We start from the raw sequence: 72,089 nt of genomic DNA on the forward strand, positions 1-72,089 counted from the left end.
CCTCCGCCCTATGTGGGAGCCACATATGCCTCCATGTATCTCTGCCAACAGCTCCAGTCCTTCCTCCCAGGGGATGCACTTCAATTTCACACCGTTCGGTCTTTTTCTGTACAGGACGTCATCGACGAACTGGCATGAGGCAGACCGTCGGGCCACCTTTTTTGCTTCTTCCTGCTCTTCAGGAAGTTCCCCTGTCTAGAGGAAATGGACGGTATGCTGTGCCCATGCCGGAGCCTGGGGCTCGACGGCAAGGACCAAAGGCATTTCCTCTACCATGGTGGCAGCTGTCTCTACGGCCAGGGCTTGGCGCCTTGTCGGAGCCAGCTGCCCCTTGGTAGGCTCGAAATCCATGACAACACTCTCGCGAGAGGCCCCTGGGGACTCGACGAGAAAGTACTTGCCGGGGCCCTATTTCCTCCGCTTGTTCCGTTCCGTTGATGGTTCGATGGATGGTTGAATTAGTCGAAGCAAAAAGGCACCTTGTTCCACGGGTAGCTTGAATGTAGTGTGCTTTGATAGGTAGTCAGCGATGTCGTTCTCCGCTCGCGGAACGTGCTCCACTTGAATACTGATGAAGCGCTCCTCCAGCTTCCTCACCTGATCAACGTCGGCCTCCATCAACTGGCTCTGGTAATCTTTGTTGACTTGTCTGACGACAAGCTGCGAATCACCCCTGACGATGAGCTTCTTCACCCCGAGGTCTGCCGCGATCCTAAGACCGGCAAGCAGCCCCTCGTACTCAGCAGTGTTGTTTGTGGTCATCTCCCTAGGAAAGTGCATCTGGATCACATACTTGAGTTGCTCTCCGGTGGGTGCGTCAAGCAGCACACCGGCACTGGCGCCTTGCAGCGAGAAAGCCCCATCAAAGTACATGATCCAGTCGTGACTTGCCTCCCTACCGGGGAGAGCGATCTCCTGGATTTCATCGTCGGGCGTTGAGGTCCATTCTGCAATGAACTCCGCCAAGACTCTGCTCTGGATTGTCGAAGTACTTTCAAACTTCAACCCAAAGCTTGACAACTCCAAGGCCCACTCCACAATCCTTCCGGTTGCATCTGGGTTGTGCAATATCTGTTGCAACGGGAGGCGGGTAACAACAGTGATCTTGTGGGCTCGGAAGTAATGACGCAGCTTCCTCGAGGCCATAAGGAGGCCGAAGAGCAATTTCTGCACGCCGGAGTACCTTGACCTGGCCCCCTGCAAGAGGGAGCTGACAAAGTAAACCGGGTGCTGCATCATCTTCTTCTTCTGCACCACTTCACTTGGCTGCGCGGGCCCTGCCCCGATGGCGTAGGACTCTGCCGAGGGCCTTGCCTTGCCGGCACCAGGCCCTGCCGAGGGAATATCTGACTTGCCATCTGCCGGTCCTGCCGTGGCCACTGCCTCTTCATCGACCTTCCTCTGTGCCACTAGTGCGGCGCTGACCACTTGATTCATTGCCGCCAGATACAACGGCAACGACTCTTGTGGTTTAGGCGCAACCAGTATTGGCATAGAGGAAAGGTATTTCTTCAGATCCTGCAACGCTGCCTCGGCCTCTGGGGTCCACTCCATTGGGCCTGCCTTCTTCAAGATTTTGAAAAAGGGAAGAGCATGTTCAGCGGACTTGGAGATGAACCTGCTCATGGCGGCAACGCAACCAGTGAGCCGGCGCACATCCTTGATCCGCTTGGGTGCCTCAATCTGCTCAATAGCCTTGATCTTGTCTGGGTTTGCCTCGATCCCACGTTGCGACACAAAGAACCCGAGAAGTTTTCCTAACGAGACGCCAAAGACACACTTCTCAGGGTTCAGCTTGAGGTTGATCTTGCGTAGGTTGGCAAACGTCTCTCCTAGGTCTTGTACAAGGGTTGCCTTGTCCTTGGTTTTGACCACTATGTCATCCATATATGCTTCCATATTTCTATGTAGCTGGGGCTCAAAACCAATCTGGACTGCCCGGCGAATGTCGAGCCAGCACTCTTCAACCCGAAAGGCATCCGTAAAAAGCAATACGTACCACATGGGGTGATAAAGGTTGTCTTCTCTTCATCTTCTCTTGCCATGAAGATATGGTTGTAGCCCGAGTAGGCGTCGAGGAATGACAACAGATCACATCCGCCTGTGGAGTCAACAATCTGGTCGATGCACAGCAACGGGAAGGGGTCCTTAGGACAAGCCTTATTGACATCCGTGTAGTCTATACACAGCCTCCACTTCCCATTTGCCTTGTGCACCACCACTGGATTGGCCAACCACGTCGGATGGAGCACTCCTCTCACCAAACCTGCGGCTTCCAATTTCCTGATCTCCTTCGTGATGAACTCCTGTCGTCCCAAAGCTTGCTTCCTGACCTTCTGCCTGATGGGTCGCGCATGGGGACAGGCAGCAAGGTGGTGCTCAATCAGTTCCCTGGGAACGTCGGGGATGTCGGATGCTTGCCACGCAAACACATCGACATTCGCCCATAGGAAAGCGATGAGCGCGCCTTCCTATTTGCCTTCGAGGGTGGAGCTTATGGTGAAAGCCCCTCCCGTGCCATCCTCCTTGACAGACACCCTCTTGGTCTCTGGTGGTGCAGCTCTAGATTTCTTGCTCTTGCCGGTAGAGCTCCTAGGCACGTCCTCGATGGTAGCACAACACTCCGAAGAGGTGCGCTTGCCGGAGTGGGTGCGACAGGTCTTGCCGATCTTCTTCTTCCCTCCCGGGGCCTCAACGGCAGGAGCAAGTGCCTTGGCGGTAGCAGCTGCAACTGCTTCTCGATAGAGTTGGTCAGCGTAGATCAGCGCATCCTTATTGTCGGAGGGGACGGTGATGATGGTCATCGGCCCATGCATCTTCAGCGTATTGTAGGCGTAGTGCAATGCCGCCATGAACTTGGCTAGTGCCGGGCGGCCGAGGATCCCGTTGTAGGGCAGGGGATCTCGGCCACATCGAAGACGATCCTCTCCGTCCAATAGTTCAACTCACCTCCAAATGTCACGGGCAATGTGACCTTCCCCTTCGGCTGGCTCCTTCCCGGACTGGCCCCTTGAAACATCCCCGTTTCCTCAAGGTCTCCATCAGGAATTTGCAGCCTTTTGATTACGACGGGCGAGATCAAGTTCAGGCCAGCCCCGCTGTCAACCAACATCTTATTTACCTTGAGGTTGCGTATCGTTGGTGAGACCGACAAAGGAAAACACCCGACCACACTCGAGCGGTCAGGGTGGTCCTCGGCGTCAAAGATGAGGGGCGTGCTGGACCACTTCAGTGGCTTCTGAGCGTCGAACGATGGCTCTGCTGCTGTAATCTCACGCGCCCACTGCTTGAGTTGGTGGTGAGAAGTGGCAGCGAGGTTCCACCATCTATGCACATGGCCTCCGTAGCCTTCTGGAACTCATTCTCACCGGATTCGTCATCCTCGTCACGATCATCGTCTTCCTACTTCTTGTCGCGGCCCCGAGCGGGCCTCTCTTGCTGGTTATCCTTGCCGCGGCGACCCCCTTGGCCGCCATGCTTCTTGTCGGATCCTTCGGCACCATCCCGACCCTTCTCCTTGTCCCAGCTCTCATATTTGGCTTTTTGCTTTTCAGCAAGCAGCTCAACTTATCGGCAGTTCTGGAGGTCGTGGCCCTTGGTGCGGTGGCTCTTGCAGTACTGCTTGTCGGAGCCCCCTGGCTTGTCGGCAGCCGCCAAGGCCCGGCAAGCGGTGCACCCGGCAATCTCCTTGCCAGGGTCGTCTGCCTTGGCCTTCTTGGCGGCGCTGGTGTCTCCGGATTCCTCGACGGCAAGCACGGTCTTGTCCTTGTGTTTCCTGTTGCGACGCCATCCCTTCTTTGTCGGGGCGGCGGTGTCTTCGTCGGTAGAGTCGGTTTCCGCACCGGCGTCTTCACCGGGGTACTTCCTTCCCTCTTCAGCCCGGGCGCATCTATCGGCCAGAACGTAAAGTTCGGCCACGTCCTTGACCTTGTTCATTGCCAGCTCTTCACGCATCTTGCGGTTACGCACATTCTGATGGAATGCGCTGATCACAGCGGCTGGATGAACATCTGGGATGTTGTATTGCACTCGGCTGAACCTCTGTATGTACTTACGCAGGTTTTCGCCTTCCTTCTGGGGAATGATATGCAAATCACTCGCCTGCCCGTGAGCTTGGTGGCCTCCAGTGAAGGCACCAACGAACTCATACCACAGATCTGACCAAGAAGAAATGGAATCCGCCTTTAAGTGCATCAACCAAGACATGACATTGGGTTTCAGGGCCAACAGGAAGTAATTGGCAAGCACCTTGTCATCACGAGCTCCAGCGGCCTGCATCGCGATGGTGTGGATGCTGAGGGACTCTGACGGGTGGGTCTTGCCATCGTACTTCTCACCGACGTTGGGCTTGAATGTGCGGTAGGACGGCCACTGGAACTGCCGCAGCTCACGGGTAAAAGCTGGGCAACCCACCTCGTAAGGCAGGCCGCCGGAGCCTCCCAGTGCCGGGTGGTCCATAGCAGGCCCCGCCCGCCTGTCTGACTGGTGGCGCGTATCGCGCCGACGCTCGATGGTGGTTCGAGCGTCTTCATGGGCTCGTTCCTGAAGAACCTGGCGCTGGTCAAGGCGGGTCCGTGGGTCGGACAAAGCTATGGAAATGTCATCACAAGCGTCATCACGACGGACCGACATACGTAGTGGTTGGCGTGGAGGAGGAGAGTGCACCGTGGCCGCGGCGCCTCCGGCCCCTCCACCGCCGGCATGCAATGGCTCGATGGAGCGCCGGCCTGAGGGCCCCGCCGGCCGTGGCTCATCTTTGTTGGCGATGCCGACGAGGCTCCGGATAGTGGCTCTCCACTCGTCGAGCTTCTCCGCGGCGGGAGGGAAGTCGAGGAGTAGCTGCGTGCGCACCAAGGCTTCTGCTGGCGTGGGCGGCGGCGAAAGCTGCGTGGACCGCGGCGCGCTTCAACATCTCACCACGTTAGAAGGAGCTCTGTCACGGCCCAGCGGCTGTGCACCGTCCTCACCAGCACTTCGGCGGGCATGCTGGCCTCCTGCGTCCCACGGATGACGCACATGACTCTTCCCACGACGGCGTCGAGGGTCACCAGTGTGGTGATGCTGCTCGTCGCGCACAACTTTGGAAGAGTGTGATGTGGGCGTCGGACTAGGCGTCTTGGACGTCGCCGCGCCACCCGCGGGTGGTACGGCGATGCCCCTGGAGGGTCCCGCGCCGTCTGCGGGGGGGGGGGGGGGGGGGGCAGCTCCGTCTCTGGATTTTGCGGCGGGTGGCCCGTCGCCTTGCGCACGAACGACGCCGCTCGCCAGGCTCTGACTACCAGATAGATGTTGGTGCTCGCGGGTCGCGCCTCGGGTTCTGTCCGCGACCGACCCGCTGCTCACCCGCACCGGTATGGGCCGCCCGGCCCCCGATGAACCGACCGACGTGGCCGCCTTTTTCTTGGGAGCCATGGCGATGAAGAACCGCTAGGCTAACTGCTAGACTAGATTCTCACAACTGCGAGCCCCCTACCTGGTGCGCCAAAGATGTCGGCGAGAACGACACCTATGGGATCACTGGGATCCCTTCTAAGGTCGGCGGGCGTGGGGTCGTGAGAAGAGCAGGATTAGGAGCAAGCACACGGATCATTTACCCAGGTTCGGGCCGCGAGGACGCGTAAAACTCTAGTCCTGCTTTGCTGGATGTATTAAGTGTTCTTGAGCTTTCTGAACTAGCTACGGTGGCTGTCCCGTTCCAAAAAGTCGAATCCCTCTCCTGGTCACCTCGAGCCTCCTTTTGTAGGAAAAAGGGGATGCCACAGTGAAAAAGGGGCTACCACAGTGGCACACAGGAGGTGGAAAGGCCTACAGTGTGCGAGCTTATCGCACGACATTACGAGACAAGGTGCATTAAATGCACCAAGTAGGAGTCCATTAGCTTTATCGGGGACAGGAACAAGGCCTATCCCATCCATCGCTGCTTCACCTCGCTTCGACACGCGCCCAGGCTGGCGATGCATACAGCGCCACGTAGGCAGGCAGGCAGCTGAGGTGGCGCGGTGGTAGGGCCCTAATAAAGATCTGCATGCCGCCACGCAGGTGTTTGCTGATTTGGCCTGGAAGCTGCATGATGCCACGCAGGTGCCTGCCCAGCTGGTTGGGCTGGCAGCTGCGTGCGAACGGTAGCGGAGTCTTGGATGGTGCGGGCCTGGCAGTGGCCCTGCTGACGCCCTCGGCAAGGGTCTTGCCGTGGCGTTGCTATCATCCCCGGCAAGGGTCTTGCTGATACGTCTCCGCCGTATCTACTTTTCCAAACACTTTTGCCCTTGTTTTGTACTCTAACTTGCTTGATTTGAATGGAACTAGCCAGGACTGACGCTGTTTTCAGCAGAATTGCCATGGTGTTATTTATGCGTAGAAGCAAAAGTTCTCGGAATGACCTGAAACTCCACGGAGCGTATTTTTGGAAATAATAAAAAATATTGGCAAAAGATCAAGACCAGGGGCCAAAACCCTAGCCACGAGGGTGGGGGCACGCCCCCTACCTCGTGGGCCCCCTGGAGCTCCTCCGGCCTCAACTCCAACTCTATATATTCGTGTTCTGAGAGAAAAAATAAAGGAGAAGGATTCATCACGTTTTACGATACGGAGCCGCCGCCAAGCCCTAAACTCTCTCGGGAGGGTGATCTGGAGTCCGTTCGGGGCTCCGGAGAGGGCAATCCGTCGCCGTCGTCATCATCAACCATCCTCCATCACCAATTTCATGATGCTCACCGCCGTGCGGGAGTAATTACATTGTAGGCTTGCTGGACGGTGAAGGGTTGGATGAGATTTATCATGTAATCGAGTTAGTTTTGTTAGGGTTTGATCCCTAGTATCCACTATGTTCTCTGATTGATGTTGCTACGACTTTGCTATGCTTAATGCTTGTCACTAGGGCCCGAGTGCCATGATTTCAGATATGAACCTATTATGTTTTCATCAATATATGAGAGTTATTGATCCTATCTTACAAGTCTATAGTCACCTACTATGTGTTATGATCTGGCAACCCCGAAGTGACAATAATCGGGACCACTTCCGGTGATGACCGTAGTTTGAGGAGTTCATGTATTCACTATGTGTTAATGCTTTGGTCCAGTACTCTATTAAAAGGAGGCCTTAATATCCCTTAGTTTCCGCTAGGACCCCGCAGCCATGGGAGGGTAGGAGAAAACATGTCATGCAAGTTCTTTTCCATAAACACGTATGACTATATTCGAAATACATGCCTACATTACATTGATGAATTGGAGCTAGTTCTGTGTCACCCTAGGTTATGACTGTTACATGATGAACCACATCCGGCATAATTCTCTATCACCGATCCATTGCCTACGAGCTTTCCATATATTGTTCTTCGCTTATTTACTTTTCCCTTGCTATTGCTATCATCACTACAAAACACCAAAAATATTACTTTTGCTATTGTTACCTTTTGCTAACGTTACCACTACTATTGTATTACTTTGCTACTAAACACTTTGCTGCAGATATTAAGTTTCCAGGTGTGGTTGAATTGACAACTCAGCTGCTAATACTTGAGAAAATTCTTTGGCTCCCCTTGTGTCGAATCAATAAATTTTTGTTGAATACTCTACCCTCGAAAACTGTTGCGATCCCCTATACTTGTGGGTTATCAATACTATTTTCTGGCGCCGTTGCCGGGGAGCATAGCTCTATTCTTTGAGTCACTTGGGATTTATATCTGCTTATCATTATGAAGAACTTGAGAGATCCAAAAACCAAGATTTATTCCTCAACTACGAGGGGAGGTAAGGAACTGCCATCTAGCTCTGCACTTGATTCACCTTCTGTTTTGAGTAAGCTTGCAACACCTAAACCTGCTTCTGCTATTGATTCTGATTTGTCACATGTTATTGATTATGCCACTTCTGCTATGCATGATACTTATGATGAAACTACTTCTATGCATGATACTACTGTGCCACTCGGTGAATTTCTTGATGAACAACTTGCTAGGGCTAGAGAGAATGAAATTATTGAAACTGATAATACTGATGAAAGTGATTATGAAGGCTCTCCTAATAAATATGAATTACCTGTTGTGCCTGAGGGCTATGTTATGGATGAAGAAACTAAAAGAGACTTTCTTGCTTGCAATGATAGAAGTGCTCTTAAGAAATTATTAGCTAAGCTTAAGCAAAAAACTCTGAATGCTAGAATGAAATATGATCCTGCTTATGCTACTTCACATATCTTTGTTACTGATAAGGATTATGAATTCTCTATTGATCCTGATATAATTACTTTGGTTGAATCTGATCCTTTTTATGGCTATGAATCTGAAACTGTTGTGGCACATCTTACTAAATTAAATGATATAGCCACCCTGTTCACTAATGATGAGAGAACTCGCTACTTTTATATCCTTCAAATATTCCCGTTCTCATTAAAGGGTGATGCTAAGATATGGTTTAATTCTCTTGATCCTGGTTGTGTGCGTAGTCCCCAGGATATGATTTATTACTTCTCTACTAAATATTTCCCTGCTCATAAGAAACAAGCTGCCTTAAGGTATATATATATAATTTTGTGCAAATTGAAGAAGAGAGTCTCCCACAAGCTTGGGGGAGGCTTCTCCAATTACTTAATGCTTTGCCTGATCATCCTCTTAAGAAAAATGAAATACTTGGTATCTTTTATAATGGACTCACCGATGCTTCCAGAGATTACCTGGATAGTTGTGCTGGTTCTGTTTTTAAGGAAAGAACACCGGATGAAGCTGAAATTCTATTAAATAATATGTTGACAAATGAAAATAATTGGACACTTCCTGAGCCAACTCCTGAGCCTATTCCTAAACCAACTCCGAAGAAAAGGGTGTTCTATTTGCCAGTCCTGAAGATATGCAAGAGGCAAAGAAATCCATGAAAGAAAAGGGTATTAAAGCTAAAGATGTTAAGAATCTACCTCCTATTGAAGAAATACATGGTCTTAATTTACCGCCTATTGAAGAAATATATGGTTTTAATCCATCACCTATTGAAGGAACACATGGTCTTGATAACCCGACACAGGTAGTAAAGGTAAATTCTCTCTATAGATATGATAAAGCCGAAATCCCATTTACTAAGTTTGCTAGGCCATGCTTAGATGAGTTTGATAAATTTATGGTTAAGCAAGAAGATTTCAATGCTTATTTTGGTAGGGAATTAAAACGCAGTGCTGATATGCTTGAACACTTGGGTGATTATATGGCTAATGTCAAAGGTGAACTTAAACTTATTAGTAAACATGCTTCTATGGTTACCACTCGAGTAGAACAAGTACTTAAAGTTCAAAATGATTTGATCAATGAATTGAATAGTAAGAATAAGGACTATGCTATTAGAGTGGCTACTAGAACTGGTAAAATGACTCAGGAACCTTTTTATCCTGAGGGCCAACCTAAGAGAATTGAGCAAGATTCTCAGAGAAATAATATAGATGCACCTAGTCCTTCTAAAAGGAAGAAAAAGAAAAATGATAGGACTTTGCATGCTTCTAGTGAACCTATTGCTGAAACACCTGAGAATCCAAATGATGTTTCTATTTCTGATACTGAAACACAATCTGGTAATGATCCTGAAACTAGTGATAATGTTAATGATAATGTTCATGTTGATGCTCAGTCTAGCAATGATAATGATATTGAAATTGAACCTGCTGTTGATCTTGATAACCCACAATCAAAGAATCAACGTTATGATAAGAAAGACTTTGTTGCTAGGAAACACGGTAAAGAAAGAGAACCATGGGTTCAAAAACCCATGCCTTTTCCTCCCAAACCATCCAAGAAAAAGGATGATGGGGATTTTGAGCGCTTTGCTTAAATGATTAGACCTATCTTTTGTGTATGCGATTAAATGATATGCTCAAAATGAATCCTCATGCTAAGTATATGAAAGAAATTGTTACTAATAAACGAAAGATACCAGAAGCTGAAATTTCCACCATGCTTGCTAATTATACTTTTAATGGTGGAATACCAAAGAAACTTGGAGATCCAGGAGTACCCACTATACCATGCTCCATTAAAAGAAATTATGTTAAAACTACTTTATGTTATCTTGGAGCCGATGTTAGTGTTATGCCTCTCTCTTTATATCATAGACTTGATTTGGATAAGTTGACACCTACTGAAATATCTTTGCAAATGGCTAATAAATCAACTGCTATACCTGTCGGTATTTGTGAGGATGTGCCTGTTGTGATTGCAAACATTACTATTTTAACGGACTTTGTTATACTTGATATTACCGAGGACGATAGTACGTCTATTATTCTTGGAAGACCCTTTTTGAATACTGCAGGGGCTGTTATTTATTGCAACAAGGGCAATGTCACTTTTCATGTTAATGGTAATGAGCATATGGTACACTTTCCGAGGAAAACAACCTCAGGTTTATAGTATAAATTCTATTGGAAAAATTCCATCGATTATTTTTGGAGGTTTTGAATTTCCTCTTCCTACTGTCAAGAAGAAATATGATATTCTTATTGTTGGGGATGTGCATATTCCCGTTGAGGTAACATAGTGTTATTCGAAAATTCGCCGGTTTCATGTTACTCGAAATGAGTTTGTTAACAAGACTTGATCAAACTTGTTAGTGGATTACTTTTGATGAGCATGAGATGGATGAAGTTAGAAAAGACAACTCCTTGTACCCTCTTTTTACTTTCTGTTATTTATATTAAATAAAATAAAAATAGTATTTTCTGTCTGTTTCTGAATTATCCGTGCAATATAAAAATACCCCGAAAATAAAGTTCTCCAAATGCCCTGAAATTTAAATATGATTTTTTTCTGGAATATTTGAGAATATTTGGTATTGAGAACACAACAGGGGGCATCCACCTGGCCACGAGGGTGGAGGGCACGCCTTAACCCCCTTGGGCGCGCCCCCTGCCTCGTGGGCCCACGGTGGCCCTCCTCCACTTATTCCTGCACCACACACTCCTTCTTCCTCCCACAAACACCATTATCCAGCTCAAGCACGAGTTCTAGCTCATTTTGCTGCGATTTTCGATCTCCTTGCTCAAAGCACCTCTCACAAAACTGCTTTGGGGGATTGTTCCTTGGTATGTGACTCCTCCATTGGTCCAATTAGTTTTTGTTCTAGTGCTTTATTCATTGCAAATTTGTGCTGCCTAGGTGACCATGTTCTTGAGCTTGCATGTCAAATTTATGTGGTTCCAAGTAGTTTTGATGCATGATATAGGCTCTAGGAACTTGTAGGAGTAGTTGCTATCAATTTTGTTGAGTTTGGTTCACTTCTATTTGAAGTTCCAAAAAATTTCAGAATTTTTCCAAAGGAAGAAATATGTTTAGGAAAATGTACCAAGGTGTTTCTTCAAGGAAACAAGGACCCAGGCTTGCAATGCGTGATGCTGATGATGAACCACCAAGGGACGCCCCAGTGCGGCCTTGTGAATGGCCTTCAGAGGACTTCATGGATCGAGCAGGAATTAAGGAAGAATTTAACGCATATTTGCGTAACGCTGATCTTGTGAGCTCCGAGGAAGAAAAATGCCGTCAGTATCACTATCTCACTAGTTCCTTTGTGAGGAGGTTTGAATTTTCATCTTCATGCAATTGTCAGACTGTCCTGTTTGATCTCTATGAAAATTCTTATACTATGGACTTAGAGGATTTTACCACTGCTTGCAAACTTCCACAATGGGGTAGTGCTAGTGAACCTCGCAAATATGAATTTAGAGATTTTCTTGCTAATATAACTGGGGGGGGAATCTAGAGATATAGCACAAGCTACCATAGGGAGAATTCACTTTCCTGCTATACATTATTTTGCTCTCTTCATAGGTAGATGCATTAACGGTAAAGATGAAGCATGTCACATGTGTGTCCCTGACCTCAGTATTCTTAGGAGTGCTGTGTTAGGAGATAAATCTTATAATTTGGGAGCCATTGTTGCACGTAGGTTGCATCTTAATAGATTTAATGGAGATTTCTTTGGTGGAATTTATGCAACCCGCATAGCTAATTTTCTTGGTATAACCATACGTGAGGATGATATTGAGTTGCCTCCTGCTTATTTGGATTATGAGGCTATGGTTCGTCATAAGTTTGTTGAGAGGAACGATCAGTTCCTCCAGTACCAACTAATCTTTGATAGACGATGCACCTATCACGTCGCTCTCCCTGCTTCTACCTTCTTTGACTTTCAGGCAAAAGGGAGATATTTTATAACCAGAGAGGAGGCGGGAGACTATAAGAGCAGAGTTGAGATAGCTCGCCTCCAAGCTGCAGCCCACGATGCAATGACTGCTGCATCTCAATACGCCCCAACTACAACTTTGGATATCCGCCAGGCCATCCATGGCATTATACCAACTTAGGCCAAAAGCCTAAGCTTGGGGGAGTACGTATTTCCCACCGATGTTACATTCATGTTCACACACTCATTGCTAGACGTCGGTGCTCATACTTTTTCATTGTAATATGCATGCTAGTTTATTTTCTCTTTTTATGCTTTCTTCTTGTGTGTTTAATAAACATTAAGAAAAACAAAAAAAATAGTTGTAGCTTTTAGCTAGTTTACTTTCCATTCTTGTAGTAGTAATTAAAAAGAAAACCCAAAAAGATTTCATGTTCTTCTTTTTGCTTGTTGGGAGCTTTCCTATGTAAATAGTTCTATTTCTTTTCTTTTCTTTGGGGGTCGATTGGAGAAGACCATAATTAAATTGTTGAAGTGGCTCTTATATGCATTATTGTTGATCTGATAAAAGAGCCCATATTGCCTTGTCTTCTCCTGTTTATTGAATGCTTGCAGATTGCAGCTTAGTCCAATGCACGTGCACTATTATTATTATCCACATCGTTCGGTCATGCAAGTGAAAAGCAATTATGACGATATATGATGAACTGATTGAGATGGGAGAAGCTGGTATGAACTCGACCTCCCTTGTTTTTGTAAATATGATTAGTTCATCGTTCCTGATTCAGCCTATTATGAATAAACATGTTTGCGATGACAATTAGAGATCATAGTTTATTATGCCATGCTTAATTAGCTAGCGGCTTATAATGGTTTACCTTATGTGCCAACATGCTATTAAAATGGTTGTGATGTGGTATGATAGGGTGGTATCCTCTTTTGAACGATTCGAGTGGCTTGACTTGGCACATGTTCACACATGTAGTTGAAACAAAATCAACATAGCCTCTACGATATTTATGTTCATGGTGCATTATATCCTACTCATGTTTGCATTCGGTGTTGATTAATTTTAATGCATGTTCATGACTGTTGTCGCTCTCTAGCTGGTCGCTTCCCAGTCTTTTTCTAGCCTTCACCTGTACTAGGCGGGAATACTGCTTGTGCATCCAATCCCATAAACCCCAAAGTTGTTCCATATGAGTCCACCATACCTACCTATATACGGTATCTACCTGCCGTTCCAAGTAAGTTTGTATGTGCCAAACTCTAAAGCTTCAAATAAACATTATGTTTTGTATGCTCGAATAGCTCATGTATCAACTAGGGCTGTCCATATCTTCCATGTTGGGCGGGTTATTCTCAAGAGTGGACTCCGCTCCTCACTCACGATAAAGTGGCTGGTCACCGGGATGCCCAATCCCATGCTTTATGCAAATCAAATCAAAATAATTGCAAACAAAACTCCCCCTGGGACTCTTATTAGTTGGAGGCACTCATTGTTTCGAGCAAGCCATGGATTGATGCTTGCTGTTGGAGGGGGAGTATAAACTTGACCATTCTTTTTGGGAACTACCTATAATGTGTGTAGCATGGAAGATATCGCCATCTCTTGGTTGTTATGTTGACAATGAAAGTATACCGCTCAAAATATTATTCATCTCTATTTCAAAACCGAGCTCTGACACCTCTACAAATCCCTGCTTCCCTCTGCGAAGGGCCTATCTATTTACTTTTATGTTGAGTCATCATCCTCTTATTAAAAAGCACCAGTTGGAGAGCACCGCTGTCATTTTCATTCATTACTGTTAGTTTACATTGAGTATGACTTGACTGGATCTCTTTTACCATGAATTGCAATATCTAGTCAGTCCTTGATCTTTAAAGGTGCTCTGCATTTATGTTTTGCAGTCTCAGAAAGGGCTAGCGAGATACCATCTTGTTATATCATATTATGATTGTTTTGAGAAAGTGTTGTCATCCGAGATTTATTATTATTGCTCGCTAGTTGATTATGCTATTGATATGAGTAAACATGAGAGCTAAGAGTTATTGTGAATATGGTTAGTTCATAATCTTTGCTGAAAACTTGAATGCTGGCTTTACATATTTACAACAATAAGAGCAAACAGAGTTTGTAAAAGTTTTTCTTTATCACTTTCAGTTTGTCAACTGAATTGATTGAGGACAAGCAAATGTTTAAGCTTGCGGGAGTTGATACGTCTCCGTCGTATCTACTTTTCCAAACACTTTTTCCCTTGTTTTGGACTCTGACTTGCATGATTTGAATGGAACTAACCTGGACTAACGCTGTTTTCAGCAGAATTGCCATGGTGTTATTTTTGTGCAGAAATAAAAGTTCTCAGAATGACCTGAAAATCAATGGAGATTATTTTTGGAAATAATAAAAAATACTGGAAAAAGATCAAGACCAGGGGCCCACACCCTAGCCACGAGGGTGGGGGCGCGCCTACCCCCCTGGGCGCGCCCCTACCTCATGGGCCCCCTGGAGCTCCTCCAACCTCAACTCCAACTCTATATATTCGTGTTCTGAGAGAAAAAAATAAAGGAGAAGGATTCATCGCGTTTTACGATATGGAGACGCCGCCAAGCCCTAAACTCTCCCGGGAGGGATGATCTGGAGTCCGTTTGGGGCTCCGGAGAGGGGACTCCATCGCCGTCGTCATCATCAACCATCCTCCATCTCCAATTTCATGATGCTCACTGCCGTGTGTGAGTAATTACATCGTAGGCTTGCTGGACGGTGATGGGTTGGATGAGATTTATCATGTAATCGAGTTAGTTTTGTTAGGGTTTGATCCCTAGTATCCACTATGTTATGAGATTGATGTTGCTACGACTTTGCTATGCTTAATGCTTGTCACTAGGGCCCGAGTTCCATGATTTCAGATCTGAACCTATTATGTTTTCATCAATATATGAGAGTTCTTGATCCTATCTTGCAAGTCTATAGTCACCTACTATGTGTTATGATCCGGCAACCCCGAAGTGACAATAATCGGGACCACTTCCGGTGATGACTGTAGTTTGAGGAGTTCATGTATTCACTATGTGTTAATGCTTTGGTCCGGTACTCTATTAAAAGGAGGCCTTAATATCCCTTAGTTTCCGCTAGGACCCCGCTGCCACGGGAGGGTAGGACAAAAGATGGCATGCAAGTTATTTTCCATAAGCACGTATGACTATATTCGGAATACATGCCTACATTACATTGATGAATTGGAGCTAGTTCTGTGTCACCCTAGGTTATGACTGTTACATGATGAACCACATCCGGCATAATTCTCTATCACCGATCCATTGCGTATGAGCTTTCCATATATTGTTCTTCACTTATTTACTTTTCCGTTGCTATTGCTATCATCACTACAAAACACCAAAAATATTACTTTTGCTATCATTACCTTTTGCTACCGTTACCACTACTATCATATTACTTTGCTACTAAACACTTTGCTGCAGATATTAAGTTTCCGGGTGTGGTTGAATTGACAACTCAGCTGCTAATACTTGAGAAAATTCTTTGGCTCCCCTTGTGTTGAATCAATAAATTTGGGTTGAATACTCTACCCTTGAAAACTATTGCGATCCCCGATACTTGTGGGTTATCACTTGCCGGGGGTCTTGTGGATTTCCTCGGCTAGGATCCTGCTGAGGGTCGCCGTCTTCTAGTCCTCATCTGAACTCATATATTTACGAGCTTGACGAAGATTTGCATGCCACCATAGAGGCGCCTCCCGAGGCTTGGTTCCAATGCAGTTGGTTAGGTTGGAGACGGTGGGCTCAAGGGTGGTTCACTCCGCTGGCATCGGGCAAGTTGCCCCGGCAAGGCTCTTGTCGGGGCTGGGGGGGCGCCTCGGCAAGGATCTTGCCGAGGGAGTCCACCTCGCCCTCTTGCCCTCCTGCGCTTCCGGTCTTGGCGTCGCCTTGGTCGTCTTGTGCTTTGGATTCTCTTCGGCTTCCCTCCTCTGCCCTGCTAAGTGTGGCTGCAGCGCGTGACTCTGACTGCCCGTGCACAAGTAAAGGGGTCAAAAGGAGAGCCCCTATTTTTGTACACCGACACGTATCAATCCTCCAGTGTGATGCTCTTCTCAGAGCCACTCTGAACTGACATATTGAGGTGCTTCATCATAGCAATCTGATGACGCCTGGCATGCTTCTCATTGACATGGGCCTCATACATCTTCTTCTGAATGTCAGTCTGGAGGTAGAGAGTCTTCTTCACTTTAGAAGTGAGCTTGGTCACCCAAGAGGGCTTGGCCCCGGGATCCGGCTCAAAATCCTCTTCATCTGAAGTAGCATGGACATCCTCGGGATCATTGGCGGGAAAGCGAGGCTCGGTGTGCTTCTTCTTCTTGAGCTGCTTGACCTCATGCACGGTGAGGTTATCTGGAGAAGTGAGAAGCTCTCCAGGACGGCAAACAGCCCAAACTGAGTTCAGAAAGCACATGACAAATGGAGCATAAATAGGGACCTTTCTGTAGATAACCATGTTGTACATCTCGTGCCACATCCAGTTGGACACATCAAACGTTGCACTAGAGCCCACCTTGGTATTCATAGCAACCATCAAGTTAACAAGGTAGCCATGGACTTCATCTTGATTTCCCACCTTGGGCAAAAGCACATTGTGAAACACTCGATGCATGATGTCATAGACCTTCTCAAGATCCTTGGATTCTCCAATAATACCATGGCCCCGAATGTACAGAGGGGCGAGCTTCTCCTTTGGCATGGAATCAGGATGGTCGTGAGGACGAATGCCACCATTCCCTTCAAGGTCGGTATCGTCATACCCAATAGCATTGAAGAAAGCCCTCCAGGGTCCTTGGAAGAGCTCATCATGGCACATGAACGTGAGTGTGCGAGCGTCATCTTCTCAAAAATGAACAGTGGCATAAAACTGATGGATAAGCTGAACATCAAAGTCACAGTTTACTGACATGAGCTTGACCAGATCAAACTCCTCATAGAGAGACAAAGCCTCACCAAAATACTCCAAGTTACTCCTCCAATGGTCAAGATCAATGGTCCACTGCTTGGCGTACCTATTCTTGTTGTGCTCATAGAGTTCATGAACAATCCACACTTGCATCTCGTTCCGGAACTGAACGGTGGTCCAACGAGGCGCAATGGGAACCTCGTATGGATTTTTTGAACAGAAGGCTTCCCAATCCTTGGCTTTCCACCGGTGCAAGGGCATAACCACATGTTGCTTGGAAGCGGCAGACTTCTCACGGCGAGTGGGCTTGGTGGGAATCACAACCTCTTCTTCTTCATTAGACTCAATCGGGGCTTGCATCTCCTAGCCCTCTTCTTGGTCTTGCGAGGAGCAGAGCGAGAACCAGAGCCACCTGCACACACACAAACACACACACACACACACACACATGAGAAGAACACAAGAAACCCAGCAAAGATGAGAGGATTGCACACACGAGCAGAGGAATAGATAGATTGCAAAACAGAGAAGATAGAACAGTGTTACGTGGTTCATACACCGCGGTTGTACCGATTCTACCACCGGTAGTACTGCTCCAGCGGTTGTACCGCCACTTGAGGCGGTAGAACCGCTGGGAGAGCAGCACTACCAGATGGAGAAGGACCAGCCATGAGATTTGAATCATACTAACAATGTTCTAACTTCTAAGAAATGCAAACTAAGCAGGAGGCATATAAAGATCTCTTCCACCCAATAGTTTGAACAATAAACGCGGAATGTCAAGTAATGCCCTAGAAGAAGGAAAGGAAACCCTAGAACAAAGAACGAAGGAAACGGGGCATTACGGGCATCCATGGGAAGAGATCGTTAAGGAGGGGGCCTCCATGGAGCGGATCCACAGAGAGCCCACGGAGTCAGAGCACGACGAGCACCCCGGGGCAAGGGCAATGGTGATTGGCGGCTAGGGAAGGAAATAGAGGAGGGAATGGGAGGGGGAAAAGATAACCCCTTCGGCCCCGACCATATATATAAGCCCGCAGACACGAAGCGTTTGTACCGCATCAAGGGGCGGTTGTACCGCTTCCTGGTACTTGCTAGTGGTTGCAGGCAGTACTTTCGTTGCCTGGAAGGCAGCGGTAGTACCGCCTGGAACCAACCGGTAGTACCGGCCAGAAGCACAACCTGGGGTCAAGTGGTGGAACCGCTTACACCCCTGGGAGTCCTCCTGGGACGGTACAAACCGAGAGCACCAGCGGTTGAACCGCTCCTGTCACCGGTTGTACCATCCAGTCAGTATTACCAACACCAAGAACAATATGTGTGCAATTGGATTGGATGGTTCAGGAGATGGAGAAAGGCTTGGGATGGAGCACGACACTGGAATATGGTGTGATGATCTCCAAGAGAACAAAATGCAACCAATGAGAGAAACCACAACTTGGAGACCACAACACCTAGGGCCTAACACAAGACTAATGCAAAAACAACAAGGACCCAACAAAACCAACGCCAACTCCCTTCAAATGGGAGGGCGGTGGCCGAGGCCACCTATTTTTGAGTGTAAAGGTATGGCACCGCGAAGATTTTAACCATGGGCCCATGAACAAAACTCATCTTTGAAGCACCAGTACCATCAAAAATGGCTAATTTGAAAGACTTGATCAATTTATGCATAATGGGGGGAGGAAGAGTTCATTAAGAGAACAATACTACCCCTATGTCCATGCCTACACCTAGAACAAGACATCATGATGAGTATGGTGGGGTGTGCAAAGATTCACACCACATAGCTCGAATCAATGATATTTAGCTCATGCCTTTACTCGCGAAATCTTGCTTCAATGGCTTCATGAAGATATCCGTGAGGTTATCATGAGTGTTGACATAGTTGAGCTCGATCTCCCCTCGCCTAATATGATCCCGTATGAAATGATACCGAATCTCAATATGCTTCATCTTGAAGTGTTGCACCGGGTTGAGAGAAATCTTGATGGCACTTTCATTGTCACACCAAAGAGGCACTTTGTCACAAGTGACACCGTAATCCTTTAAAGTTTGCCTCATCCATAGAAGTTGTGCACAACAACTACCGGCGGACACATACTCCGCTTCAGTGGACGAGAGAGACACACAACTTTGCTTCTTAGATGACAAACTCATCAAAGAGCAACCAAGGAATTGGCACCCTCCGGAAGTTGACTTACTATCCACTTTGTCTCCCGCACAATCAGAGTCCGAATAGCCTACAAGGTTGAAGTTTGCTCCTCTTGGGTACCATAAGCCAAAGTTTGGGGTATGAGCCAAATATCCAAAGATTCGCTTGATGCCACATAGTGGCTTTCCTTAGGTGCGGCTTGAAACCGTGCACAAATTCCCACACTCAACATGATATCCAGTCTAGATGCACAAAAGTAAAGCAAGGAGCCAATCATGGAGTGATATACCTTTTGATTCACAGCTTTACCATTGGGATCTATGTCAAGTTGGCATTTGACGGGCATTGGAGTGGAAGTCGGCTTGACATCACTTAGCTTGATTCTCTTGAGCATGTCTTGAGTGTATTTGGCTTGCTTGATGAAGGTTCCTTCTTTTCTTTGCTCGATTTCGAACCTGTCGGGGATATACCCCGTGGTATGACCTAGCCGGACTTGGTGACTCACTAGTAACCCGCCCTAACTTGGCAACTCACGAAGTGACCCGCCCGGATCTCTCCACTCACTGATGACCCGGCTGGGCCTGGTGACTCATTGGTAACTCGACAGGCGGGTCAGAGGAGCGACAAGACCCGGTGGCCCAATGGGCGGTTCATGGACAGTCGGCTCGTATTATGGTGGGCCGACTTAAGAAAAAAGGCATAAGGAATATTCCCTTACAAAGGAAGCAAGACTAGGACTCCACTTGTAATAGAGTAATCCTAATCCTACTAGGACTAGTCATGTAACCCACCCCTTCTACTTATATAAGGAGGGGCAGGGCACCCCAAGAGGGACAAGTTCCACAAGTTTGATAAGTTAGGGTTAGACAAACAAGTCTATAGCTCTCGAGTTAGAGCACCCGTGTAATCGTGATCATCATCATCAATATCAATGAAGCAGGATGTAGGCTTTTACCTCCACCGTGAGGGGCCGAACCTGGGTAAAACCTTGCGTCTCTCGATTCCGACCAACCCCATTCAAGCTACCACATAGATGTGTTGGCCTCACGACTAAGTTCTCACACTAGGACATCTATCGTGACAATTCCACGATAGAACCTGTCGGGGATATACCCCGTGGCGTAAACCGGCTGGAAGTATAACCCGGTCGGACTGGATGACTCACTGGTAACCCGCCCGGAGCTTGGCGGTTCACGGGCTACCCGCCCGGTCTTGGCGGTTCATTAGTAACCCGGCGGGCGGATCAGATGGATGACGAGGCCCATGGCCCAGAAGGCCGGTTCACGTTTAATGGTGGGTCGGTTTATGAGGAAAGCACAAGGAATATTCCCTTACAAAGGAAGCAAGACTAGGACTCCACTTGTAATAAAGTAATCCTAATCCAACTAGGACTAGTCATGTAAACCGCCCCTTCAACATATATAAGGAGGGGCAGGGCTCCCCAAAGAGGGAGAGACTACAACCAAGAAACAATCTCTAGGGCTAGACACAAAGAGCCGGTTTACGGTGTCTCCCTCGTGATGATAATGAGACCTAGCCACAAACAGCATGTAGGGCTATTCCGGATGATGTTTCCCAGGGCCCGAAGCTGTCTAAATCCTTGTCTTGTGTGTTGATCCGCCCCGCGTCTCTCGTCCCACTCAACCCCTCTCAAGCTACCACATAGATGTGTTTGCCTCGTGACTAAGTCCTGACACTAAGGACATCTGCCGTGACAAATCCACGACAGTTGGCGCCCACCGTGGGGCCCGCGCATGGTGGTGTTGAGTTCTTGGAGGGATCTCTCAAGGGATTCAGAAGTTTGCAAGTTTCTGGATGAAGAGAAGCCCAGTTCAAAAGAATCTACATGCTCTTTAAAGTTCATCGGACGAGATAAAAAAGGGCTATGCCTTCTGTGAGGTGTTTACGAGTGGGGGTGGAGGATTCATCGATTGTAACTTCTGGAAAAGGAAAAAAGGGTGATTTGACTAGTTGAGGGCTAAAGGCAGGATAGATCGGATCAGTCTTCGGTTTTGAAAAAATATATTACAGTCACATGTGGCGTTTCTAGTGGTCCAAGACAAAAAGAAAGGAAGGAAGAAAAAGGATGTACACGGCCTGGAATCGGAAACAGGATTGATTCGGGAGTCAACAAACCGGAGATTTGGGAACGGCCCTCGTTTCGCTTAGTTTCCAACTACAAACCGATTGTGCTAGAGAAAAATAGCAAAGGTGCCCCGCCACCGTTCTGCTACTTGCGAGCTACAGGTTAAACCGGCCCAATCGCTTCTGCTGGTGCGTGATTGAGCTGGCCGCACTTCCGAGCCGCCACCCACGGCCTTGTTTCCGTTTCAACTCACCGCCGTCTTGCCCATGCTATGAGCAGCTACAGTTGCCATGATTACCGCTACCTGACCGAGCCTAGCCGAGTCGCCCAATGTTGCGGGCCGGATTTCCTCCACTACCACCTACGGTCTGCCGCCGGGCTCTGTTCCCCGTGTGCTGGCTCACCACTGCTGTTGACTGCTGCTTTCCACGCGCGCCGGTTTACCTCAGCCTCCGCCTCCACGACTGCCACGTCTCCGGCTGCGCGGCGGGTCACCTCCATCAAATTTAACGAGTCACCGCCGGATCAAGCTGCGCCCGCGCCCACGTCCGAGCTACTACGCCGAGTGCCGCAGTTTCAAGCCGCTCGCCGGTTTAGCCTCTGCCAGGTCCTCAAGTCGCCTATCCCGTGTTGAACTGGCCATGGTCGCGCGCCGTTCCGCCCGGCGCCCTTCTGCTTCGAGCCGCTTCCTGCGCTGACCTCTGGTATTGCCACACCGTAAACCGTTCGTCTTTACCGCTGACCCGCCCCCGCGGAGTCCGCCTCGTCAAGCCACCGCTGATACGGCCTCGAGCTGTTACCTCCGCAGCTTTAACCTCCGTTGACTTCTGTTGCTTGGTTGAGCCGGCCCTGCAGCCTGATTTCAAATCGACCTCACGACTTCATTCGCGTCTGCACCTTCGCTCTTGTGCCATTGAACCAAGCCATTGCGTCTGCTGCCATGGCCTGCCTGCGCCCTCACCCCTTGGCCTGTTTCTGTCAAGAGCCGCTGGCTCGAGAGTTTGCTTTTGCAGGAGTAACAAATATGAGATACAGGAAGGAAGTAGTAAATGAGCTTTACAGCAGTTTGGATCTTCGGTAAGTTGAATGTCAAGGGCTTCAGAGATGGTTATATCTATGATGGACTGCCGTCGTCTCAAATCTACTGGCAGAAGCAAGGAAAACTCAATTACAATGGCAGTAAAACTCAGAGGCTGGGCACAAGTCACCGGACCAAGCGCAGAGCCACGTACACAGTGCATATTCCGATGCTGAGTTATCCACGGAACTAAAATGTGCTTATCCAGTAGAAGCACCTCAGATATAAAAATACCAGGTGATATTCGTCCGGTTTATTTTAGCGCATATTAATTTGTTTGAAAATAGTTACTCTGTCTTTCAATATATTTTATGCAGGACAAAGTCCACTACAAAAGTGGCGTCGTACCATGGACAGGAGGCTCGCACCGGTTTAAATGTCGTGGCGAATTCTCGCACCTGCACCGACTGCCGCTGCCGCGCCCGAATTGTCGGTCCCCACTGATTTACAAATGCTGCGGCCGACTCTCCCGTCCGCGCCGGCTTACAGCACCGCAGGCGACTCATCTGTTTATGCCGCCTTTGAAGTCGCGGCCGTCTTTCGTCGTCCGTCTATCGCGACCTGGTCTACATCAACTAGCCGGGACTGCGCCTGCGATTGACTCACTCGTCCGCACCGGTTTACGCCGCCGTGGCCGACTCGGTCGTGATTAATTTCAGCTTCACCATGGTGATCATCAACTCCATGGTGGATAACCCCTGGCATGATATATCAGGTGAAATCCATCCAATATATTTTATATTACATATTGCCTTCTTTAAAAGAGCAATTACTCCGGTTTGCAAAGTTGTTTAATGCAGGACCCTAAACCGCCATATTGGTGCAAATTTAAAGGCCGTCAGAAAATTTCCGGCTTAGAAAGTATATAACAGTTACAACATCCGGGCTTAATGAAGAAGTTTCGGGTCATCAGAAAGGATTCCGGTTTAAAATCCTGTTCAAGGGAAGTCAGTCTAACTGAAGCTCTCAACTATCCGGATTATAGTCCGGTTCAAGGGAAATTTGTCTCCCACAAAGCTCTAAAGCTCTCAAACCGGTTTAAGAATTTCCGGTTTAGAAAGGAATTAACCTTCTCACAAGTTCGAGTTGAAAGGCCGTCAGAAAATTTCCGGCTGAAAGTGAAGATTCCGGTTTGCAATCCGGTTTAAGGGAAATTTGTTCTCCCACATAGCTTTGAAGCTCTCAATATCCGGTTCAAAATCCCGGTTCAAGAAGGATTTATCTCTTGCAAAAAGTTAAAAGGTGCCAAAGAGGACCTGCTGCCATGATGCGCGGTTCAAACATGGGTATCATGCCTTATTGGCTTATCATATTATTGATCACTTGGGGGCTTGGTCATGTCTGAACCATAGTCACACCTCTTGATCGGCTCAATGCCACAACATCACTTGGGGGATTTGGTCGTGTCCGAACCATAGCAACACCTTTTGATAGGTGCAAAGCCATAGCATCACTTGGGGACTTGGTCAAGTCTGAACCATAGTCACGCCTCTTGATCGGCCCTGTGCCACAGCATCACTTGGGGGCTTTGGTTGAACCCGAACCATCGCTACACCTCTTGATCGGCGTAATGCCAATGCATCATTTGGGGACTTGGTCAAATTTGAACCATAGTCACGCCTCTTGATCGGCCTAGTGCCGCAGCATCACTTGGGGGCTTTGGTCGAACCCGAACCATCGCTACACCTCTTGATCGGCGTAATGCCAATGCATCATTTGGGGACCTGGCTGACTCGAACCATAGCTACGCCTTTTGGGGGCTTGGTCGTGTCCGACCATGGTAATGCCTCTTGATCGGCTCAAAGCCTCATTTGCAAATGTTTTATCTTTGCCTTTGCTTAAATTCTGTTCTTTTTGCTAAAGACCTTTTTCTTTTGTTGCGTTTTAAACCGACATTGTTAATCCGGTTCGACGGTCAATTACAAATTGACGAAACACGGTCAAATCTTAATCCGGTGACTATCTGCCCGGTTTGATTTTCTGTTACCATCTTATTATAAAGTAAACCGGCGTTCATTAACCCGGCTTGGCTTTCAACTACAAGTTGTCAGTACACGACCAAGTTATAATCCGGAGACTGTCAGCTCGGTCTGGTTTGACTACGAGTCGCCAATATTATATATGGATAATCCGGTGTCTATCACAACCCGGTACGGTTTTATCATAAACCGGCACAATATGGAAGGAGTTATCAGTACTCAAGATTGGGATTATCACCCTTACTACAAAAAGTTGGTAAACCAACGATGTAATTCAATGTCACAGGTATGATATCTTTCATATTTGATTGTTCTTAAGTGCAGCCTTGGTTATAAACCCGGGTTATATGTTGGGCATTATGACCCGTCCGACGGTAAACCGCCAGGACACTTTAAACTTGTTGTATGCAGAAACAGGTTGAATAAAGCATGATTATAAATCACCGGCGTTTATTAAACCGGCCTGGCTTTCGGCTATATGTCGCCAGTATGATGATAAATTATCCGGTGTTTATTAAACCGGCCTGGCTTTAAGACGATAAGTCGCCAGTATATATTTGGATTGCGCCATTGGAATCACGCGCTTATAAATTATTGGGTTATATTATTTAAATAGCCAAACTTGGCTGAATTTTCATTATGATATTGAATGAATAAGGTTTTTCATACCGGATTATATTATCTTGAATAGCCAACATGGCTGGATTTTGTTATGGTTATTAATAACTGGTATTATTGAGGTTTTCAAAGTCGCTTTAGTGCAATGGCTATTATTTTATCAAAGGATATGATTTATTCTACAATGGAAGGAATAGTCCTGAGTCGCTGCAGGCTTACAACCCGGCACTTGGGGGCTACATTATACAAATTGAGATTACATGCAAGTCTCATGTCGCTGCAAGCATGCACCATGACAATTGGGGGCTAATGCAAAGTCATTTTTATTGGCCTTATTGAAGACTCGACTCATCATATCATAATGAGCCGGCCCTTGGGGGCTACATATCGCTGCTCAAGTCTACATGATCATATTTACAAAGTGCCTGCCCATTATTGCATAATGACCTGGCCCTTGGGGGCTACATTGGTTGAAGGTTTTTGGGCATCAGTCAATTACAAGTCCCAGGTTGCTGCAAGCATGACAACCCGGCACTTGGGGGCTACATCATATGGAGTATTCAGTTTTTACTAGTGACTGGGATGAACAACATGGATTTCTTCAAAATTGGCAGTATTTATATTGAAGCAAGTCTTAAGCCATCACTTTGTTCTACTCGAAGACTTGGGGGCTACAGGTATTATATTATTATCGAAGAAATATTTTCAAATTCTCAGTTTGAGCAAACCAGATTGAACCGACGTTGGCAACAATCATGAACCGGCATTAGCAACAATCATGACCCGGAATTATCAGTTTTTATAACCCGGTAATTTTGGTAATATTGAACCGGCAAGTTTTACATCTTCAAACCGACCGGGTATCGGATGAGTATTTCAAGACCAAAATTTCTTAAGTCGGCGCTTTGGAAGCCGACTCAAGTGGATTATTCTTCACAATATTTTTCTGTGAGAAACCAATGTCAGCAAATTGAGTATGACACTGGCTTATTGACCTGGATTTTCTAGAAGGAGGAAATGACAAGGACTTAAGGATGATCAGGTGCCGGTTTACAAGAATTCTTAACCTGAAGCACAACCTGTCAAGTTTGTTCTTGTGTTTATTTTACAGGATCAGTTTAACATGGATAAATCCAAATTAAACTGGGGGCTAATGTCGGGGATATACCCCGTGGCGTAAACTGGCTGGAAGTATAATCCGGCCGGACTGGACGACTCACTGGTAACCCGCCCGGAGCTTGGCGGTTCACGGGCTACCCGCCCGGTCTTGGCGGTTCATTAGTAACCCGGCGGGCGGATCAGATGGATGACGAGGCCCATGGCCCAGAAGGCCGGTTCACGTTTAATGGTGGGCCGGTTTATGAGGAAAGCACAAGGAATATTCCCTTACAAAGGAAGCAAGACTAGGACTCCACTTGTAATAGAGTAATCCTAATCCAACTAGGACTAGTCATGTAAACCGCCCCTTCAACATATATAAGGAGGGGCAGGGCTCCCCAAAGAGGGAGAGACTACAACCAAGAAACAATCTCTAGGGCTAGACACAAAGAGCCGGTTTACGGCGTCTCCCTCGTGATGATAATGAGACCTAGCCACAAACAGCATGTAGGGCTATTCCGGATGATGTTTCCCGGGGCCCGAAGCTGTCTAAATCCTTGTCTTGTGTGTTGATCCGCCCTGCGTCTCTCATCCCACTCAACCCCTCTCAAGCTACCACATAGATGCGTTGGCCTCGCGACTAAGTCCTGACACTAAGGACATCTGTCGTGACAAATCCACGACAGAACCCGAGAAAGAACTTCAACTCTCCCGTCATGGACATCTTGAACTTTGAGGTCATGAGAGCGGCAAACTCCTCACTGAAAGCTTTGTTAGGAGAACCAAAGATAATATCATCAACATATAGTTGGCATACAAACAACTCCCCTTTGACCTTCTTGGTAAAAAGAGTGGGGTCGATTTTCCCAATTTCAAACCCACGATCTTGCAACAACTCGGTAAGATGCTCATACCACGCACGTGGGGCTTGTTTAAGGCCATATAGCGCCTTATCGAGTTGGTACACATGATTGGGGAAATAGGGATCCTCGAACCCCGGGGGTTGTTTTACATACACCAACTCATTAATAGGACCATTAATAAAAGCACTCTTCACATCCATTTGTTGCAACTTAAAGTTATGATGCGAAGCATAAGCAATCAACAAACAAATAGATTCAAGGCGAGCAACGGGAGAAAAGGTTTCACCGTAGTCGATACTCTCGACTTGGGAGTAGCCTTTTGCTACCAACCGAGCCTTGTTGCGAACGATAATACCATGAGCATCTTTCTTGTTCTTGAATATCCAGTTGGTTCCAATGACATTATGATTTCCCGTTGGCCTTGGCACCAATCTCCACACCTTGTTGTGCTCGAAGTTGTTGAGTTCTTCATGCATGGCATTAAGCCAATCCGGATCCTTGAGCGCCTCATGGACCTTTTAGGGTTCAACACAAGAAACAAACGCGTGATTTTCACAATAGTTTGCTAATTTTCTATGAGTGCTTACCCCCTTTCGTATGCTTCCAAGCACATTCGTCATGAGATGACCCTTAGTAGTGAGCTTGGATGCAATCTTGGCAGCACGACGCTCCAATTCCTCCTCAGGAGTGAGTTGAGGAGCGGTAACTTGATCATCTTGAGCGTCGTCATGAGCTTGTTCTCGATCTTGAGCTTGCTCTTGATCTTGAACTCGCTCGGAAGAGAGAACTTGACCTTGGGAATCACTTGGTGGTTCAACACCATCTTGAGGTTGATCTTGCCTTTGATCTTGTTCATGAGGTTGAGGGCCTTCACTTTGTTCTTCGGAAGCGTGTGGGTCTTGGGTTGGTGATGGTTCCACTTGAGTGGAACATTGTCCTTCTCCTTCGGCCACAAGGGGTTCCTCAATTGGTAGGATAAAACCAACACCCATTCTTCTTATTGCTTGGGGAGGAATTTCATCACCTACATCACAAGTACCACTTTGCTCCATCTGGGAGCCGTTATTCTCATCAAACTCCATGTTACACGTCTCCTCAATAAGTCCCGTAGAATTATTGAGGACACGATAAGCATGAGAGTTTGTAGCATAACCAACAAATATGCCCTCATAAGCTCTAGCCTCAAATTTAGACAAACAAACACCTTTCTTGAGAATGAAACACTTACACCCGAACACCCGAAAGTACTTGAGGTTGGGCTTGTTACCGGTGAGTATCTCATATGGAGTTTTGCTCAAGCCTTTGCGGAGATAGAGCTGATTGGATGCATGACACGCGGTGTTGATGGCTTCGGCCCAAAAGTTGTATGGAGACTTGAACTCTGCCATCATGGTCCTTGCCGCATCCATCAACGTCCAGTTCTTCCTCTCCGCTACACCATTTTTTTGAGGGGTGTATGGTGCGGAATATTGATGCTTGATCCCCTCATCACTAAGAAACTCATCCAAGGTGTAGTTCTGGAACTCGGTGCCGTTGTCACTTCTTATCATCAAGATCTTTGCATTGTGTTGGCGTTGAGCTTCATCTGCAAAGTCAATGATGGTTTGTTGGGTCTCACTCTTCCTCTTGAAGAAGTATACCCACGTGTATCTTGAATAATCATCCACAATAACCAAGCAATACTTTCTACCCCCAAGACTATCAAAGGATGGAGGCCCAAAGAGATCCAAGTGAAGGAGCTCCAAAGGCCTCTTCGAGAGTTCGAGTAAATGATAGTCATGGGAGGGTGAGCCTTCTCATGTAGCTTTCCTTTGACACAAGTACTGCAAGCATAATCTTTGGCAAAACTAACATTTGTTAGTCCACGGACATGGTCCCCCTTGAGAAGACTTTGCAAAGATCTCATATTAACATGGGCTAAACGGTGATGCCAAAGCCATCCCACATCAACTTTAGCCATTAGGCATGTCGCGGTCTTAGTGGGTCGCTCCGAAAAGTTAACCACATAGAGACGATTCTCGACATGCCCAACAAAGGCTACTTTAAGAGTCTTGCTCCACAAGAGGGCCACGGTATCAATATCAAAGGAAGTGGCAAAGCCCATGAGTACAAGTTGACGAACAGAAAGTAGATTGTATGCAAGGGACTCAACAAGCATGACCTTCTCGATCGTGAGATCATGAGAAATGACAACCTTTCCAAGTGCCAATACCTTAGAAGACGAGGCATCACCCCACTCGACATTGGTGGGCATAGATGGAATCTTTTGCACGTCCACCACCAAGTCCTTGCTTCCAGTCATATGATTTCAGGCTCCACTGTCGTGCAACCATGATCCCCCACTGGAAGCAAACACCTACAAGAGATCAATGCTTGGTTTTAGGTACCCATTTTGTAATGAGTCCTTTGATGTTAGTAACAAGGGTCTTAGTAACCCAAATAGACCATTCAATGTACTCACTTGGAGAACCAACAAATTTAGCATAAACATGTCCATCACTAGCATGGCATAACACATAAAAAGGTTTAAAGTCGTCGGCTTTGTTGGAAGGGGTGGCATTGCCCTTCTTGACACCACCACCCTTCACATTGTTCTTCTTCTCCTTAGAAGCACCCTCTCCCTCCTTCACAAAGGTTTGCTTGAGAGGAGGAGGTTGTTTGGCCTTGTCATTCTTCTTCATGTTCTTGGACTTGGGTGCGAACCCAATTCCCTCCTTGGCCACAACTTCCTTTTGATTGCTCAAAAGGTCGTTGAGGTTCTTCTCACCTCATATGCAAGACACAAGGCCTCTCTCAAGTTGCTCCTTCAACTTTGCATTTTCCTCCACAAGATGCACATGCTCACAACATGGGTTAGTAGCATTTGCATTATCAATTAAAACCATATGAGGAAAAGTGGCTTTCTCCTTTATTAGCTTCACTTGGAGTTGATCATGAGACTCTTTAAGGCTAGCATGAGTACCCTTCAAAGCCTTGTGAGCCTTGTCAAGTATATCAAGCTCCTCCTTGAGTCTAGCAAGATCAACCCCAAGTTTGGACTTCTCGGAATTTAGCACACGAGATACAACGAGAGAATGATCAAGATCTTTCTTCAATTTAGCATGGTCATCGTTGTGTGACTCCTCAAGAGCCAAACGATGACCACGCTCTTCCTCAAGCGCATTAGAGAGATCCGATATCTCATCGGCATAGTCACGACTATGCCCCTCCATCTAAGAGATGGTTTCTTCGTGAGCCTCGATCATGTCATTGGCTTCACTATCGGCGTTCTGGGAATGGGGGTCCCCAGACTTGCGTGCGTGCGGCCCACGGCATGGCTGGGCTGGCAGGATTGTATGGCCTGACTTCATCGACAAGGCATTCAAGACCCTCACGAGGCGGACGACGCAAGACCTCCTCAGGAGCGGCCTCGCCAGGAAGGCTCACGAGGGGCGGAGAGATCAAGGCAGGGCAAACCTCGCGAGGTCCTCGTGATGTGAGCCATGACGATCGAGACCAGGCGGGCGCCAGCGTGCCTAGTATCTTTGTTTCCTCTTTGGTGCCAAGGGCGCAAGCACAGACACGGAGTACTGAGGCATCAGGCAAAGGTTTCCATATTGGTGCAACGAGACCAAGACCAGAAGGACGGCAAGACGGAGGTCGCCATGGATCCCAAGACGGCGTCATCACCACAACCTTTGGCAGGCGAAGACCACCTTTTGTCAGGATAACTTGTACTAGCTGTCCCCTTTTGAATTGGTCGTTGTTGGCTCCCTTCCCGCTCAATATTTGGGGAGAGGACCAGGGCCTATATAGGTAGAACTAGCCACCACAGAGGGAAGGAGAGACGAAGGAGGATCAACCTCATCACAAGTCGAGAGAGGATCCAAGATCATCTCACCCACACAAGTTCACCGAGCACAAGAACAACTCAACATCAGGAGGCTGTTCTTCCCCTTGTATTGTTCATCATCAGCAAAGAGGCAATCCACCACCACCACACTGGAGTAGGGTATTACACCGCAATGGTTTCCTGAACCAGTATAAATCTTGTGTCTTTCTGTGTTGTGAGTTCGTTGAGTTCGTTCGCAAGATCTTAGAGAGCTAGGGCGCGGATCGATAGGGAGAAAACCTTCGCGCGCACCCCAGTGTTCGAACCTCAATGGTTTGCGGGAACCCGTGATCCGACATTTGGCGCGCCAGGTAGGGGTGCGCCGAAGCTTCCTTCCGTCGCCCCACGCTCTGTTGCTTCGTCGTCTCCATGGCAGACGCGCGCCGCGCTCGTGCTAAGCGTCAGGCTGCCCTCACCACCCACGTTGCTCAGAAGGCTCCCGTCGGCGGGCCACCTCGTCGTTCCACATCGCCTGCCGCCACGCCACCGGCCCGGCGGGGAACGAGCAGCAAGCATCCTCGCTGCATCCCTCGGTGCAGCGGGACGGCCGCACCGCCACTCCATCGCTGACCCCGTCCGGTTCTTCTTCCCATGCATGTCGTCCTCCCATGGACGCACGGGCCGTGCTCCTCATAGCGCATGAGCTCCTGCGCTACCGTTCGGTTGACGACTGATAACCCACAAGTATAGGGGATCGCAACAGCTTTCGAGGGTAGAGTATTCAACCCAAATTTATTGATTCGACACAAGGGGGGCCAAAGAATATTCTCAAGTATTAGCAGCTGAGTTGTTAATTCAACCACACTTGGAAACTTAGTATCTGCAGCAGAGTGTTTAGTAGCAAAGTAATATGATAGTGATGGTAACGGTAACAAAAGAGTAACAAAAGCAAAGTAATGTTTTTGGTATTTTGTAGTGATTGTAACAATAGCAATCGGAAAGTAAATAAGCGTAAACCAGTATATGGAAAGCTCGTAGGCATTGGATCAATGATGGATAATTATGCCGGATGTGGTTCATCATGTAACAGTCATAACATAGGGTGACAGAGAACTAGCTCCAATTCGTCAATGTAATGTAGGCATGTATTCCGAATATAGTCATACGTGCTTATGGAAAAGAACTTGCATGACATCTTTTGTCCTACCCTCCCGTGGCAGCGGGGTCCTTACGGAAACTAAGCGATATTAAGGCCTCCTTTTAATAGAGAACCGGAACAAAGCATTAACACATGGTGAATACATGAAGTCCTCAAACTACGGTCATCACCGGTAAGTATCCCGATTATTGTCACTTCGGGGTTAACGGATCATAACACATAATAGGTGACTATAGACTTGCAAGATAGGATGAAGAACACTCATATATTGATGAAAACATAATAGGTTCAGATCTGAAATCATGGCACTCGGGCCCTAGTGACAAGCATTAAGCATAGCAAAGACATAGCAACATCAATCTCAGAACATAGTGGACACTAGGGATCAAACCCTAACAAAACTAACTCGATTACATGATAGATCCCATCCAACCCATCATCGTCCAGCAAGCCTATGATGGAATTACTCACGTACGGCGGTGAGCATCATGAAATTGGTGATGGAGGATGGTTGATGATGACGACGGTGATGAATCCCCCTCTCCGGAGCCCCGATCAGACTCTAGATCAGCCCTCCCGAGAGGTTTTAGGGCTTGGCGGCGGCTCCGTATCGTAAAACATGATGATTTCTTCTCTCCTATTTTTTCTCCCCGAAAGCAGTTATATAGAGTTGGAGTTGGAGTCGGGAGGTCTCCAGGGGGCCCACGAGGTAGGGGGCGCGCCCTAGGGGGGCGCCCCGCACCCTCGTGGCTAGGGTGTGGGCCCCCTGGTCTTCATCTTTGGCGAGGATTTTTTATTATTTATTGTAAGATATTCCGTGGAGTTTTAGGTCATTCCGAGAACTTTTGTTTTCTGCACATAAAACAACATCATGGCAATTCTGCTGAAAACAGCGTCAGTCCGGGTTAGTTCCATTCAAATCATACAAGTTAGAGTCCAAAACAAGGGCAAAAGTGTTTGGAAAAGTAGATACGACGGAGACGTATCAACTCCCCCAAGCTTATACCCTTGCTTGTCCTCAAGAAATTCAGTTGACAAACTGAAAGAAATAAAGAAAAACTTCTACAAACTCTGTTTGCTCTTGTTGCTGTAAATTTGTCAGGCTAGCATTCAAGTTTTCAGCAAAGATTTTAACTAACCATATTTGCAATAATTCTCAGGTCTCATGATTACCCATATCAATAGCTTAATCAACTAGCAAGCCATAATAATAAATCTCGGATGACAACACTTTCTCAAAACAATCATAATATGATATAACAAGATGGTATCTCGCTAGCCCTTTCTGAGACCGCAAAACATAAATGCAGAGCACCTTTAATGATCAAGGACTGACTAGACATTGTAATTCATGGTAAAAGATATCCAGTCATAGTCACACCCGATATAAATTAACAGTAATGAATGCAAACAATAGCGGTGCTCTCCAACTGGTGCTTTTAATAAGAGGACGATGACTCAGCATAAAAGTAAATAGATAGGCCCTTCGAAGAGGGAAGCAGGGATTTGTAGAGGTGCCAGAGCTCGGTTTTGAAATAGAGGTGAATAATATTTTGAGCGGTGTACTTTCATTGTCAACATAACATCCAAGAGATGGCGATATCTTCCATGCTACACATATTATAGGCGGTTCCCAAATAGAATGGTAACGTTTATACTCCCCCTCCACCAACAAACATCAATCCATGGCTTGCTCGAAACAACGAGTGCCTCCAACATACATCAGGTCCCAGGGGAGTTTTGTTTTGCAACTATTTTTGATTTAGTTTGCATAAAGCATGGGACTGGGCATCCCGGTGACCAGCCATTTTCTCGTGAGTGAGGAGCGGAGTCCACTCCTCTTGAGAATAACCCGCCTAGCATGGAAGATACAGACATCCCTAGTTGATACATGAGCTATTCGAGTATACAAAACAGGATGATTATTTGAAGGTTTAGAGTTTGGCACATACAAATTTACTTGGAACGGTAGGTAGATACCGCATATAGGAAGGTATAGTGGACTCATCTTGAATAACTTTGGGGTTTAAGGGATTGGATGCACAAGCAGTATTCCCGCTTAGTACAGGTGAAGGGTAGCAAAAGACTGGGAAGCAACCAACTAGAGAGCGACAAGAGCCATGTACATGCATTAAATTTAATAAACATTGGATGCAAGCATGTGTAGGATATAATCCACCATGAACATAAATATCGTGAAGACTATGTTGATTTGTTTCAACTACATGCGTGAACATGTGCCAAGTCAAGTCACTTAAATCATTCAGAGGAGGATACCACCCTATCATACCACATCATAACCATTTTAATAGCATGTTGGCACGCAAGGTAAACCATTATAACTCATAGCTAATCAAGCATGTCACAAGAAACTATGATCTCTAATTGTCATTGCAAACATGTTTATTCATAACAAGCTGAATCAAGAACGGTGAACTCATCATATTTACAAAAACAAAAGAGGTCGAGTTCATACCAGCTTTTCTCATCTCAGTCAGTCCATCATATATCATCATAATTGCCTTTCACTTGCACGGCCGAACGATGTGAATAATAATAAGAGTGCACATGCATTGGACTAAGCTGGAATCTGCGAGCATTTAATAAACATGAGAAGACAAAGCAATATGGGCTCTTGGTTAAATCAACAATAAAGCATATAAGAGCCACTTCAACAATTTAATCATGGTCTTCTCCTACTGACCCCCAAAGAAAAGAAAAGAAATAAAACTATTTACACGGGAAAGCTCCCAACAAGCAAAAGAAGAACAAGAAATATTTTTTGGGTTTTCTTTTTAATTACTACTACAAGCATGGAAAGTAAAATAATTAAAAGCTACAACTATTTTTGTTTTGTTTTTTCTTAATGTTTATTAAACACACAAGAAGAAAGCATAAAAGGAAATAAACTAGCATGGATGATACAATGAAAAAGTATGAGCACCGACATCTAGCAACGAGTGTGTGTGAACATAAATGTAATGTCGGTGAGAAATACGTACTCCCCCAAGCTTAGGATTTTGGCCTAAGTTGGTCTATGGCCACGGCTGGCCTGACGGATATCCATAATAATAGTTGGGGTCGTACTGCGATGAGGAAGAAGAAGGCTCCGATTGCCACTGGCTGGCAATCATCTCCGGATCCCACTGATAGTTAGACTGTCGTGAAGGATCAAATTGTGGTTCCGGTTCTGGCTCCTCGGCTGGTGCAGGGTTGCGGTAGGCATGGAGGAAAGCGGTGAGGCCTGCATTATGAGCCAATTCATGAAAATCTTCATAAATCACGGCTGCTCTCAAGAAATCCTCGGAAGGCCATTCACACGCCCGAACCTCCGCGGTGCGCGGCAAATTATACTTAGGCTTCGGTGCCTTTTCCTTCGAGATTTGTCTCGATGAGCCCCTCAATAATCTCCTCATCATTTTCTGAAAAATTCTGTAATTTTTAGTAACTCCAAAATAAAAGTAAACCAAACTCAATAATATTGATAGCAACCACTCCTACAAGTGCCTAGGGCCTATATCATGCATCAAAACTACTTTTGACCATATAAATTTAGATATGCAAGCTCAAGAACAGGGTCACCTAAGCAAAAAAAATTTGCAATGAATAAAGCACTAGAACAAAAACTAATTGGACCAATGGAGGAGTCACATACCAAGGAACAATCTCCCCAAGTAGTTTTGCGAGAGGTGCTTTGAGCAAGGAGATCGAAAATGGCAGCAAAGAGGGCTGGAACTCGTGCTTGAGTTGGTTTTTCGTGTTTGTGGGAGGAAGAAGAAGAGGATGGTGCAGGAATAAGTGGAGGAGGGCCACCATGGGCCCACGAGGCAGGGGGCGCACCCTCCACCCTCGTGGCAAGATGGTTGGCCCCCCTGGTGTGTTCTTTGTTCCATAAATCCTCAAATATTCTAGAAAAAACATATTTAATTTTCAGGGCATTTGGAGAACTTTTATTTTTGAGGTATTTTTATATTGCACGGATAATCACATAACAGACAGAAAATTATTTATTTTTATTTTATTTAAACTAAATAACATAAAGTATAGAGAGGGTACAGAAGGTTGTGCTTCTAGTTTCATCCATCTCATGCTCGTCAAAAGGAATCCACTAACAAGGTTGATCAAGTCTTGTTAACAAACTCATTCCGATTAACATGAAACCGGAGGAATTTCGAATAACACTAGGTTACCTCAACGGTGATAGGCACATCCCCAATAATAAGTATATCATATTTCTTCTTGACAGTGGGAAGAGGAAATTCAAAACCTCCAAATATAATCGATGGAATTTTTCCGATAGAATTGATACTATGAACTTGAGGTTGTTTCCTCGGAAAGTGTACCGTATGCTCATTACCATTAACATGAAAAGTGACATTGCCTTCGTTGCAATCAATAACAGCCCCTGCAGTATTAAGAAAAGGTCTTCCAAGAATAATAGACATACTATTGTCCTCGGGAATATCAAGAATAACAAAGTCCGTTAAAATAGTAACGTTTGCAACTACAACAGGCACATCCTCACAAATACCGACAGGTATAGCAGTTGATTTATCATCCATTTGCAAAGATATTTCAGTAGGTGTCAACTTATTCAAGTCAAGTCTACGATAAAAATAGAGAGGCATAACACTAACACCGGCTCCAAGATCACATAAAGCAGTTTTAACATAGTTTCTTTTAATGGAGCATGGTATAGTAGGTACTCCTGGATCTCCAAGTTTCTTTGGTATTCCACCCTTAAAAGTATAATTAGCAAGCATGGTGGAAATTTCAGCTTCTGGTATCTTTCTTTTATTTGTAACAATATCTTTCATGTACTTAGCATAAGGATTCATTTTGAGCATATCAATCAATCGCATACGCAAAAAGATAGGTCTAATCATTTCATCAAAGCGCTCAAAATCCTCATCATCCTTTTTCTTGGATGGTTTGGGAGGAAAAGGCATGGGTTTTTGAACCCATGGTTCTGTTTCTTTACCGTGTTTCCTAGCAACAAAGTCTTTCTCATCATAATGTTGATTCTTTGATTGTGGGTTATCAAGATCAACAGCAGGTTCAAGTTCTACATCATTATCATTACTAGGTTGAGCATTATTATGAACATCATCATTAACATTTTCATTAGGTTCATGTTCATTGCCAGATTGTGTTTCAGCATTAGACATAGAGATATCATTTGGATTATCAGGTGGTTCAGCAATAGGTTCACTAGAAGTTTGCACAGTTCTATCATTTTTCTTTTTCTTCTTTTTAGAAGAACTAGGTGCATAAATTTTATTTCTCTGAGAATCTTGCTCAATTCTCTTAGGGTGGCCTTCAGGATACAAAGGTTCCTGAGTCATTCTACCAGTTCTAGTAGCCACTTTAACAGCATAATTATTTTTCTTACTATTCATCTCATTGAGCAATTCCTTTTGGGCTTTAAGTACTTGTTCTACTTGAGTGGTAACCATGGAAGCATGTTTACTAATAAGTTTAAGTTCACCTTTGACATTAGCCATATAATCACCCAAGTGCCCAAGCATATTTGAATTGTATTTTAATTCTCTACCAAAATAAGCATTGAAGTCTTCTTGCTTAAACATAAAATTATCAAACTCATCAAAGCATTGACTAGCAATTTTAGCAGGAGGTTTTCAGCTTTATCATATCTATAGAGAGAATTTACCTCTACTACCTGTGCCGGGTTATCGGGGTTAGGAGGTTCTTCGATAAATAAAGGGTTAAGATCATATGTTTCTTCGGCAGGCGGTAAATTAAGACCATGTATTTCTTCAATAGGATGTAAATTCTTAACATCTTCAGCTTTAATACCTTTTTCTTTCATAGATTTGTTTGCCTCTTGCATATCTTCAGGACTGAGAAATAGGAAACCTCTCTTCTTAGGAGTTGGTTTAGGAATAGGATCATTAATTGGAGCAGGAGCTGGCTCAGGAGGTGCCCAATTATTTTCATTTGTCAACATATTATTCAATAAGATTTCAGCTTCATCTGGTGTTCTTACCCTGAAAAGAGAACCAGCACAACTATCCAGGTAATCTCTGGAAGCATCGGTTAGTCCATTATAAAAGATATTAAGTATTTCATTTTTCTTAAGAGGATGATCAGGCAAAGCATTAAGTAACTTGAGAAGCCTCCCCCAAGCTTGTGGGAGACTCTCTTCTTTAATTTGCACAAAGTTGTATATTTCCTTTAAAGCAGCTTCTTTCTTACGAGCAGGGAAATATTTAGCAGAGAAGTAGTAAATCATATCCTGGGGACTACGCACACAACCAGGATCAAGAGAATTAAACCATATCTTAGCATCACCCTTTAATGAGAACGGAAATATTTTCAGGATATAAAAGTAGCGAGATCTCTCATCATTAGTGAACAGGGTGGCTATACCATTTAATTTAGTAAGATGTGCCACAACAGTTTCAGATTCATAGCCATGAAAAGGATCAGATTCAACCAAAGTAATTATATCAGGATCAACAGAGAATTGATAATCCTTATCAGTAACACAGATAGGTGAAGTAGCAAAAGCAGGATCAGGTCTCATCCTAGCATTTAGAGATTGCTTATTCCATTTAGCTAATAACCTTTTGAGTTCATATCTATCTTTGCAAGCTAAAATAGCTAAAGAAGCTTCTTGATCAAATAAATAACCCTCAGGAATAACAAGTGATTCTTCATCATCACTTTCATCATCATAATCAGATTCAATATTTTCAATCTCTCTAGCCCTAGCAAGTCGTTCCTCGAGAAAATCACCAAGTGGCACAGTAGTATCAAGCATAGAAGTAGTTTCATCATAAGTATCATGTATAGCAGAAGTAGTATCATCAATAACATGCGACATATCAGAACGAAGAGCAGAAGCAGGTTTAGGTGTCACAAGCTTACTCATAACAGAAGGTGAATCAAGTGCAGAGCTAGATGGAAGTTCCTTACCTCCCCTCGTAGTTGAGGGATAAATTGTTGTCTTAGCGTCTTTCAAATTCTTCATAGTGTCCAGCAGATATAAATCCCAAGTGACTCAAAGAATAGAGCTATGCTCCCTGGCAACGGCGCCAGAAATTAGTCTTGATAACCCACAAGTATAGGGGATCGCAACAGCTTTCGAGGGTAGAGTATTCAACCCAAATTTATTGATTCGACACAAGGGGAGCCAAAGAATATTCTCAAGTATTAGCAGCTGAGTTGTCAATTCAACCACACTTGGAAACTTAGTATCTGCAGCAAAGTGTTTAGTAGCAAAGTAATATGATAGTGATGGTAACGGTAACAAAAGAGTAACGAAAGCAAAGTAATGCTTTTGGTATTTTGTAGTGATTGTAACAATAGCAATAGGAAAGTAAATAAGCGTAAACCAGTATATGGAAAGCTCGTAGGCATTGGATCAATGATGGATAATTATGCCGGATGTGGTTCATCGTGTAATAGTCATAACATAGGGTGACAGCGAACTAGCTCCAATTCGTCAATGTAATGTAGGCATGTATTCTGAATATAGTCATACGTGCTTATGGAAAAGAACTTGCATGACATCTTTTGTCCTACCCTCCCGTTGCAGCGGGGTCCTTACAGAAACTAAGGGATATTAAGGCCTCCTTTTAATAGAGAGCCGGAACAAAGCATTAACACATGGTGAATACATGAAGTCCTCAAACTACGGTCATCACCGGTAAGTATCCCGATTATTGTCACTTCGGGGTTAACGGATCATAACACATAATAGGTGACTATAGACTTGCAAGATAGGATGAAGAACACTCATATATTGATGAAAACATAATAGGTTCAGATCTGAAATCATGGCACTCGGGCCCTAGTGACAAGCATTAAGCATAGCAAAGACATAGCAACATCAATCTCAGAACATAGTGGACACTAGGGATCAAACCCTAACAAAACTAACTCGATTACATGATAGATCCCATCCAACCCATCATCGTCCAGCAAGCCTACGATGGAATTACTCACGTACGGCGGTGAGCATCATGAAATTCGTGATGGAGGATGGTTGATGATGACGACGGTGATGAATCCCCCTCTCCGGAGCCCCGATCAGACTCCAGATCAGCCCTCCCGAGAGGTTTTAGGGCTTGGCGGCGGCTCCGTATCGTAAAACGCGATGATTTCTTCTCTCCTATTTTTTTCTCCCCGAAAGCAGTTATATAGAGTTGGAGTTGGAGTCGGGAGGTCTCCAGGGGGCCCATGAGGTAGGGGGCGCGCCCCCCATCCTCGTGGCAAGGGTGTGGGCCCCCTGGTCTTCATCTTTGGCGAGGATTTTTATTATTTATTGTAAGATATTCCATGGAGTTTCAGGTCATTCCAAGAACTTTTGTTTTCTGCACATAGAACAACATCATGGCAATTCTGCTAAAAACAACGTCAGTCCGGGTTAGTTCCATTCAAATCATACAAGTTAGAGTCCAAAACAAGGGCAAAAGTGTTTGCAAAAGTAGATACGATGGAGACGTATCAACGACCTCTACGAGGACTGGCTCGACCGCATCGCCGAGCTTGTCCGCGCCGCAGGGGGCTCCCTAGCGCCGTCCCTCTCTCCGCATCGCCCTCCGCCAGCTACGGGCGATGTAGCTCATGGAGCGCCTCCACCACCTCAGCCCCAAGATGGCGCCCTGGCGCTAAGACGCGCGGCTCCGCGACGCGACCCGCCTCATCCCACGCCCGCGCGTGAAGAAAGAAGCTGCCAAGAGGTCCCTCGACCACAAGAAAATGCTCCACCGCTCCTTGCGCCATCGTGCCAGGACCGGCTGCTGCGGCAAGTCCGCACGCCACCTGTAGCGGCAGGGCATGGACCCCTTCAAGACCAAGCTCCACCCTCAAGGTGGGTCCCGGTGATCACAGCCGGCTGCCGCGCTTTCACCCCCGAGTTGCATAGCGTCGCCTGGCCGGGCAAGTTCAAGCCGGATCTGCCTCCGCGCTACGACGGCACCCCCGACCCTGAGGAGTTCCTGCATCTCTACGAGCTGAGCATCGAAGCGGCCAACAGCAATGAGAAAGTCATGGCGAACTGGTTTCCCATGGCTCCCAAGGAGGGCGCCCGCTCCTGGCTCCTGAACCTGCCTCCAGGCTCAATCTCCTCCTGGGACGAAATGCGCACCCGCTTCATCGCCAACTTCTAGGGTACTCGCCACCGTCCCCCGGTCGTGGGAGACCTGTGCCGCATGAAGCCACAACCAGGAGAGACCCTGCAAAAGTACATTCAGCGCTTCAACAGCGCAAGGATCAAGATCCCCAAGGTGACCGATGAGGCCATTATCTCTGCGTTCTCTGATGGCGTCCGCGACGTCAAGATGAGGGAGGAGCTCACCATCCATGAAGAGTTGTGCACGACCCTGGAGCTGTTCAACATCACGACCAAGTGTGCTAGAGCTGAGGAGGGGTGCCTCTCCCTCCTCGAGCTCCCTACTGCAGACCCATAGGAGAAGAAAGCCAAGGCCAAGGACGTGAAACGCAAAGGAGCAGCCGTGCTAGTAGTGGAACCTGACACAAAGCGTGGCAGAGACCAACTTGAGTCATCCAAGGGCAACCGTCCGTTCTGCGCCTTTCACAACCTGAACACCCATAACACCAGCAACTATCAAGAGCTCAGAGCCATTCGCAAAGGATGCTTCGGTCGACGACCCAAGCGCGGTGACCGGGGCTACAGCCGAGGAGGAGGACGTGGTGGCGGACGCTGGGACAACCATGTCCCGCACCAGGAGTGGCGCGACCGGCCTCGTGAGGACCGCTGGCAGGATCAACCTCGCGAGGGCGCCTGGAGGGATCAGCCTCATGAGGATCGTCCTCAAGGCAACGCCGGACTCCCTCCGCTGCCGCCGCCGCCAAGAAGGAATGACGAACACCATCAAGATGAGGGGGATGGGGGCTTCCAGGAACCGCGTGCTATCGCCTACATCTTGGGCGGAGCCCAGGCCCCAGCCTCGCAGCGTATCTTCAAGCAGTTTGCTCATGAAGTGAATGCAGTCCTCCCCAAGCTCGAAGCCACGCGCCCGCTTAGATGGTCCCAGTGCCCCATCACGTTCAACTCATCAGACCAGCTCAAGTGCGCAGCTACCACTGGCGCCCTCCCGATACTTTGGGCTCAACGTCCTGTCCGTCGACACGTTCGACAGCCTCCAAGTGTTGTATGACCAGCTTCAGCCCACCAAGCCTTTCTCAGGAGTGACCGATGGTTCCACCACACCAATAGGGCAGGTCCGCCTCCCTATCACCTTCGGGGAACGCAAGAACTACCACACTGAGCTCATCGACTTCGACGTCGCACACATCCGCCCGCCGTACAACACCATCCTCGGGTATCCAGCCCTGGCCAAGTTCATGGCGGTGACGCATCACGGCTACAATGTCCTCAAGATGCCAGGAAGCGGCGGGATCATCACGGTCTCATGTGAAGAAAGAGACGCGGTGTGCTCCCTCGAGCGTGCCTTCCAAGATGCAGCAATCGACGACCCCGACAGCAAGGGCGAGGGCCCTCCTGAGGCCATCCCCAAGAAGAAGAAACAGTTGCACCGTGCAGGACCTTAGGAGGGTGGCGTCACAGTCGGAGCCTCGTCAGGATCAGCGCCCGCTCCAGGGGCGCCTCCCTCCATCGCATAGGAAGGCGCGCCCGGCGCCCTTCTCGGGTAGGGCTCGGGCGCTTTCTTCTGGAAGGCCTCAGACCTTGCCCACGTCACAAGGGAGGTGCTCGGGCACCACTTGGAGGCGTGCTTCGTGGCACGTTTCCCTCAGGAGGGCACGGGGAAAGCATTGCCCACCATTCAGGAGTTCATCACCAAGACCACCCAAGAGTTGAAAGACGCAAGGGCCATGCGCGGCGACCACCGCTCGCGAGACGCAGCTTCCCATCCAGGCGAGGATGCCGGGCTGTGTGTTTGCATCAACGTCCCAGGGCTCAACAGGGCCGCTTCTCAGGAGCTTTTCTGGCCTTCGTGCATGGGACGCTACGAGGGCCCACCGCACAGCTACGTTCGCATGCCTTTTGACCTTCCAAGTGTATTGTTCGCCTACCAGCGCAACTTGTGGCGCATCCTAGCTGCTCAGGAGGCCATGCACCACGCCGTCCTGATGGAGATGGAGACGGTCCTCAAGGAACCACCTGAGCCCCCAGAGCCTCCCGAGGCTCAGAGCTCCGGAGGATCGTGAGGAGCAACCCCTTCGCCGTGCACCTTCAACTGCCCCAACTCTCCTTCGTCAACATAACCAGGTGACATCTTTCCAAGTTCATTCATCTGGGAGTGCCCCTCGGGCTGCATCATTCCCAGGCCGTGTGGGTCCGTCCTTGTGGCATGTATCCCTTTTTATGTCTTTAGCTTACCTTGTTGGGGGCGCCCCTCGGGCTGCATCATCCCCAAGTCGCTCGGGCCCTTCAGGACCCTTCGCATGAGTAAATTGAGCACGGCGTCTGTGCTTGGGTCCGTGCCTGCAGCGTCGATAAATCCAACAGCTGAGCTCTGTCTGGCGGCCCGGCCCCGTTTATGTCACCTCCTGGGGCCGTTGGTGCTTGGCCTTCTCACATGATAACCTCGGGAGATTCGTTCGGGGCAGGTTGTCTGACCACCTCGCAGGTCCAGCACCGCAAACAAGAACCAAGACCGGGCGCAACCCGCCTTGAGGTAGAGCCCCGTGAGTCCCGCGCTGGCTCACGAGTGCCCAGATACACCTCATCTAGCCCTATCGTGCAAGCCATGTGTCAGGGCGGGGCTGTACACGCCCCGAGGGCTCTCCGTAGAGGGAGCCCCCCCTCCCACGCACAAGTGGAAGCACCATGCTCCGCGCTGGCCGTCGACACTGCCGAGGAGCGGCTATGCCCGTGCACAAGCGGAAGCACTATGCTCCACGCTGGTGATAAACAACTGAGGCGGCTTTGCATTCGTACCAACCTCAGGGAGCCCCAGAGCTCAGCGTCCGACCTCACCGCAACACCCCCCCTCAGGAGAGCCGTGCGAGGGGGCTGGGCACGGGGGCTATGCTCGGGTCACGCCCAAGCATACGCCACCTAGCCAGGCCTCCCGGACCTGGTCGTCGCACGCCCCTCCCGAGCCGAGCCTCGGTGAGGGCAAAGGTATAGAGATTGTTTGCACGTCAAGGGGGACTCCTGAGCATCACGACTCAAGAGCCTAACTGGTCACGTAGCCCCTCACTCCTTGGTCTGTCCTGGTCTTCGGTCGGCCCAACGGCGGTTGAGGTATGCGTGGGGCCGGGGTCTGCCGACGTAGAACATCAACCTATCCTCGCGTACTCTCCCTGTAAGCTGTTTGCGCGTTAAGGGGGACTCCTGAGCATCGCGACTCAGGAGCCTAACTGGTCACGTAGCCCCTCACTCCTTGATCTGTCCTGGTCTTCGGTCGGCCCAACGGCGGTTGAGGTATGCACGGGGCCGGGCTCTGCCGACGCAAAACACAAAGCAAATAGGAAGAAAATCTCAAAATCTCGAAGCAAATATTACAAGACATATTGTACTCACAATATCAAATGAAAGTTTTAACGCCTCCACGAGGCCTGGTACGTATTGCAGGAATGAAACAGGAAAGCAGCCGCAGGTCACCCCTAGACACCGCCATCTGCAAGATCGGTGGCATCACCAGTCGAGGGAGCAAGGACGAAGCCGCGGAACTTCTTCACCGGGGCCTCCACCTGACCTTTCACGACTGCGGTGGCGGCCGCACAATGTTCATCAGCTACAGGCTCCAGCAGCTCGTCAAGACGAGCATTGGGGTCGGGAAGGTACAGATGGCTGAAGACACGCGTCAGCGCAGCCGAAGAAAGGACACGAGCCTCCGCCTTAGCCATAGGACCGATGCCCTCCACGACTTCCTCAAGCGCCTTCACCAAGTGGGGAAGCAGCTGAGCAGGGCCATCCTCGTCGGTGGTCAGCGGCTTCTCCAGGCCCTTCTCGTACAGTGACTTCAGCGCCACACTGGACCTCTTCTCAAGAAGCGAGAAGGCCTCGTGGTCTTCAGCCAGGACCTTTGCCTTGGCATCGAGCTCAGCCTCCCTCGTCTTCGCCTTCTGCTCCAGTTCCTCCAGTCGGTTGTGCTCCGCGGCCTGCGCCTTCCTCGGCTCCCCTAGCTCAGCATCGTGGCCCTTGATGGCGTCCTCCCGAGCCTTCATCTCCTCCTCCTTCGCTTCGCAGTCACGTGCTTCTTTTGCGCGCTCGTCGCGCAGCCTCTTCAGCTCGCCCTCTAGCTCTCGGCAGCGGTCATGGGCGACCTCGACGTCCTTCAGCACCGCCTCGCGATCAGCCGCAACTCTACCGGTGGCCTGCTTCTCCTTCTCGGAGGCCGCCGCGGCCTGGCTCAGCGATGCTTGAACGGCCGAGTTGGAGTGAAGCCAGCTTGAGGCCACCTCCAGGCGCCCGGCCACTAGGTACAGGTCCACGCCCAGGAGGTGTTCCCGCAGCTTGGCCATCCCCGAGAAGACACGCTCCAAGGCTACGGGGGGAGTAGAAGAATTTGGGGCCAAGGAGCAGCAGGAGGGGGAGGTGACGTTGTTACCAGAGCCTGGAAGAGCGAGGGCTCCAGAGCCCTTGGGACCTCATCAGCAAAGCCAGGTGCCGGTACTTCCGGAGCCAGCGGGGCCACAGGGGCTCGTTCATCCTGCTAATGCTCCTCTTGGCCTCGCGGGGGCGACCGGGCTGGGGAGGTGCGGGTGCCATCGCCTCTCTTCTCCGTAGAGGGAGGCACGGCTGCGGCATCCCCCTTCCTCTTCTTCGCTGAAGACTCCAACCAGATCAACCAGGCGAATGTCAGAAAACAGCAAGTACAAACAGGAACAAGACGAAGCTCGATGCACTTACTGATCCACCGCGACATAGTCCACCCTCCGCTTGGTGAGCCTAAAACCCGAAAGCGTCGGAGCCTGAGGAGTGGGCACACGGGCTCTGGGAGAAGAAGACGGCGCAGCGGTAGGACCGGAGCCGGTCCCAAGCGGCACCATGTTGGAGGCAGCATCTTGAGAGACCAGCGACGATCTACCCCTTGTTGGGATGAGGGGCAGCTCCCTCACCTCCTGGCGGGCAACAACCTCGGTGTCGTCTGGTAGGGCACTGAGGATGTCGGCCTTGCTCAAAGGGGAGTTCTCCCCCATTCCCTCGGGGATTTCCTCTGAGTCCTCCTCCTCCTCTTCCTCCTCGCAGGACTCGTCAGAAGACACCTCCACTAGCTTCGACGTTGCGGAGGCCCCAGCGAGCGCCAGCGGCACCAGCCTGCGCGCGTCAAAGGTCGGCCTAGAGGCAACGAATTGCTCCTAGTCCTTGCGATGGAACAAAGGAAGAAAGGCGCTCGGCGGGTACTCTTGGTTGTCCCCAACCAAGAGGCGCAGAATTGCAGTCAGCTCATCATCAGGCAGGGCCCAAGGGCTCAGACGAACCTTGTCTTCTTCATCTCCAAGCTTCCACAAGGGGCGCGTGCGCGCCTGGAGTGGAGCAACGCGCAACATCAAGAATTCCCTCAGGAGCATGACCCCAGTCACCTTGGCCACCTTCGCATTGCCCGGCTTCATATCGGTCTTCATCTACTCCAACACCGATGATGCCCGCTCGTCGGTGAGCTCTACACGAGACCACCCCTTGTCAGACTGGGGTGCCTTCGTCGGCAGTTCCAAGCATTGATGGGCGCACCTGGCACTCATCATGACCCATTTGGCCCTGATGTTGTCAACCCTCTTCCCGGTGTTCGAGATCGAGTTGGCCTGGCCGGCCACGATGAAGTTGGCGCACCCGGAGATATGGCCACCGGTGACGCGGAGGAAGAAGAAGTGGCGCAACAGTGCCACGGACGGCATCACGCCCAGGTATGCCTTGCAATAGTAGGCGAAGATAGACAAGACAAGAACGGAGTTGGGATGGAGATGCAGCACCTGCAACCCGAAGTGGTCGAGGACCTCGAAAAAGAAATCAGAAAAGGGGGGAACCAACCCGGCGGCGATGCTGCTCATGAAGAAAGGGAAGAAGGTGCTTCCCTCAGGCTCCGGCTCGTCGGAAGCAAGCCGGAGCTCCGTCTTCCCCCTCTCGTTGCTTGCCCCCGCCGTCAGCAAATGCGTGGCGGCAAGATTCTTCTCCGTGACATTGGGCGCATCGAGGGCTGGCTCGAACCAGGCTGGCGCCGAGGAAGACTCGACCTTGCATGGCGCCATTGGTCGCCAATGCGGAGCGAAGATGAAGCGGATCTGGAAGTTCCGGCAGTAAGAAGCAAGAAAGGGGATCTGGAGCAAGGCGAGGAAGAAGCAATGAAGGCAAGCGCTGTCCGCGCCACCCTTTTTGTCAAGTCGGTCAGTTGTCGAGGCAGCTTGGGGAAGCAAAGATGCCCACGTCCAATCAACCGCCATGTGTCAACCGAGGCCGCAGGCTTTTGGGGCCCGCGGTGCTCCGCGCTTGATCCTTTGGCTTTGCCTCGAAGCCATGCCCGAGCGCGCCTTGGGCTCGGGGGCTACTGTCGGTGTTCTGGGAACGGGGGTCCCTAGACTTGCCTGCCTGCGGCCCACGGCGTGGCTAGGCTGGTAGGTCTGTACGGCCCGTCTTCATCGACAAGGCATTCAAGACCCTCGCGAGGGGCCAAGCCTTGCGAGGCGGATGATGCAAGACCTCCTCAGGAGCGGCCTCGCCAGGCAGGCTCACGAGGGGCGGAGAGATCAACGCAGGGCAAACCTCCCGAGGTCCTCGTGACGTGAGCCATGACGATTGAGACCAGGCGGGCGCCAACGCGCGCAGTGTCCTTGTTTTCTCTTTAGTGCCAAGGGGGCAAGCGCAGGCGCGGAGTACCGAGGCATCAGGCAAAGGTTTCCATATTGGTTCAAAGAGACCAAGACCAGAAGGATGGCAAGATGGAGGTCACGATGGATCCCAAGACGGCATCATCACCAGAACCTTTGGCAGGCGAAGACCACCTTTTGTCAGGATAACTTGTACTAGCTGTCCCCTTTTGAATTGGCCGTTGTTGGCTCCCTTCCCGCTCAATATTTGGGGAGAGGACCAGGGCCTATATAGGTAGAACTAGCCACCACAGAGGGAAGGAGAGACGAAGGAGGATCGACCTCATCACAAGTCGAGAGTGGATCCAAGATCATCTCACCCACACAAGTTCACCTAGCACAAGAACACCTCAACCTCAGGAGGCTATTCTTCCCCTTGTACTGTTCATCACCAGCCAAGAGGCAATCCACCACCACCACACTGGAGTAGGGTATTACACCGCAACGGTGGCCCGAACCAGTATAAATCTTGTGTCTTTCTGTGTTGTGAGTTCGTTGAGTTTGTTCGCAAGATCTTAGAGAGCTAGGGCGCGGATCGATAGGGAGAAAACCTTCGCGCGCACCCCAGTGTTCGAACCTCAAGGGTTTGCCGGAACCCGTGATCCGACATTCACCAAGTTGTTACAAGAGAGCAACAAAGTGCTTCTTGGATTTACCTTGAGCTTACTCATAAAAGACTCAAATTCATTTTCCTCCTCATTAGACCCCTCACTTTCATCAATGCAATCCGTCAAAGATGGATTAGTAATGATGGTAGCTTTGATGTTGGGGGTTACCTTGCTGGTGGCTTTGGCCATGAGGCACTTGGCGGTGATGTTCTCATTGGGTGAGTCGAAGAGGGACACTCGTGGACTCGTCGCAATGGCAATAGAGGCCAAAGCAACCGACTCACCTTCTTCTTCATTATCATCATCCTCATTGTACTCTTCTTGTGCCACCAACCCCTTGGGAGGAGTCTTCTTGGTGAAGTTGCTCTTGTTGGGGAAGGACTTGGCCTTGTCTTTTCGGATGAGCTTGCCACCATTGTCTTCCCTCTTCTCATATGGGCACTCCGCAACAAAGTGGCTCACATTGCCACAATTATAGAAAGTCCTCACACGTTGCTTGCCCTTTGCATCACTTGAGTTGTTCTTGTTGAAGTTGGGCCTTGTGTTCTTCTTGCTCCAAAATTGCCTTGAAGCGAGAGCCATGTGCTCATGATAAGCATATTTTGTATCTTAGGGGTTGCTCTCCTCTTCTTCCTCTTCATCCTCTTCTTCCGCACTAGCCTTGGCATTCAAGGCAAGGTTGGGCTTCTTTGCTCTTTGAGAACGCAACAACGCATTGTCGACGGTCTTGTCCAAGATCCTCATTGCCACAAACTCATCCAACACTTCACTTGAGGACAAGGTGTGGAAGTCCGGCCTTTGACGGATGACGGAGGACATGGCCTTATGGTAAGGCATCATGGCCTTGAGAAACTTGCGCTTGATCCAATTGTCATATGTATCCTTACTCCCATGATCTCGGAGTGAGACTGTGAGATTGGTTAGTCTCCAGTAAAGCTCCCGAGGTTCTTCATCTTCATTCATTGCAAACTCATTGGCTTCATCTTGTACCACTTCATAGTTGGAGCATTGAATGCTTGCGCTTCCCTTGTAAAGGGAGACAACACGGTGCCATGCTTCCTTGGCCACGGTGAAAGGTCGGAGAGGCGCAATATCTTCGGATGGAGTTGCATCCTGGATGATGAACAGAGCATTCTCGTTGAATTGATAGTCCGCGGCTTCTCTAGGGGTGAAGTTTCTTCGGTCATGTGGATAGAAACTTGCTCAATGATTCTCCAAAGATTAGTATTAACATGATTTAAATGATGTTTAAAGCGATATACCCAAGAGTCAAAATCCTCATTTTCACAATCTTAGGAGGAGAGCCGGCATGATTTAAATGTGTGGAGGGAACCGGTCCTCCATAGGTAAGAGGTGGTTCAACATGGGCAAAAATGTCGTTCCCACTTTTACCACTAGACAAAGGAACTTTATCACTAGTAGCTTCCACCTTGTCGGAGTTAGCATCCGTCACCTTGTTAGTGGGATCGACCACTTCCAACAGTGCGGTGGATAATTTAAGACCATCAAGAAAGTTCTTAAGCATGCATTTGACCTCGGCCTACATGGAGGTTTTCAATGTGTCCAAAGCCACATTGAACTCCTCACGTGAGACCGAGGTTCCCCCATCAACCGTAGACGAGGACAAAACCACACTGGGGTGCTCCTCCTCACCGTCTATGGTGTCAACCATACTCTTCGGACGGCAAAGTCCTTAACAAAGAGACGAGGCTCCGATACCAATTGAAAGGATCAATATAGTTGACTAGAGGGGGTGAATAGGCAACTAACACTTTTTAGCTTTTCTTTACCAATTTAAACTTTGCATCAAAGTAGGTTGTCTAGATATGCAACTAAGTGAGCAACCTATATGATGCAACAACAACGAGCACACAAGCAAGCAAAGGATACAACACAATATACGCTTGCACAAGTAAAGGTAAGAGATAACCAAGAGTGGAGCCGGTGAAGACGAGGATGTGTTACCGAAGTTCCTTCCCTTTGAGAGGAAGTACGTCTCCGTTGGAGCGGTGTGGAGGCACAATGCTCCCCAAGAAGCCACTAGGGCCACCATATTCTCCTCACGCCCTCACACAATGCAAGATGTCATGATTCCACTATTCATGCCCTTGAAGGCGACAACCGAACCTTTACAAACAAGGTTGGGGCTCTCTCCACAACTGAATTGGAGGCTTCCAACAAAACCACGGAGCTTCACCACAATGGAATGTGGCTCCGAGGTGACCTCAACCATCTAGGGTGCTCAAACATCCAAGAGTAACAAAATCCACACAAGAAAGTATGGGGGAAGCAAATATCCTTTGGTGTAAGTGTAGATCTAGGTCTCCTCCTTCAATCCCTAGCAAATCAACAAGTTTGAGTGGCTAGAGAGAGAGATCGGGCAAGAAGGCTTGAGTGGCATTAATGGTGGAGTAAGAGAGGCAAGAGGTAGGTGTGGTAGGTGGAAGAACCACCCTTATATAGCAAACCCTAAAATCCAACCATTACTGCGAAAACAGCACTGCAGCGGTACAACCGCTCCTCGTCCCGGTACAACCAGGACTCACGGGTATCCTGCAGAAACCCTATCAAGCGGTACAACCGGGCAGACAGGCGGTAGTACCGGTTGTGGAGAACAACCAGAACAACCGCCCAACCGCCGCTCAACCACCGCTTTGAAACAGTAGCGTGTCACCCCTGTGTGCGGTGATCGAGCGGTATAGCATCGGTGCAACCGCCTGGCCCTGGTCACTTGGGTGGCTAAGTCCCAAGCGGTAAAACCACTTTGGTGAAAGTGCAACTATCCCTGGGTGGTTTTGGTAACTCCTAACAACATATAGTTCATTGAGCTAATGCTATTTCAAGATAAACATTTCAGGAGAGCTCAATGATTGGCATGGCATGGATGAGAAAAGTGGACCCCTCAAAATGCTAAGGACAAAGAATTGGCTCAAGCTCAAAGCTCAAAGCTCAGGACTCTACATCTTTTCATTTTAAGTGATCCAAGATCACATTGAGTCCATAGGAAAAGCCAATACTATTAAGAGGGGATGAGGTGTTGCCTAATGGCTTGCTTGCTCAAAGTGCTTAGTGATATGCTCCAAAACCCTCAACTACTTTATCACATCCACATATTTCCCAAACCAAAAGTCAAACTCGGCCCCAGCGAAATTTTCTATCTGTCGCCACCGAGTTTAGTTGACATAGCCACTGCCAGAAACCCTAGTCTTTTCGGTCTCACCGAGATGGTATTGTAATCTCTCTGTTTCCCTTCGTAACATTTCGGTCAAACCGATATGAGCGATCGTTCCCACTGACATTGCAATGTAAACTCTCTGTTTCCCTTTCGTAACACTTCGGTCCAACCGAGATGAGCGAATCGGTCCCAGCGAGTTTGCCTGACCAACTCTCTATTAGTCCATTACCAAAATCGGTCTCACCGAGTTTGTGTAATCGGTCTCACTGAGATTATGTTATGCCCTAACCCTAACGAAATCGGTCCCACCGAGTTGACATGTCGGTCCCACCGAGAATCTTAACATTCACATTTTGAACTAAATCGGTCTGACCGAGTTTCATGATTCGGTCCCACCGAGTTTGGTGATTTGTGTGTAACGGTTAGATTTTGTGTGGAGGCTACTTATACCCCTCCACCCACTCTTCATTTAAGGAGAGAGCCATCAGAACATGCCTACACTTCCAACGTACATTTTCTGAGAGAGAACCACCTACACTTGTGTTGAGGTCAAGATATTCCACTCCAACCACATAAATCTTGATCTCTAGCCTTCCGCAAGTTGCTTTCCACTCAAATCATCTTTCCCCCAAATCCAAATCCTATGAGAGAGAGTTGAGTGTTGGGGAGACTATCATTTGAAGCACAAGAGCAAGGAGTTCATCATCAACACACCATTTGTTACCTCTTGGAGAGTGGTGCCTCCTAGATTGGTTAGGTGTCACTTGGCAGCCTCCGTCAAGATTGTGGAGTTGAACCAAGGAGTTTGTATGGGCAAGGAGATCGCCTACTTCGTGAAGATCTACCAGTGTGAGGCAAGTCCTTCGTGGGCGACGGCCATGGTGGGATAGACAAGGTTGCTTCTTCGTGGACCCTTCGTTGGTGGAGCCCTCCGTGGACTCGCGCAACCGTTACCCTTCGTGGGTTGAAGTCTCAATCAACATGGATGTATGATAGCACCACCTATCGGAACCACGCCAAAAATCTCCGTGTCTCCAATTGCGTCTGCACACTCCAAACTCCTCCCTTTACCTTCATATGCAATTGGTTTACTTTCTGCTGCTATACTCTTAGAATTGCATGTGTAGGTTGATTGCTTGACTTGTGCTAAGTTGCCAAAATCTGCCAAGAATTAAAATTGGGAAAAGGCTAGAATTTTATTTGGTCAAGTAGTCTAATCACCCCCCCCCCCTCTAGACATACTTTCGATCCTACAAGTGGTATCAGAGCTTTGGTCTCCATTTGCTTTGATTTCCATAGCTTTTGGTGGTCATAGCCTTGGTTTCACAACCTAGGAGAGTATGGCGTCTAGCGAGGGAAATTACCACTGTAGAGGTCCTTACTTTGATGGTACAAATTTTGCTAGTTGGAAGCATAAGATGAAAATGCATATTCTTGGACATAACCCCGCCGTTTGGGCTATTGTGTGTATTGGCTTGCAAGGTGAATTCTTCGATGGGAGAGAACCAAACCGTGAATCTACCGCGGAAGAGTTGAAGATGCTACAATACAATGCTCAAGCTTGTGATATTCTCTTCAACGGATTATGCCCTGAAGAATTTAACAACATCAGCCGTCTTGAGAATGCAAAGGAAATTTGGGATACTTTGATTGATATGCACGAAGGTACCGAATCTGTCAAGGAATCCAAATTGGACGTGCTTCAAAGTCAGCTTGACAAGTTCAAAATGAAGGATGGTGAAGGCGTCGCTGAAATGTACTCTAGGCTTGCTCTCATCACAAATGAGATTGTCAACTTAGGAAGTGAAGAGATGACCGATAGATTCATCATCAAGAAGATCCTAAGAGCCTTGGATGGAAAATATGATACCGTGTGCATATTGATCCAAATGATGCCAAATTACAAAGATCTCAAGCCAACGGAAGTTATTGGAAGAATTGTTACTCATGAGATGTCACTCAAGGATAAGGAAGAGCTTCACAACAAGTCAAGTGGTGCTTACAAAGCCTCGTGTGATGCTCCCACATCATCAAGTGAGTAGTAAACCTTCAATGAGGAATTGAGTATAATGGTGAAGAACTTCAACAAGTTCTACAAGAGTAGAAGCAAGGGAAGAAGTTCCAAGTCAAGGTCCTACACTGACAAAAGATCTTCTAGTCGTGAGCGCAATTGCTACAATTGTGGAAGACCCGGACACTATTCCAATGAGTGTACGGCTCCCTACAAAGAAGAGAAGATTCTCCCTACAAAAGAAGAAGTAGAAGAGAAGAATCACCATCACGAGAAAGAAGGAGTAGAGATGATCATTATGAACGAAGACCCTCTCGGAGAAGCAAGGACTTGGAAAGGAAGGACAAGTCATCAAGGAGCTACACAAAAAGAAGACATCAAGCTCATGTTGGTGAATGGGTATCCGGTTCCGACTCCGACGATCACTCTGAAAGAAGTTATCACTCCGACTCTGAATATACTCAAGATGAAGGTGTTGCCGGAGTAACACTTGTGACAACCAACTCCTTCGACATATTTGACTCACCAAATGAAGGAATTGGGAGATGCTTCATGGCTAAAGGTCCAAAGGTAACACACCCCAAGTATGTTGATTCCAATAGTGATGAAGATGATTTGCTAGGAGATGATGATTTACTTGTTGACAACTCTAGTTATGAAAACTATGATGAGCTTGCTATTAATCATGATAATCAAGATAAAACGAATGACGATGATAAGAAGGAGATTGAGCGTCTAACTAAAGAGCTAAACACTCTTAAGTTAGCTCATGAAACTACCTTGGAAGATCATCAAGAACTTTTAAAGACTCATGACAAGCTACGCTTTGAAAAGCTCAACCTTGAGCAAGAACATGAGTTTTTAAAGGCAATCAATGATGATCTTCACAAGAAAAGTTCTTCTTACATTGCCAAGCGTTTACTCTTGTCTACTTACATGCCACAAGTTAAATCTAGTAACAAGAACAAGAAAGATTCTTCATCTAGTAGTAACAACAATCATGCTAAATCCAATGTTGTTGCTTCTAGTAGCTCTCTTGATTCCACTAATGATTCTCTTAGCCAAGTTACACTTGAGAAAGAAAATAGCTTATTGAAGGGAATTATAGAGAAAGGTGTTTACAAGAGCCTTGACGAAAATGAGCAATTTGAGGAAATTGTACGCAAGCAAGGAAGACACCGGAAGAATCAAGGTGTTGGTTTTGAACGAAAGTTCAATGCCAATGGAGTTGAGTGGGAAGAAGATCAATACCCCAAGACGAAGTTTGTTCCTCAACAAGAGAAGTATGATCCTATTTCTTTCAAAGGAACACAATCTCAAGATGATCTTTCACCACAAGACCACAAGAAAAAAGTCAAGGACAAGCTTCAAGAGGAGATTGATGCATTTGAAGAAGCACCCAAAGCCTTGGTCAAGTGGGTTCCCACGACCACATCAAGTTCTACTTTATCAAGTACGACTACAACTCCAAGGATTCCCATCAAGATGGTGTGGATCCCGAAGAAGAAGAACTAGAGAATTCTTGAGGGTGACTCCACCAACATACTTCACTCATATCATTTTGGCGAGGACAAGTGCAAACAACTTCCATATCTTGCACTAGTTTAAGGAGTCACAAACCCTCTTGTTGGTAAGACAAGGGACAAGGTAACCTAATGCTTCCATGGACATCATCTTGTGTACACATCACTCTATCTCTATGGATATCCTTGTTTGTTCCTTGTGGGACTAACCCATGTAGGTATTCAAAGTGCAACTCACTCCAAAGGATTGCTCCGAGCGATATACATCAACATTGAGCATCCACATCTTCAACACCTACATGAAGTCATTATCGACAAAACCCAAGGTTAGTTGTTCCCTCTTAGGGGGGATATCACATCTAGGGGGAGCTCTACTCTAATAAATTGAGTTAAAGCAACTTTAATGGTGTGAACACAACAATGCTTTATGTAAAAGTGGCATCCCCACTTGCACTTAAACGATGAGTATGCCCTATGATCAAATGTTGTCATTTGACTCCTAAGTCAATATAATCATATATAGATGACCTAGTCATCGCCAATTGCTTGATAGATGCTAGAGTGCTTGTGCATACTTTGTCACATATTTCTTTTGCCATCTTATTGTGTGAGCATGTTGGTTGCATACTTTACCCATTCGAGGACATCCATTTATTGCTTTGATTGTTTGGCCTTTTTCTCTTTTGCCAAATGGATGGACAAGAATTCCTAAGAACTCCCTCTAGCTATCTATGCTTTTCTCGTCTCAAACTCTATTCACGCTACATCATAAAGTTTGAACAAGTCAGATTCGAACCACTCTGTGTGAGGAGCACTCGGAGTTCCCGATTCATCATAGACTTAAACTTCCAAAACCTCTTTGTGTATCTCGGTCTGACCGATTCATCCTTTTCGGTCCTACCGAGATCACTTAGTTGATCTAGGTTTTCAATCTCGTGCAACCGATTAGAACCTTTCGGTCACATCGAGTTGCAGTAACTGCCTACAGTTTTGCATCTCGGTGCCACCGAGTTGTTCCACTCGGTCACACCGACAGGGTCAGGTTATATATACTGACGGGCCAAATTTTGGAAAAAATTCTGAAACCCCTTCGCCCGCGCATAACCTACTCTGCCACTTTGGGTCTCTGGATCATCCTCTCGTCGCCAGCGACCTCCCGCCGCTGGTCTTTGCCGCCGTCAACGGATATCTGCCCCGCCGTTGCCGCTGCAGCAAGTTTGCCGCCGAACTAGGATACGAACTTAATCTTTGTGCTAATCCATAACTCTGATTCTTAGCACATTGCTTTTCCATTATTCTTGCCACGAATGAAATCATCTTGTCTAGCGAAAACGTCCCGTAGACTGGTTTTGATTAGAAAATTTAGTGTTAGGTCTCCGCCGAATTCATCTCGGACCGACCGAGAGTTGTAGGAATCGGTCTCACCGATTTGGCTTAGGCCATTGCACATGCTTCTTCGGTCTAACCAAAAATTGCAAATCGGTGTGATCGAGTTCAATTCTCTGTGAAACCCTAGCATTCTCGGTGCCATCGAACTGTGACTCGGTCTGACAGAGTTCACTAGTTTAGGTTCCAAAAACTGCTTCGGTATCACCGAGTTTACAAATCAGTAGATCCGAAATGCTTTCTATGAAGAACTAAAACTAAGTTTTTGAGTCAACTGTTTTGCAAAACTCCTGTACTTTGTGATGCTCGTCTACTCTACCTCATCTATAATCTATTCACAGGGTCTGCTGAAAGTTTGCCTGCACGATGTCTGACCAAAGTGATAGCCAGAACAAGTCTGAGGATCAGGTTCAACTGAGTGAGGGCACTAGTCTCTCCAGTTCATCTGATGATGGCAGCAGGAGCACACCAAGTAACTTGCCAAAGGCAGCCACCAAAACAAGAAAGAAGAAGACCTCAGATTCTGAGGATGAGGATTATGTGGCTGTTGAGGAAGAAGTCAGCTCCAAGAAAAAGGTGCTGAAAAGGAGTATGGCTCAGCTGCTACAGTCAAGCCAGGGATGCATAAGAAGGCACCAGCGAAGAGAGTCCCCATGTCTAAGGTCAGAGCATCCACTGCTGAAACCTCCAAGCCATCTGAAGAGGCAGTTGGAGAAGGCAAGAAAATGAAGAAAAGGGTCAAGAAGACCACTGCCAGAGTACTTGGCAGATCATCAATTATGAGAGATGATGATGAAGAGGAAGAGGATGTTGCACCAGCACCCGAAGCTCAAAAGCTCATGGGAAATGCAATCAGATCAGGGGCTGCTCCATCTAAGCCCAAAGCTGCTCCCAAGGCAACTGCTCCAGCTCAGAAGCCCAAGAGAAGCACTAGAAACATTTCTGCTGAGGAAAAGAACAAGGCCCCAGTGCCTGAAGCTGCTGAAGAAGATGAAACTCAAGTGCTAAGGAAGCTGAAACCCAAGATCCCTGACCACAATGATGCACATCCAGTTGCAGAAAACATGAAAATCAGGAAGGATGCAGGATTGAGACTATGGAGAGAGTCTGATCCATATGCTATCAAGAGAAGAACTGTTGTGGACTACAAGTTTCACACTAAGGAACATCGGGACTTCTATGAGACAGTGTTGCTTGACAAGAAGCCCATTGTGTGTGACATGAAATGGGTAGACTGGGAATACATCCAGAAGAATGAAGATCACCATCCTGGAGTGTATGACAGTTTTAAGACATGTGGAGTTGATGAATTCATTGCACAAAAGCTCACCAAGTGGAATGATGAGTTGATCATGCAGTTCTACTCCACTTCCCATTTCTATCAAGATGGGAAGATTGTTTGGATGTCTGAGGGTACCAGGTACCAGTCGTCTGTTGATAATGGGCTCAGTTGATCAATGCCCCAAAATAAAGTGAGGATGACTTGGATGTATATGCTGAGAAGAAGAAAGACCACAACACAATGGCCAACATGTATAAAGAGATCCCAGATGCTTCTTTGGATACACACAAGTTTGGATCTATCCACTACTTGTTGTCTGGTCTGCCTACCATAAACTGGATTCTGAGACACACACTGCTACCCAAGTCAGGTGATCACAAGATGATATAGGACATGCTATAAACTTGCTGCACATATTTGATGTCCCACAGAAGTTCAAGGTCATGAGTTTGATTGTTGAGACAATCAAAAGGACTAGTGCTGACCAGAAGACAAGTTGTGGGTATGCCCCACAAATTCAGGAGCTCATCAACTCAAAGATGGGTACAGGCACATATCTTTTGGATAAGGAGCACCTGCCCATATACCCTGATTTTGAAGACAACACCGTGGTGATGGATGAAAATGAACCATCTTCAGCTCAAGCACATGAGAAGAGAGAGAAGGCAGGGGCAAAGAAAGCTGCGAGGATGCCAACTGCTGAAGAGGCATCTCAGGCCTTCTTGAAGACCAAGCAAGATCAGCTTGGATATCTGATTCAAGCTACACTGAGGATTGAGAAGGGCTTGGCCACCCTGACTCCGAACCAGGAGAGCTTGGAGAGGATTATTGAGAAGAAGTTCTATGATCTGGATGTCAAGGTAACTGAGATCCAAACTGCAGTTCAGCAGCTACAGGAGGAAGCAGAGGAGAAGAAGGGCAAGTCCACTACTGATGCTTTCAAGAGAGTGCCACGAGGTCCAAGGTCTGCTACAGTGCATGTGATAGATACTCGAGCTTCAGTGTCAGCACCCGCAACCACAGCTCCAGTGCCACCTCCAGCACCCACTCCATCAGCTCCAACTACTTCATCGGAAGCCTTCGTCCTTGGAATTCTCTCTACACCACCTCCCAAAGATCAAGCCTGAGAGTCATTTAGCACTATGCATTTTTGAACTTTTTGGTAACTTGTTGCCAAAGGGGGAGAAAAATGTATAGATCATAGGCTTTGAGAGAGAGTGTTGTTCTTTTTATCTCTCTTGCTATTTTGGTTGAACTTCTTTATTGAGTGCTTGTGTGAGATACTTTATGTCCTTGTGAGATACTTGTTGATCATGTGGTTTATCACATGCTACATTAATGTTTGGCTGCATTCCTTATATGATCATTCACTTGCTTGGTGATGAGTGCATGCTTTTAATCTCTATCATTTTGAGCGCTCCACCAAGATGTATGTGACATGAAAGAGTAACCCATTATCCTAATCGATTGTGCATTTGCATTAAAACGAAAATGCATTTGCATTCAAAAGAAAATTTTAAATAATGCACAAATTTAGGGGGAGCTCTTGCTTATCACATACTTCTCAAAGCGACGATGTCTTTTCAATCTTATTTATCATTTGTCGAAGCTTTGATCTATATGTTGTCATCAATTACCAAAAAAGGGGAGATTGAAAGTGCAACTATCCCTGGGTGGTTTTGGTAATTCCTAACAACATATAGTTCATTGAGCTAATGCTATTTCAAGATAAACATTTCAGGAAAGCTCAATGATTGGCATGGCATGGATGAGAAAAGTGGACCCCTCAAAATGCTAAGGACAAAGAATTGGCTCAAGATCAAAGCTCAGGACTCTACATCTTTTCATTTTAAGTGATCCAAGATCACATTGAGTCCATAGGAAAAGCCAATACTATTAAGAGGGGATGAGGTGTTGCCTAATGGCTTACTTGCTCAAAGTGCTTAGTGATATGCTCCAAAACCCTCAACTACTTTATCACATCCACATATGTCCCAAACCAAAAGTCAAACTCGGCCCCACCGAAAGTTTCTATCTGCCGCCACCGAGTTCGGTTGACATGGCCAGTGCCAGAAACCCTAGTCTTTTCGGTCTCACCGGTAGGGATCTCGGTCTCACCGAGATGGGATTGTAATCTCTCTGTTTCCCTTCGTAACATTTCAGTCAAACCGAGATGAGCGATCGATCCCACCGATATTGCAATGTAAACTCTCTGTTTCCCTTTCGTAACACTTCGGTCCAACCGAGATGAGCGAATCGGTACCAGCGAGTTTGCCTGACCAACTCTTTGTTAGTCCATTACCAAAATCGGTCTCACCGAGTTTGTGTACTCAATCTCACCAAGATTACGTTATGCCCTGACCCTAACGAAATTGGTCCCACCGAGTTGACATGTCAGTCCCACCGAGAATCCTAACGTTCACATTTTGAACTAAATCGGTCTGACCAAGTTTCATGATTCGGTCCCACCGAGTTTGGGGATTTATGTGTAATAGTTAGATTTTGTGTGGAGCCTATTTATACCCCTCCACCCACTCTTCATTTAAGGAGAGAGCCATCAGAACATGCCTACACTTCCAACATACATTTTCTAAGAGAGAACCACCTACACTTGTGTTGAGGTCAAGATATTCCACTCCAACCACATAAATCTTGATCTCTAGCCTTCCGCAAGTTGCTTTCCACTCAAATCATCTTTCCACCAAATCCAAATCCTATGAGAGAGAGTTGAGTGTTGGGGAGACTATCATTGAAGCACAAGAGCAAGGAGTTCATCATCAACACACCATTTGTTACCTCTTTGTAACGCCTCGAGACCGATGTGCCAGGTGTCCTCCAGTTCTTCGCTGTTGTTGCGTTGTCATTGCTTGCGTGTCATGCATTGCATATCACGTCATCATGTGCATTTCATTTGCATACATGTCCGTGTCATGCATCCGAGCATTTTCCTCGTTGTCCGTTTTACAATCTGGCGCTCCTATGTCATCTGGTGTCCCTTTCTACCTCTTTTCGTGTGCGGGTGCTAAACGTTTTCGGATTGGACCGAGACTTGTCATGCGGCCTTGGTTTACTACGGTACACCGCCTGTCAAGTTTCGTGCCATCTGGACTTCGTTTGATACTCCAACAGTTAACCGAGGGACCGAAAAGGCCTCGTGTGTGTGGCATCCCAACACCCCTCCAAAGTGGCCCAAAACCCACCTAAAACCTCTCCATCATCTCGGTCATTCGATTACGATCGCATGGCCGAAAACGGCACCTCATTTGGACTCTCCTAGCTCCCTCTACCTATAAATATGTGGCCTCCCCCGAAAATTCGCGGACGAAACCCTAAAATTCTTCCTCCTCGCGCCACCGGACATGTCCGTCCCGCCGCTGGACGTGTCCGCCGCGCCGCCACGTCGCTCCAACCAATCACGGCTCGCCACGTCATCATCTCCGCCTCCCACCTCTAATCGCGGCTTGCCACTTGTCCTCGCCGCCGCCGTTTCCACCGCGCCCCGCCGCTGGCCCGTGCGGCCCGGATCGGGCCCGCGGGGCCCAACCGCCGCCGCCCGCGTCCGAGATCTCCGCGCTCGAGGCCGCCGCGCCTCCGACCGGCCGACGCCACCTCTCCGGCGCGCCACCACTCCTCCCGCTCGCCGGGCCGCCGCACTTCTTCCTCGCCGGAGTGAGCGCCCGAGCCGGAACGCCTCCCCGCCTGCCACGCCGGAACGCGCCGCCGGCAGCCGCCTCGTCCACCGGACCTCGCCGGCCGCCGCTTGTCTCTGCCGCGGCTCCGCCTCGCTTCTCCGGCCTCGCCTCCACCGTTCCCGCCTCTCCTCGGCATCCGCGCCTCGCCGAAAGCTCGCCGGAGTCCACCCCATCACCGGATCCGGAGAAGACAGACCAGATCCACCCATCCCTCCTACCAAACGCCTCCCCGCCATCCTGGATCCCCTCGTCCTTGGTCGTCTTCGTCCCGTTGACTTTTCCCGCGGGGTAAAATTTCTCTAAGTCCCCAGATCTGCTATGTTTTTAGGCATACTTTGACATGTCATAACTCTGCATCTGTGGCTCCGTTTTGAGCGTGTACCATATCAAAATGTTCGTCTCGACGAGTACATCATTTAATCTCATTGCATCATTTTCATTTGAGCTCATCTTGGTTCCCTAAATGCTGTTGGAAGAGGGCTATGTGATGAATTTGTCTGATCTGTTTCAGCAAATGGCATTTTGTCATTTTTGCCATGTTTAATGTGTGCATGATATGACCCTGAGCTCTACATGTGTTTTATTATATGTCATGCCATCTTTATAGAGGTGCTTGCCATGTATTTTTGTGACATTTGTGGTGACTAGCACAAGCTTGCAAAGTAGTGTAATCGGTAATGCTGATTTCAGGGACATAGAATTTCACTAAGTCCTTATCCTGATTTTGTTGCTATGCCATATGTTCATGTTGTTTCCTAGTGATCCGTGCCTCTTTTGAGGATGATCAGTAAGGATGTTTTGTTAACATTGTGGTGCTCTATCCATCCATGTCTTTGTTTGCAATAATGGAGCACCCTAGCTTGAGTCAATCGAGCTCTACTTTTTCTATAAAGTGAATCCTGGCAGAGCGTTGACATGTTTAGCGATTTTGCCGAGGATGTTGCTATTGATCCGTGCATGCTATGTTGTTGTTCTTGCCATGTCTAGCTTCTATGCTATGTATTCTTGATGGGTGTATGCTTAGTTTGTCATGCCATGCTCTGTAGTGCGTGCATCGAGCTCGTAAACATGCCTACTCGTTAACTGCTTTGCCATGCTCCAGTTTTTTCCCTAAGTCTGAATCTGTTTATGTTTTTGCCATATTCACATGCTTGCAATTGTATTTTATGATCCCTTTTGGCTCAAGGTCACTAAGCGACTTTTGTTAAGTGCTTTGAGTAGCTTCATTCCATGCCTTGCCTTGCCATGATATGTTCCTGTAGTATGTAGTTTTCATGCTCTACAGTGTGCTTCCTGATGATAAATTCCAGACTTGTGTTAATTTCACTAAGTCTGAAACCTGTTATCATTTGCTCTTTTACCATGCTTGTTTGAACCTGTTAATGAGTGAATTAGCCGTAGCTCAGTGTTCATATTTTGTCAAGCATCTTGAGTGGATCCGTGCCGTGTATTTTGTTGTCATGTTTGAGTTATGTAGCATAGTTATCTTGATGCATTTAGAAGGCTACTTGCTGATTATCGCAGACCGATGCCATATTTGTTTTGCTTGCCATTTCCAAACCGTGCATCCGATTCCGATGATCTTTATTTCGATTTCAACTGAAATCACCTCACCTTTCCAGTGGCACTCTTGGATTTCCAAGTTGAGGCCAGGTTCAATCATTCCTTTGGAAATCATGCATATGCATCACATACCGCATCCCGCATATCATACCATGTTCGTGTGTTGGTTGTTTACTATGTTGTGTGCTTCTTTCCGGTGTTGCTTCTTCGGGTTGGTTCCAATAACGTCGCGTTTGTGAGGACCCGTTCGACTACGTCCGTTTGTCTTCTTCATGGACTCGTTCTTCTTGCTTGCGGGATTTCAGGCAAGATGACCATACCCTCGAAATCACTTCTATCTTTGCTTGCTAGTTGCTCGCTCTTTTGCTATGCCTATGCTGCGATACCTACCACTTGCTTATCATGCCTCCCATATTGTTAAACCAAGCCTCTAACCCACCTTGTCCTAGCAAACCTTGTTTGGCTATGTTACCGCTTTGCTCGGCCCCTCTTATAGCGTTGTTAGTTGCAGGTGAAGATTGAAGTTTGTTCCTTGTTGGAACATGGAGATGTTGTTCCTTGTTGGAACATGTTTACTTGTTGGGATATCACAATACCTCTTATTTATTTAATGCATCTATATACTTGGTAAAGGGTGGAAGGCTCGGCCTTATGTCTGGTGTTTTGTTCCACTCTTGCCGCCCTAGTTTCTGTCATATCGGTATTATGTTCCCAGATTTTGCGTTCCTTACGCGGTTGGGTTATAATGGGAACCCCTTGACAGTTTGCTTTGAATAAAACTCCTCCAGTAAGGCCCAACCTTGGTTTTACCATTCGCCACCTAGCATTTTTTCCCTTGGGTTAGGCCAGCCCAAGGGTCATCTTTATTTTAACCCCCCCCCCCGGCCAGTGCTTGTCTAAGTGTTCGTCCGAAATAGAGCCACTAGCGGCGCCACCTCGGGGAAACTTGAGGGTTGGTTTTAGTTGTACGTAGTGTTCATCCGGTGTTGCCCTGAGAACAAGATATGTGCAGCTCCCATCAGGATGTCGGTGCATCGGGCGGTCTTGCTGGAATTGTTTTACCATTGTCGAGGATGTCTTGTAACCTGGATGCCGAGTCTGATCGGATTGTCTTGGGAGAAGGAATATCCTTCATTGACCGTGAGAGCTTGTGATGGGCTAAGTTGGGACACCCCTACAGGGATTTGAACTTTCGAAAGCCGTGCCCGCGGTTATGGGCAGATGGGAATTTGTAGATATCCGGTTGTAGAAAACCTGAAGTTGACCTTAATTAAAATACATCAACCGCGTGTGCAACCGTGATGGTCTCTTCTCGGCGATGTCCGGGAAGTGAACACGGTGTTGGAGTTATGCTTGACGTAGGTTGTTCTAGGATCACTTCTTGATCATAGATTCTCGACCGTGCTTTGCCTTCTCTTCTCGCTCTCATTTGCGTATGTTAGCCACCATATATGCTAGTCGCTTGCTGCAGCTCCACATCATACCTTTTACCTTACCTATAAGCTTAAATAGTCTTGATCACGAGGGTGTGAGATTGCTGAGTCCCCGTGACTCATAGATACTTCCAAAACCAGTTTGCAGGTGCCGATGTTACCGAGCAGGTGACGCAACCAAGCTCAAGGAGGAGCTCGATGAAGATCTTGTCCTTTGTGTTGTTTCGTTCTAGTTGATCAGTAGTGGAGCCTAGTTGGGGTCGATCGGGGATCTGTGTAGCATTTGGGGTAGTCTTCTTTTATTTTGGTTCCTTAGTCGGACCTTGATTGTATCTGGTTGATGTAATGCTTTATTCATGTATTGTGTGAAGTGGCGATTGTAAGCCAACTATGTATCTCTTTCCCTTATGTATTACATGGGTTGTGTGAAGATTACCTCACTTGCGACATTGCTTTCAATGCGGTTATGCCTCTAAGTCGTGCTTCGACACGTGGGAGATATAGCCGCATCGAGGGCATTACAAGTTGGTATCAGAGCCTTCCCCGACTTAGGAGCCCCTGCTTGATCGAATAGCTGGCGTTGTTGAGTCTAGAAAAATGTTTTGAGTCATTTAGGATTATATATATCGGAGAGTTAGGAATTCGTTTTACTCCTCAGTCCCTTCGTCGCTCTGGTGAGACATCCTGACGTAGAGTTTTGACTCTTCTCTTCCAAATATTTCACTAATTTTTTTTAGGATCACGTGGGTATCTTGGAATCGTTCCGATGGTTTTGTGACGAGAACATTGTTCTTGGTGCCTCCTGACATTTAGGGGTTGTGGCACTGTCCCGGGGAGTTGAGCTCCGAGGTGTTGTCGTCACAATTTTATCGTTGCTGTTCTGGAATACCTGAGTTTAGTTTCGCCGACATCAAAAATCTCTTTTATGCAGTTGTTGGTGAGATAACCTCGACGCCACCCAGTACTGGGGCGAGAGTTCGGGAGTATTGCCATAACTCGTATAACGGATGCTTTTCGAAGGTTGAGGTAGATGATTTCCGAAGTTTTTTTGGTTATGTGTTGAAGGATGGATACAGCTAGATGTAGGATTTGCTAGTTTTGGGTGAGATATTATGCTTCCCCTGTATCCCCAACACCCGATTGCATAACCGGAAAAATTTCGGGAGTTTTATAAGTGGGAATTCAAGTAGCTCTTAGGATATCTTTCCGACAGATGTATGATATGAAATTTGGGTTCGACGTCTAGTGGTTCGCCTATTCACGGTTGGTTTTACAGTGGTCTCGTTGTGTCTTAAAGAGTCCTTGGCTATGCCGACTCGGGGACGCTTCGTATGTCATGTGCACTGCCTTGTACATGATGGTGTTGTACGATCAAGCCCGTGTAGGCCCCACCACGAAAACTTCGGACGAAATCTCTATCATATGTTTGTTCCGGCTTATTCTACAAGCCAATCCTTTGTTTTGTTTTGAGTTGTGGTATTTGAGTTGCTTCGAAGTCAAATGTTGATTCCATCCCTTGTCTAAGGGGTGTTCTCATATTCCTATGGGAATACTAATCCTTTTTTATCATCGAAATAGTCTTGCCAATCCTTTTCAACCGGTGTGCTCCTCTTCAAATGGATCCAATCTTGTCAACATTCACAAGATCAATTATCAGTTTTTCTCTACGGTGTTTGCTTCATCCATCTTCAAGTTTCCTTTGTTTCCCCCCCCCCCCCCCCCTTTTTTTTTTGAAGGACTCGGATTTCTTTATCGAGTACCCATCTTATGGATGTGAAGTCTCTCCATTCTTTTCCGTCAATATTCTTACCCGGTGGTTCTCATGAAGATGTCCTACTAGTTCATCATTCTTCATTCTTTCCATCTCCGGTGGAACCAATTCAAGCTTTGTTGATCATATCTTTTTCCTCATTTCTATGCCTTTTCATGCCGGTGCACCTCTTAATCATCCATTTCTCGCTATTCAATTATTCCGGAGTGCTAAAGATATCTCAGAAGGCTCGTCTTCTCATTCAAGATCCGTTCAACATATTTCGAGATTGTTATCTCATTCAAGCCATTTAAATCAACCGGTGCAATCTCTCTTCAAAATCGTTCTACGGTGTTTCTTTTGAGTGGGCCCTAACCCACAGGTCTTTTTCCCGGATCTTACCTGACTCTTCTAATTATACCGGAGCTATTCTAAAAATTCATTTCAAAGTTTGACGTAAGAATGAATTTTCTTCAGTCAGATGTGTTTCTCCAAGATCTCTCAATTTCTTTTCATCGTTGGTTCAACCTTTCTAATATTCATTTCGGAGTGCCTCAACAATTCATGGTGGTGTTTCTCATCGTCATTCTCAGATTTTGAAGACCGAAGAAGAATTTCTCCTCCATATTTTGCTCCATTCTCTTCAAGTTTCGTGGTTCTAGCTTAATGCCTTCCTCTCATAATTTTTTCAGTTTTAAGAATTTCTTTTCACCCATCCGGAGTAATTCAGATTATTTTCAGTTTGATTCTCCGAAGGCCATCATTTCGGGATTATTCATTTTAGCTTTCAGCTCTCATCCTTCTAATTTTACTGGTGCATCGATCAAATATCCTCTAATCAGTGCATAATCTCTTCATTCTCTCATATATAAATTCTCTCAAGCATCTTCTTTCATTTGCTAATTCTTCCCGGTGTTTCTTTATCTTCTCTTCGTTCATTTTAATTCTTACCGGTGGCTCGTTCAAGATTTCTCTTCCTTTGTTATTGTATCGATTCATTCGTTCTTTCCAATCCTACCGGTGGTTCGTTGAAGACCTTTCTCAAGTTTGTGCTATATCTATCTTAATCTTTCTACGAGGATAAGTAGTATGCCAAATCTGTTGCATCTCATCAATTAAATTGGTGAAGGGTACGCATAACTTAATTCTTATTCTTGCTTCATCCAAGTGATTAATTCTTTATTCCGGAGACTCATCAAATTCTCGGTGTCGCTTGATTCATCTTTCTTTCCCAGAGTTCCAAGCTCTCTCAATTTTCTCGTCATGGAGATCCATCTAATCTTTGCAAGGCTTCAATCTTATTCTTTTCATCCTTATTTTCGTTTGGTCATCCTTTTGATTACCGGAGTTTCTTCACGGAGGTTATACATGTTGGTTCATCAATGATTTAATTCCTTCTCGAAGTGTTCATCTAGATTCTTTTCAGAGGAGCTCAAGTTTTCCTCATTGTGCAATCCGGAGTGCAATTCTTTCTATCGTATCATTGGAGGTGGTATTATGTCATTCTTGATAATTTGAGGTCATGTTTCATGATTCACATGTTGTTAAGAATGAGATATACTAAATCCATCAATCTCGTCATTGGAGTTATCTTGGGCTATATTTCACCTAAAACTTTCCTTTAAGGATTGTCGCTCTTATGGTGTTTATCAATGATCCAAGTTCTTCATTTATCCTCCCGGTGAGATAGCTTCTCGTCTACTTGTTCTTATCAATCCAATTCTTTTTCCCGTGAGTGGCAGGTTGTCACCTCATAATTTGAGATGTATTCCATAAGACCATATCAATCTTATTCTTTTCATTGTTGGTTTTCCAACAACTCCGTTCTAGCATTTGTTGTAAGCGTGCTCTTGGTTTTTTCCCTTCGCTCATTCCATTCTTACTTGTGTTCCGGAGGCATTGTGATGTTGATCTCTTCATCCGTCTTCTTTTTTTTGTCAGGATCGTGTTCTTTCCTGTGCTTTTTCAACTAACCGTAGTGTTGTGTCTTGTCTTCTAGTTCTTTTCATCTTATAAAGTCTTGCATCCCTTCTCAACCGGAGTGTTGTTCGAATTTGTTCTTCCTTGTTCCTCTTTCTTAACGGAGTGCTTTCAACGTTGTTCTTCTCCGTTGTATTTTTTCTTGAAATGACTTAACTTTTTCAAGGTTCTTTGGTTTCACTCGTTTGTCAAAGAAGCAACTTAGTTGTACCTCGCTCCTCTTCCTCCTCCGTTTTTCCCTCCGGTGCCATTTTAGATCTCGGGACGAGATCCTCTCGTGGTGGTGGAGTGTTGTAACGCCCCGAGACCGATGTGCCAGGTGTCCTCCAGTTCTTCGTTGTTGTTGCGTTGTCATTGCTTGCGTGTCATGCATTGCATATCACGTCATCATGTGCATTTCATTTGCATACATGTCCGTGTCATGCATCCGAGCATTTTCCTCGTTGTCCGTTTTGCAATCCGGCGCTCATATGTCATCCGGTGTCCCTTTCTACCTCTTTTCGTGTGCGGGTGTTAAACGTTTTCGGATTGGACCGAGACTTGTCATGTGGCCTTGGTTTACTACCGTAGACCGCCTGTCAAGTTCCGTGCCATTTGGACTTCGTTTGATACTCCAACGGTTAACCGAGGGACCGAAAAGGCCTCGTGTGTGTTGCAGCCCAACACCCCTCCAAAGTGGCCCAAAACCCACCTAAGACCTCTCCATCATCTCGGTCGTTCGATCACGATCGCGTGGCCGAAAACGGCACCTCATTTGGACTCTCCTAGCTCCCTCTACCTATAAATATGTGGCCTCCCCCGAAAATTTGCGGACGAAACCCTAAATTCTTCCTCCTCGTGCCACCGGACATGTCCGTCCCGCCGCTGGACGTGTCCGCCGCGCCGCCACGTCGCTCCAACCAATCGCGGCTCGCCACGTCATCACCTCCGCCTCCCACTCTAATCGTGGCTCGCCACTTGTCCTCGCCGCCGCCGTTTCCACCGCGCCCCGCCGCCGGACCGCGCGGCCCGGATCGGGCCCGCGGGGCCCAACCGCCACCGCCGCATGCGTCCGATATCCCCGCGCTCAAGGCCGCCGTGCCTCCGACCGGCCGACGCCGCCTCTCCGACGCGCCGCCACTCCTCCCGCTCGCCGGGCCGCCGCACTTCTTCCTCGCCGGAGTGAGAGCCCGAGCTGGAACGCCTCCCCGCCTGCCTCGCCGGAACGCGCCGTCGGCAGCCGCCTCGTCCACCGGACCTCGCCGGCCGCCGCTCGTCTCTGCCGCGGCTCCGCCTCGCTTCTCCGGCCTCGCCTCCGTCGTTCCCGCCTCTCCTCGGCATCCGCGCCTCGCCGGAAGCTCGCCGGAGTCCACCCCGTCACCTGATCCGGAGAAGACGTACCAGATCCACCCATCCCTCCAACCAAACGCCTCCCCGCCGTCCTGGATCCCCTCGTCCTTGGTCGTCTTTGTCCCATTGACTTTTCCCGCGGGGTAAAATTTCTCTAAGTCCCCAGATCTGCTATGTTTTAGGCATACTTTGACATGTCATAACTCTGCATCCGTGGCTCCGTTTTGAGCATGTACCATATCAAAATGTTCGTCTTGACGAGTACATCATTTCATCACATTGCATCATTTTCATTTGAGCTCATCTTGGTGCCCGAAATGCTGTTGGAAGAGGGCTATGTGATGAATTTGTCCGATCTGTTTTAGCAAATGGCATTTTGTCATTTTTGCCATGTTTAATGTGTGCATGATATGACCCTGAGCTCTACATGTGTTTTGTTAGATGCCATGCCATCTTTATAGAGGTGCTTGCCATGTATTAATGTGACATTTGTGGTGACTAGCACAAGCTTGCAAAGTAGCATAATCGGTAATGCTGATTTCAGGGACTTAGAATTTCACTAAGTCCTTATCCTGATTTTGTTGCTATGACATATGTTCATGTTGTTTCCTAGTGATCCGTGCCTCGTTTGAGGATGATCAGTAAGGATGTTTTGTTATATTTGTGGTGCTCTATCCATCCATGTCTTTGTTTTCAATTATGGAGCAACCTAGCTTGAGTCAATCGAGCTCTACTTTTGCTATAAAGTGAATCCTGGCAGATCATTGAAATGTTTAGCGATTTTGCCGAGGATGTTGCTATTGATCCGTGCATGCTATGTTGTTGTTCTTGCCATGTCTATCTTCTATGCTATGTATTCTTGATGGGTGTATGCTTAGTTTGTCATGCCATGCTCTGTAGTGCGTGCATCGAGCTCGTAAACATGCCTACTCGTTAACTGTTTTGCCATGCTCCAGTTTTTTCCCTAAGTCTGAATCTATTTATGTTTTTGCCATGTTCACATGCTTGCAATTGTATTTTCTGATCACTTTTGGCTCAAGGTCACTAAGGGACTTTTGTTAAGTGCTTTGAGTAGCTTCATGCCATGCCTTGCCTTGCCATGATATGTTCCTGTAGCATGTAGTTTTCATGCTCTAAATTGTGCTTCCTGGTGATAAATTCCAGACTTGTGTTAATTTCACTAAGTCTGAAACCTGTTATCATTTGCTCTTTTGCCATGCTTGTTTGAACCTGTTAATGAGTGAATTAGCCGTAGCTCAGTGTTCATATTTTGTCAAGCATCTTGAGTGGATCCCTGCCATGTATTTTGTTGTCACGTTTGAGTGTTGTAGAATAGTTATCTTGATGCATTTAGAAGGCTACTTGCTGATTATCGCAGACTGGTGCCATATTTGTTTTGCTTGCCATTTCCAAACCGTGCATCCGATTCCAGTGATCTTTATATCGATTTCAACTGAAATCACCTCACCTTTCCAGTGGCACTCTTGGATTTCCAAGTTGAGGCCGGGTTCAATCATTCCTTTGCAAATCATGCATATGCATCACATACCGCATCCCGCATATCATACCATGTTCGTGTGTTGGTTGTTTACTATGTTGTGTGCTTCTTTCCGGTGTTGCTTCTTCGGGTTGGTTCCGATAACGTCGCGTTTGTGAGGACCCATTCGACTACGTCCGTTTGTCTTCTTCATGGACTCATTCTTCTTCCTTGCGGGATTTCAGGCAAGATGACCATACCCTCGAAATCACTTCTATCTTTGCTTGCTAGTTGCTCGCTCTTTTGCTATGCCTATGCTGTGATACCTACCACTTGCTTATCATGCCTCCCATATTGTTAAACCAAGCCTCTAACCCACCTTGTCCTAGCAAACCTTGTTTGGCTATGTTACCGCTTTGCTCAGCCCCTCTTATAGCGTTGTTAGTTGAAGGTGAAGATTGAACTTTATTCCTTGTTGGAACATGGAGATGTTGTTCCTTATTGGAACATGGAGATGTTGTTCCTTGTTGGAACATGTTTACTTGTTGGGATATCACAATACCTCTTATTTATTTAATGCATCTATATACTTGGTAAAGGGTGGAAGGCTCGGCCTTATGCCTGGTGTTTTGTTCCACTCTTGCCGCCCTAGTTTCCGTCATATCAGTATTATGTTCCCGGATTTTGCGTTCCTTACGCGGTTGGGTTATAAAGGGAACCCCTTGACAGTTTGCTTTGAATAAAACTTCTCCAGCAAGGCCAAACCTTGGTTTTACCATTCGCCACCTAGCCTTTTTTCCCTTGGGTTAGGCCAGCCCAAGGGTCATCTTTATTTTAACCCCCCCCCCCCGGCCAGTGCTTGTCTAAGTGTTGGTCAGAAACAGAGCCACTTGCGGCGCCACCTCGGGGAAACTTGAGGGATGGTTTTAGCTGTACGTAGTGTTCATCCGGTGTTGCCCTGAGAACGAGATATGTGCAGCTCCCATCAGGATGTCGGTGCATCGGGCGGTCTTGCTGGACTTGTTTTACCATTGTCGAGGATGTCTTGTAACCTGGATGCCGAGTCTGATCGGATTGTCTTGGGAGAAGGAATATCCTTCATTGACCGTGAGAGCTTGTGATGGGCTAAGTTGGGACACCCCTG

This window comes from Triticum urartu, chromosome 5, assembly GCF_003073215.2.
Source record: "Triticum urartu cultivar G1812 chromosome 5, Tu2.1, whole genome shotgun sequence".
NCBI lineage: Eukaryota > Viridiplantae > Streptophyta > Magnoliopsida > Poales > Poaceae > Triticum > Triticum urartu.